General features: G+C 32.5%; 6 protein-coding genes across 7 annotated transcripts; 3 read left to right on the top strand and 3 right to left on the bottom strand.

Annotated features, from left to right (window-relative positions):
- The first annotated feature begins 2,766 nt into the window (after positions 1–2,766).
- On the top strand, positions 2,767–3,264 carry LOC106104168. Its single transcript, XM_013284121.1, has one exon. It carries the CDS (start codon positions 2,767–2,769, stop codon positions 3,115–3,117), a length of 351 nt encoding a protein of 116 aa, XP_013139575.1. The 3' UTR covers positions 3,118–3,264.
- Positions 3,265–6,912: 3,648 nt separating this feature from the next.
- Positions 6,913–8,328, bottom strand: LOC106104040. Its single transcript, XM_013283978.1, has 4 exons — positions 8,295–8,328; positions 7,553–7,602; positions 7,127–7,262; positions 6,913–7,028 (listed from the first exon to the last, which is right to left on the bottom strand). Exons 1-4 carry the CDS (start codon positions 8,326–8,328, stop codon positions 6,913–6,915), a joined length of 336 nt encoding a protein of 111 aa, XP_013139432.1.
- Positions 8,329–12,142: 3,814 nt separating this feature from the next.
- LOC106104177 lies at positions 12,143–14,122 on the bottom strand. Its single transcript, XM_013284128.1, has 4 exons — positions 14,072–14,122; positions 13,571–13,656; positions 12,768–12,906; positions 12,143–12,390 (listed from the first exon to the last, which is right to left on the bottom strand). Exons 1-4 carry the CDS (start codon positions 14,088–14,090, stop codon positions 12,308–12,310), a joined length of 327 nt encoding a protein of 108 aa, XP_013139582.1. The 5' UTR covers positions 14,091–14,122; the 3' UTR covers positions 12,143–12,307.
- A 10,254-nt stretch (positions 14,123–24,376) lies between these two features.
- Positions 24,377–36,580, bottom strand: LOC106104129 (neuronal PAS domain-containing protein 4-like). The gene is made up of 11 exons (XM_013284081.1): positions 36,181–36,580; positions 30,089–30,270; positions 29,626–29,699; positions 29,457–29,546; positions 29,129–29,317; positions 28,538–28,722; positions 27,636–27,742; positions 27,401–27,551; positions 26,493–26,798; positions 25,273–25,418; positions 24,377–24,824 (listed from the first exon to the last, which is right to left on the bottom strand). The coding sequence occupies exons 1-11, from the start codon at positions 36,189–36,191 to the stop codon at positions 24,640–24,642; spliced, it is 1,626 nt and encodes a 541-aa protein (XP_013139535.1). The 5' UTR covers positions 36,192–36,580; the 3' UTR covers positions 24,377–24,639.
- Positions 36,581–42,846: 6,266 nt separating this feature from the next.
- On the top strand, positions 42,847–43,936 carry LOC106104039. Its single transcript, XM_013283976.1, has 4 exons — positions 42,847–42,871; positions 43,106–43,188; positions 43,620–43,755; positions 43,872–43,936. The coding sequence occupies exons 1-4, from the start codon at positions 42,847–42,849 to the stop codon at positions 43,934–43,936; spliced, it is 309 nt and encodes a 102-aa protein (XP_013139430.1).
- A 7,659-nt stretch (positions 43,937–51,595) lies between these two features.
- On the top strand, positions 51,596–55,738 carry LOC106104312 (vesicle-associated membrane protein 2-like). Of its 2 annotated transcripts, XM_013284326.1 has the most exons (7): positions 51,596–51,708; positions 53,481–53,625; positions 54,004–54,082; positions 54,173–54,252; positions 54,339–54,390; positions 55,041–55,124; positions 55,643–55,738. In XM_013284326.1, coding segments are annotated over exons 1-7 (444 nt in total). In that variant the 5' UTR covers positions 51,596–51,706; the 3' UTR covers positions 55,645–55,738. The 2 variants fall into 2 exon arrangements, with proteins under 2 accessions (XP_013139780.1, XP_013139781.1); XM_013284327.1 differs by lacking the exon at positions 55,643–55,738 and having other exon boundaries at positions 55,012–55,118.
- Positions 55,739–60,948: the final 5,210 nt, after the last annotated feature.

Below are 60,948 nucleotides of genomic sequence, written 5' to 3'. Positions count from 1 at the left end.
GTTGTGAAGAAAACGTTTATTTACACCTAAATACCAGTAAGGAATATAGAGCTCTTATTTATAGCAAGGAATTGATGTTGCGATGTTTAAAGGCATAGCCTCGGAAGCTATACATTAAAGCTACGGAAGTATAGGAACCTTAGCAAGTGACAGCAAGGCGAGCTACCATCTATTTCGCTTAAAACAATATGTAGCTTATTTATTAATAGTTGTAAGGTCAATTCATAGTTTAATGATACCAGATCGCCCACAGGCCATACCTGTACTATATTACATTGTAATCAATGCATTAACTTCAATGAAATTTTAATGCATACCGATACATAATTTCAATCAGAACGAGAACAAGTTAGAAGTTAATAATTACAGTAATACATTAAAATAAAGTGAGTACTTTAACTACCGCTGTCAGTTAAGAGATAAATTTAAAACGCACAGGTGTATTATTATTATAATTTTATAATAAAAGTGGAAACGCTGGCGGGAATAGGAAAGTGATTAACGATACGTGTACAAATTACGTATATGTCTACTAAACATATTCATAGACTAGCTGTTGCTGGCGACTTCGCCCGCGTGAAGTTATAAAGTAATAAAAAACGTAACCTATGTTACTCACTCACTGATAACGTAGCATTTTATTGGTGAAAGAAATTTTGAAATCGGCTTAGTCGTTTTTGAATTTCTTCAATACATACAAAAATATAAATCTTTTCCCTTTATAATATTAGAATAGCTAAACCATGATATATTGTAGATGTATTTCCGAATTCCGAATCGCTAATATAGCTTGCCTTAGTGTGGATTGTTTTTAAAAAGTCTGCACTAATGGACTGCTTAACTAACCATTGACTGAGAGTCGACATTAAACCATTATTTTCCGCCATCAACAACTAATTTTGTTCCAAACTGTTTGCTTTTGTAGAGAACAAAAGCGCTTTGTATTAGTCCGTATTCAGAATTTTACAATGCTTTATGGGGGAAATTCTGCTCTCCACATTGTTAAAATATTTCACAATTAAATAATTTTACGTCTTGTTTTGTTTTTAAAATGACACGTTATATTATATTTCAGTAACGTTAACGAAGCTTTTTCGTGATGTTAACTTTTGTAGAATTGCTATTAATTGAAATATACCAATAAATTGCTTTTAATTACATATTCTAAAGCTTTTATTTAATAACAATAGTTAGTTTCTTAGTTCTCAGGTTATAATCATTAGAATTCATAATTATGCAGTTTGTAAAAACTTCAAAAAATAAATTATCGCAACTTAACATTAGTTGTTACTGTAAATAATGCCTTGATTTAATAGTTAACGATTCTGTTAGAGCGCGCACACCTTTGACTAAACTGTCGCACAACTGTCTAGTTGCGTTTCGATTGCTATTAGTTTATATGCAGGTGCGCACACTAATTTTGTGTCGAATAGTCGAATAGACAGCGAAACAATCGACAATCGCACAACAGTTGTGTGACAGTTTAGTAGTAAAACTAGTTAGACTTGCAATAATTATCAGATTTTGCACATTTTAGTTTCCTTATTTATTATTAATTAACTTCCTTAAGACAAGATATTTAACTTGCCAGTGGTCCAATTGATCCCGGAAGCGTTCGGAAGGTTAACGCAAAGTAAATGCTATTTATACCGGAGGCTGTGTTGCGCGCGCGCAGTTAACGTTCTACTGCGCTGTGATAAGTGACCGTGACTTTTGTGAATATACGTGAGTACTTAGTGATATGTGTTATCGGATAATGTAATTTTGGCGGAAGTTATGATCGACTAATGATTTTTGAATTTTGAATTGAAAAACTATTAGTATCGAAATTTACGTTGAAAGAAATCGTTTTCATTTTTTAAACTAGCTGTCGCCCTCGACTCCGTCCGCGTAGGATAAAAAATAGGATAAAAATAAACAAAAGCGAGTAGCCTACGTATTCTTCCAGACTATCTTCTACATCTATACCAAATTTCATCGAAACCCGTTCAGCCGTTTTGGCTACAAACTCTGACAAACATTCATCTATACATCTAAACTTTCACACTTATAACATTAGTAGATAAGCGTGTGTTGCAACAAAAAAATGCGATATAATTAGCACATCATAAATGTTACACCTCTATATAAAAAATACTGCAGAGTTAAGTCATATATATTTAAAAAGCTTATACAACCAATAAGAAATCATTAAGTTGCCCTTAGGTAGCATTTAGCGATTCTGCTCACGACAATAAGACTGTCTGTAAGTTGTTATTTTTAAAAGAAACACTTTAAGGACTAAAGTTGGATTATTATGAGTCAGGACATGTGACTTACGATCCTGGCTTATAAGTCAAGTGGCTTTAAGTTTAAGTGTTATGCAACTGGAGCAAGGAGTAGGTGTAGACACGCGTCTCTTTGCATTAAGGTCACGTGCGCACTGAACAAGGCTGAGTTCTTTTTATTCTTGTCGTATTTACGGCAACATAGGAATGTTACATCATTATACAGATATTTTTGTTTACATTTAGGTTCTAAAATCAACTAAGAATAGTCTAGAAGAATATACTACAGCTCAGACTTTTTAATTCCGCGTGGTTGAAGTCAAGACAGTTAGTTAATCACAAGTAAAATAAACAAAAGAGATAGTTTAAATAACTTGTTTCTAGAAAAGCTATTTGTTAGTTAAAAAAAATACATCTACTATTTTTTAATTTCCACAGAACAAGAACCAATTATTACATTCTGATACAATTAATCCTAACTTTTAAATTTCCAGCTAAAATGCGTCGCATACTCTTAATTGGTGCCATCATTGTGATGACGGAGGCAAGACCTGGTCTTCTCTTCGCTGAACCATTACAACCATTAGGAATCCAATATGCCCACCCATCAGCTCCAGTTATCCATGCTCATCCTGCCGTGGAACTAAACGCTGCCAGTGAATCTCTGTTACCACCGGATCTACTGAAGTCGAAGCGATTTTATGACAATCCAGCTATCGCTGCAGGCTTGGCTAAAGAATCTTGGTTCACGAATAAGGAGATGCAAGTAGTAGAAAGAGAAGCGGAGAAGATACCAAGGGAAAGGATTTATAAGATTGTTAAAAGTGCTGGATTTTTAGATAACCATTAGTATTTTAGTTTGGGTAGAGACCCTTGTATATCTATTGCTGTCTCTATTTTGTCAAAGAAAAAAGAGATGACAATATATATGTACAACGGAGAGACGGAATAACACGACATTTTAAGGACTCAGTTATGTTTTTTATTTATGTTTAAATTTACGTAAGTATTTTAAATTTCACAACTACAATATAATTATAATTTATTATTTTAAGTAGATATAGATTGTGTAAAATAGTAATTATCACAAGTATAGAGTGCTGACACTCTTCATTCTTATAAATATTTAATTTTTATATCTGTAAATAATCCGTATTCAAAGTCTTAATATAACCATAACTTTAATCTTAAGTAGGCACTTGTAAATAAATTGCACATATAAGTAACGTCACCTTGTATACCTTTGTAATTATATAAATTATTATCTGATAGTGAATCTAAGTCATATTAAATTAAAATTTACGTATGTACTAATGTTTAACATAATGGTGGTTGGTGTTTACGATATGTCATATTAAGTACAGTTTTATTTTTTATTTAAGTTGTAATGTATATGGCCATATTTATTACTATTAATTTTCATTATTATATAGGGAATTTAAAATATATGTTTAAATAATTGTTAAATTTAAATGTACGTACTGTGATCTCGAAGCAATAAGTAAGTGTTAAGTTATTGTTTCATGTTTATCGAATTAATTTATTTTAAATAAAATTGTTTTGATAATTCATTTGTTTTCATACTAAGTTATTTTTCATACAATCTTCACCGTAGAGCGGTTTCTTGAAACTTCGACCACGTTTGCATGTCACCCAACATTCGTGAGCTGGTTTTTGAATGAAATCTGAGAAACAGATGTCCCATCAAAATATAATACTTTAAATGACTTTGCATATAATTTTTTTCTACTAATTTTAAAAAAGAAACATTTTAATTTGTTGTTTTGTTAAGTAAATCATTACTTAACGCCTTTGTATAAACTTAATCGTCAATTAAGCAATCCTTAAGTGATATTTTTATTACTTTAATCAAATCTTGTTTCTCTGAAGTACAATTATTTATATTCTCTGAGGCGTTTACTTAGCTTCGATGAAAATGGCAACGGAAATTGTTTACAAGTTAAATCGACAATTCCAAGAAAGACAAAGAAGTTCAAAATGTTTCAATGAAGCCTGTTTATTTAAGTAATATTACGGAGAATGTGGGGGCGGGAGACCACTGAAACGTGAGCTTTATGGATTGGCGGTTAACGTTTGTTTGTGTTATATTACAGGACGATATATTAGGTCTAGAATTGTTGGTTTTCCTGGGAAAAGGGACATGGTATATCGGAAGCACTTAAATATCACAAAGGGGTTGTGAGTAGTTACTTTCCAGAACTGTTCTTCAATTTAGGATCAGCCAAGACATCATACCTTGGGTATCAAAAATAGTAAGTCAAATCCCTTAGGTTTGTTACAATGCATAAAATTTGAACAAATTACAGAGAAATTTTTAACAATCATTCAATGTTTGTCGTTTTTTAATTGTGATTATGATGAAATGATACCGAAAATCATCGATATTTAAATGGGAATGCTCTAAAACTCCAATTTCATGGTCACCCTACACGAAAGTTACACGTGTTTTCATAGGCACGAGTAATTTAAAGTGGGCGGGAGAATTTCACTTTGAAACTAGGAAATTCCACGTGCATAGGATAAGCATACTTTATTAAACTATAATTTTAAAGAGTTTTTTTATTAGTATAAGGTCACAAGCAAACTGCCACTTGATTTCCCTAAAGTAGCGATGTTGGAAGTGTAAATTTAGTAGTATTTTACCCTCAAGTACCTTTTTTACTATCACAGTTGAACTCGTGCATGTCGCATGTGTCAATAAATGTCCTCATCTCCCCGCAGTCATCGATCCCGCACACGGGGACTTGGTCGTGCCGGCAGATGTCCGCGATCTTACATTCTTCTTCCAACTTTAGAGAAAAAATTAACAGTTACTAAATACATTTATTTTAAAATGGCACAAAACAGATTCACTACATGTAGATCGTAGTTTCTTGTACCTATATGACTGTAAAACACCATTATAATAACTTTCTAAACTGTTACTTACTTTGTCATTACCTAGCGATTCATTAGTTGAGTTACTCTGTTGAAACGTAGTTCAACCTACAACTCAAGGTATGTAGTTCGAAAACGCCTTTTTTATCGAACCAAAAACACTAAGGGATGGTTAAAAGTAGTTGAGAAACCGGCCATCAGTCTCTCAGTTGTAAACAATAGTCTATCTAGTTTAAGTGAGTTATTTAGTGATCTCATAACGACTTTAAGTACAATAGTAAGGCATGTTTGAATTATGTACAAGTTTAAAAGTGCAATAATAAAAGTGGATCGAGCATAGACAAAAGGCCAGTCTGCACGTTCTCGTATAGTACGTAAGGTCACTTAACCCGCTTTCATAACTGGGTATTCCTCTTTTGGCACGGCGTTCAGGTCGTCCGTTGGAAATTGGAACAAATCATTTCGTAATAAAAGTTGTACTACTGAACTAATGAAATTTGGCTTGCAGACAAATATTACTGTTACATGCAAAATATTTTAGTGTGCCATTTTGTAATGTTCTTTTAATTAAGTACCTAGTACTCTTTCTGTCAATATTAGTAACATTGAGGAATTGTTTTCTTTTGATTGTTTACATTCAGTTACATTGCTTTTTCATCTTTGTTTACGTGTGATGTTATATTTATAGTTACTCTTTGACATACTATAAAAGCAAAGGCTTTGAAACATTTTAATACTTTAAACATATTAAATTTCTTATTAAACCTTAATTTCTTTGAATAACTTTTCTTAGACCCGTCGTCTATCCCACCAACGCAATCCTCCCACGTTGAAAACTCTATTTTATAGTTCACTGACTTTCTAGGTAAGACAAGATAATATAAAAGAAAAAAGATTAAAACGGATAAAGGTTAATAAAAAGAACACTGTTTAAATATTGTTAATGCCCGCGACTCCGTCCACTTGCAAGAAAAAAAAGGAAAGTGAGCCTATGTGTTCTTCCAGTCCATCCACTATATCTATACCAAATTTCATCGAAATCCGTTCAGCCGTTTAGACTACAAACTCTAACAAACATCCATCTAAACTTTCACATTTATAATATTAGTATGATAGAAAAAATTACCTTTGCACTGTCGACATGGCAGTCGCAGCCGCGGTTAAAAAATAGAAATATAAAAACTACAAAAACAATGTGAGAAAACATATCATGCCACAAACATTTCACATATTGTTACATGTTATTACTTGACTTGTATTATATGTTGTAAAATATCTGTCTACGATATTTCATTTGTATTTTATATACAAATCTAGCTGAAATTTATTTGATACGATTGGTTTTATTTGGTTTGCATGAAGCAATAAATAATTTCTAATATGAATGACTTATTTTAGGAATCTTACGTTTCAATGCTTCTAAACTAATTTTAAAGTTTATTACTATTTGATGAAAAGAGTCACTGAATTATTAAATACGAAGCAAATGCTTATCCTTGTGATAGACAAAGGTATTTGACTTAGTTAAGTCAAAGACCTTTGCGAAAAATAAGTGATTTAATGATAAAATAAAATTCTGCCATTTAAAAATAGCAAATTTGCTTTTAAGGTTTGTGAAATAAGTCTCACAGGCGTTGCAATGTTTTTTGTGAAAAATGTTTGCTAGAAATCATTGTAAGAAGACAAATTATATATTTAATTGTTTATTTAAATCTTTTTTAACGTTAACAAACTATCAATTAATAAATTAAAGTCTATTAGCTTTAGCATTAAGGTTGCAGTCGGTTCGGTATTCTGGTTTTTTGAAGGAGCGTCCCCTTTTACAAGTTACCCAACATTCGTGAATGGGACGTTGTTTGAAATCTGTAAATTAACATGATATATTGAGAAAAATAATAAATTTGTCACATTATATTTTTTGTAAGTAAAAGAAATATAAGAAATCATATATGAAGAGATACCTTTTTTGCTATCACAGTTAAATTCATGCATGTCACAAGTATCGATGAATGTTCTCATTTCGCCACAGGAGTCGATGCCGCACATCGGAACTTTGTCGTGCACGCACAGATCCGCTATCTTACACTCCTCTTCGTTCTGGCAAACAAAATATCATTAACTAGCTGTTGATCATGACTTAATCCGCGTGAAATTAATAGCGTTCATTACTCATAGATAAATTACCTTTCTAACGATGAATTAATTTTAATAATCAGCCCAATAGTTTTTGAGTTTTTTTTTTTATAAACACAACGATACATATATTTCCTCTTTATATTAGTACAGATAAGCCAGAATCAAAATCTTTTAATGTTTTTTCTAATATTCACAGGAAAGGTGTAAAGCTAAAAACGCCAAAAATACCTTTCGATAGCGAAATCTCTTACCTTTATAGATTCGCTATGTCCTTTTACTGTACTTGTATATAATAGCAGAACTAAAATTGAAAAAAAAATAAATATGACAGAAAACTCATTAAGCCTTACATCAAAACATAGACAGTGTGCAAAATACATTATACCTTAAAGATATTTCAACCCTCTAGGCCAAGACTAACATCCTGCGCGGATTTTCGACAAATCATGGTTATTGAAACATTATGATTAGGTTTGCGAAATTCGATCTTTATCAGTAAACAATGACGCTTATACCGAAAACAGTGTGGTATTAAGTATTTATGATAAAACATATAAGAATGTTTATGTCTCTAATATACAGCGGGAGTTAATATACCACCTCCGTGTTCTCGTCGATCGTTTGCCCCCTTTTGTTATAAAAAAATTTAAAACACGTGTTCAACTAAACAGTGTCTTACAATCTATTTAGGGTAACAACTATTCTCAAAAAAGGTTAAAGATCGTCTCGAATTTCATACATTATTGTAATAAAAAACATTAAGTTACTTACTAAAGATAATGAACATATTGTGTTCATTCTTATAAATATTTATTTCGAAATAATGTTACGTTATAAAGGAACACGGGTATGGAATACTTTTACGGCATCGTTAAGTTCGCGAACTAGTTTTATAACGCAAGCGCAAACAAATTCCATTTGCAATCAATATTTTAAGCCCGCTACAGACGTTCAGTTCTGACCGTTTTAACTGAATAATTGTTCTATTAATACCGTGCATCATTATAAGCTGCCCGCTGCTGGTCATAGGCAATGCAGTACACAGAATGCAAAATTGGAATTGTGCAGTTCAAAATTTGCCTACAGACGTTTTAACTAAATAAACTCTTGAGACAAACTGAACTCAGCGTATGTAGTGGGCCTTACGTGTTCTTATATTAAATTGGAGATTTGAAAAGTTTTCGCGTTTTCATTGAAGAAGTGAAATAGGTGTAGTTTTGAATAGCGAGATTTAAAAATGAGAATTGTTGCAATTAGAGATATTTTACTAAATCAATACTAATATTATAAAGAGGAAAGATTTGTATTTTTGTATGTTTTAAAATAACTCAAAAACTACTGGGCTGATTTCAAAAAGTCTTTCACCATTAGAAAGGTCATTTTTCAGTGAGTAACATAGGCTATTTTTCTTATTATTATTTTAATTTGACGAGGGCGAAGTCGCGAGCAACAGCTAGACTTAATAAATGTCTTTTTAAAAGACGCTGAGTTAGTTTTAATTTATTACAATAAGTATAAAAGTTAAATGAAATTGAATATAATGGATAATTGTTTTAAGAAGAGTGTTTAGGAATATATCCTTATGGTATGTTTAAAGTGATTAAAATTCTACATGATTATTGCGTAAAAAGTTTCAATAACTTCTTGTTCTCCCTCTTGACACCGTGTCTGAGAGGGCATGACGAACAGGGCAGGTCTTATCGACTATTTATTAACAAAAAGGCGTATCAATGTCACTAATTAAATCACAGGCAGCTAATAAATCACACTTTGCCTATTCTACTACACTTTCACCTTCTTGATACTTTAAATTTTAATTATTATAAATCTATAGATCAATATGTATTTGTCAAAGTATACCAGTAACGGTGATTATTTACTGAAGCAAGATGTACGAAAATATATGGTTACCTCCTTGAAAAAATTATGATAGCAATATACATGGCGGCGGATATCTGTATCTGCGGCAATAATTAATTAACAGATTACTTCCGTAAAAATAAGATATGTAAAAAAACTGTTTGTTTAAATGAAAATAATTCTGTTAAATGTACAACATTCTGGGAGTTTATTATGGGTGGCAAAAAAAAATTAAGTATCAAATACATTCGTGGAACTACACCATTATGACCGCTATAAGTTGCACTTACTTTACACGCTAATCTAATTGACGAACACTCTACTAGCGTGCGGACATTATGAGGCAATTAACACTCGGTAAGGTACCTTCTTGTCGCTACTTATAACAATAAAACCATTTATAATTATCATACTAATTATTTAAAACATTTCAGCCGCAGTTCTTCTAACTTTAGTAGCCAACGCATTTCAAATTGAAACGCTAGAAGATGTCTTAGTATACGCAGTGGAACCAGCAAACGTATGTATTACAGTCTAAAATTACATAAAAAGTTATACTTCCTCCTAAGATTTTTGATTATTTTGCCAGAAAATTCAAAAACGTGAAGTAACCGATACAACTAAGAAAAAACAAAACTTTAGCCAATTCAAAGAGTTTGTTGAGAATAAATTGATTCAACATACACAAGCTTTGGAGCATTTGGTAAAACTAGTACAAATGAATGAGGAGACGAGTAGACAGCTGCTTGAAAATTTGAGCAACAATGTTGAGCAGCCGAAACTGCCAGAAAAGATAGAGGTACATCAGCAACGTAGACCTGTTCATTTAGATGAACCTGACCATCCTATACTAAGATTGGGCAAAAATGTCACTAAATACGGCAAGTTAATCGGCAATATACTTATAAGTGAAATAAAAAATCACACCGATCCTATACCAATAATTGAAAAAGAACCCAAATGACCTAATTGATCATAATTTAAATCTTTTTGATAATAAATCTTTTATCTTTGAATGCTTTTTCTTTATTTCCTACTCAACTTTATCTTCTTTATTACCCTTCAATTTTTAAATTCCTCACTTCTAGAATATAACAATTTACATGTCAGAAAAATGCAGAAATGTCTTAGATCGGACTCTATTTACCACATTTATCGTTTGTCTTACTTGATATTGCCTTTTCAGGTAGTATCACGTCGTTCCTTCAATGATAAACCAGTGTTAGTGGCAGATGGTCCGAATAAAACGATAAGTCCATGGTGTGGGGTGGCCATATTATGTCACAGAACATATTCTCCAGTTTGCGGATATGACGATAACTTTGGTTATGGAAAATTCGATGATGTTTGTCATATGCTTCAAGTTAATTGCTATTGGAAATACAGTAAGTAGACCTTTTATTGTTTACTTTTTAATTAAGTTTTCTGTTTTTTTTTTATTTGTAATTTTTAAATTTATTTTCAGATTTCGCTCTCGTACCATCATGTCGGCCGATAATGTAATTTGAAAGGTTTTAATAGTGTTAATAACTTTATTTCTTTATATATTATTTTATAAATATGTGTTTATATTAAAAGTAATTTTATATTGATGTGTTTTTATCCAATGCCCGGCCCCAGTTCCTTTTGATTCGGACAAATGTCCTCATCTTCTTTCACGTGTCTGAAAACTAAACGATTATCTTTTTATTACCAATAGAAACGAACATTTAGCATAGATTTAAATTCATTTGTGTCGCATAAACTTCTACGCTTTTTGTTTTTTTTTTTAAATAAAAGAAAGCATAGGATACGAAATAATTGTGCAGTTGTCTACGTTAAACTTTGCGATAAATTCTCACATTCGTTAGTGTCAAAAATTTGTTAAGTATTACCATAATAAGACTTTATTACCCATATTATTTTCGCAGGAATATTCGTACATATCGCAAAGATCTATGAAAGTTCTCGCTTCGTTAACAGATTTCCCGCAGATAATGACCGTGTCATGGAAACATGTGTAGGCGTGGTCACACAGTTTCTTTAGTTCCGCCTGGAATTAAACATAACATTTAACAAGTCACATAACCAAAAAGAGTATAGCTTAATTATAAACTTAAAAGTTTAAGAAGTACACAAGCCTAGATATAGTACGTTACTACAAAAAAGGACGTAACATAAGCACAAAGTTTACATATAATTGCACAGGCATTTTTGCACAAGCACAGTTAAATTATTCACGTTAATCAATGCAAAAATTCTATGAATATTTAATAGAACATCTAAAAGCACAAAATAAGGAAAGAGACAGTAATTTTGATTTTAATTTTTTTAAGAGACTTACTACATTCGTTCTATCTCCAACAAGATGTGACTTTACCGATAGTATTAAAACATTTACAAAGAACAATGTTCGTATAAAATACATGAGTAATCCAGCAAATGTCTTGTCTGAAGTGTTTCTATACAAAATAATGTTAAAGTTCACTTGCAACAATCAGCGGATGTTTACAATGTTTGCGAATTTCATAAAGGATATTGTTGTTATATCAACGATCGAATAAACATAAGAATATTATTCCAGAAATAGATATTTTGTAAACATAATGAAGAGTCTGCTTTACTTCCTGTATAATATACATCTCTTTCAGACACTTCGGAACAGATAGAGACAGCGATAATTTTCATCTGCTTATGAAGTTGAAAACAACTTTGGGAAATAACGCGACACAATGAAATTGAAACGCCGTAATAAATTTCCATTTATTGTATTTAAGGTTTTCAGTTCCAGTTTTATCAAATAAAATTATAAATGTTTTTCAATATTTTAATACGTAGTTGTAGTCTGATGATTCGAAGTTTCCTGAAGGACGGGGATTTGGGGATTTTATATGAGAAAATTTGTATTCTTTAGTAAATTGAGTGCTTGTGGTATTTATTTTAGAATGTTATTTTACATTCTGAGAAATAAAACAATTCATTTAGTACGGGGTTAATTTTATTAAAACAAAAAGGTACAAGTTAAAACAGTATACAATTGGATTAAAATACTTTTAATAAAATACAAATTTAATACAATAAAGTAAATAGTGATTTTCATAACTTAAGTAGGAAAACATAAAGGATAACATAAATCGTAGATAACATAAAGTATACATGTTTATATTTTAATCATCATAGTAACTGTTTGTGGGCCGGCGCGACACGCTCAGTATTGATTTATCTTCGGGACAAGCCGTTTGCTTGTAATCTGGAAATTAAAAAAATAATAAGTATTCACATTCATATTTTATTTCACTTATTTATTTTCACTTTTACCATCAAGATCGTCTTTTGTTTTGCGCTTTTAAAACTCTAGGTTTTATTGTAATTCACACACGTAACTCTTTCTGATCGATAGGGTTATAATCGAGAAGGTAAAATAGTCCAATGTTTCTTTACCTAAACAATATAAAAACTATTACATAGCTTGAGTAGTAAAAGTAGGCACGCAGGAAAAATCATCATCCACTTGCCCTTATCCCTTATGAAGGGTCGGCACAGAATGTACTGCTCTTCCATACATCTCGCACGCAGGAAAAATAAGCACTCTTATTCTCGACTTGTACACTCAAATGCCTAACTTACTTCGTCGTCTAATGCAATTAAAGTCAAACATATCGCAAAGGTCCCTGAAGCCCATGATGTCGCCCGCGTGGCTGACTCCGCACACGGGCACGCGGTCGTGGTTGCATACCTTCGCCATACTGCACCATTTCGCACCCATCTAGTAGACATAAAGGTTTTATAAAATTTACACTTTGTAAATCTATTTGACGTCCGTTTCCTATGAAAAAAAAACAGAGGTATTTTTTATAACAAGTGTATGGGCACTTAAAATTGATGGCTGTAGAATAAAAATCTAACAGTAACAGGAGTACACATTCTTCCTATAAGGAATAAGGGAGGTTGTCGGACGGTAAAAAGATATCGGACGATATAATCCGAACAGGACCTCCAACTCCAATACCTAGTATATAATATTAGGAGACACAATATATAATATTTGAAGACGTAGGAGTGTCAACTTTTAGCTAAGAAACTAATAACTTTTCAAATTACAAAATTATATCAAACTCTACTGTATCCCAGTATACTGAAGTTTCTTATTGTTTCATTCTAAATGCATTGAAAACAGGAACATTGTCGGGAAACTGGTTAAAGTTTAATAACATGGAAATTGAACACGCTGTATAACGCACGGAAAATTTACATTGTTTTGTTTTTGCGAGCAACCAATTTGTTTTGCAACAAATTTTAAGAAAACATCTTTAAATGTTATAAAAACTTAACTAACTAAGAGAAGGGACCAAACGATAATTCTGAGGTTATAATCGACCCTAAGTCGTACGTAACTGAAGTGACCAAAATGTGTGTCAAAACTTTTTTACCTTGCGTCCCATAACAATATCCTCGTTGTCGCGGTCCCGAGGTGGTCCGTGAGCAATCGTCATCGTCAGCCAGAACAATAACACAACTGCAAGACATAAGCGTTCTTAGAAAAATAAATTAGCTCGCAAAATACCTTAATAGGTTTCAAAATTTTGTAGTCTATCTCGTAACATCATCGTCAGCAGCTCACTAGTCGTCTCCACTAAGGAGTTTTCTTTCTTTTATCTGTATAATATTGGTAAACTAAATATTTTACATTTACAAAATGCTTTGTGCCTTCAGACTTGTGCGTGGGTGTAACAAGTAAGAAGATGTTCTAATTTAATAAATATTTTCAAGTAAAGGTCACTTATTCTCAAATTAATTATGTATCTACTGATTTAAATTTACATTGTATATAGTAAATGTATGAGCTAATTAGATTATTTATTAAGACGCTAAAATTTTTCAAGGTTAGTAAAGATTTAGTAAATAATAAATTAAAAATATTAATGTGTTACCGAAACTTTTCACGTCCATTTCTTTTGCTTTTCCGTCGTCTTAACCCTTTGGTAACTTGGTTATAAATGATAGAACAAGTTACCATAGTGCTTCAGGTGTTTACAAACTTTGTCTATTGTTACTTGGAACACCTAGTTTGTACAAACTTCCTACGAAGTAAATAACTGCTACATAGATTGTTGATGGAACAATGGTGTCGCTTTGTGCTTAGATAGGAGGCACGTGTTTACATTTATATTCATATGTTTCTCGAAAACCTGCAAGAAAAAATATATTTACGTGTCTTTTAATAAGTTCCTATAACTAAAGACAGAAACTTTTAGTTCAATAAGCTATTTCCGTACATCTGAAACTAACACAATTGTTTAATCTCTCTTTGAGTCCTTTGAATGAAGGTGCGCCACGACCACTACTCTATTTTTAATTGTGCAACCCAACAGTTGAACTGGCTGCGAAACAATCGACAATCGCATAACAGTTGTGCAACAGTGAAGTCAAAGGTGTGCGCCCATTCTTATACTACAATGGTCTGAAGTCCTTCGTTCAAACCTAGGATTGTTTTGAAAATGTGATATTATAGCCCGGGCGTAGTGTTAATTAAAGTATCTATTTAATTCTTTTTGCACAACAATTAGTATACATATAACGAAACTAAGCTGAAGTAGTTAATGATCTCTTGACGAATTCGAGTCCTTCTTATCTATGACAGTATACTTACGTGTTTTGTATTCACAATTAAATTCTAGAAGATCGCATAAATCTAAGAATCTTCTAACTTCTCTTGTTACAGGATTCAATCCACAGAGACGTCTTTTATTGTGAACACACACGAACGCATCAAGACATGTTCTCTGGAAAATCACAAATTAAACACTACAGAGAAACACACGATTTAAACGAAGTTATTTAGGCATAAAAATAATTACATTCCTGTCATTTTCTAGTCATGATAGTGGGAAATCACTGTTTCTATTGAATTTTTCATCTTATCAGATTTTTTTTGTTGAAAATAAGGTTGCAAACGAGCCAGCGACCACCTGAATCCACCGAAATGGAGAGCGACCGCTGCCCATAAACATCCGCCAGCATGCGTTGCCTACCCTTAATTAACGGAGGTGGAGACGCACATAAAGAGGACATTTCCCCTTCCTTTGCGTCCCCTCTACCGTCAAATCCACTTTTCCTTCCCATCCTTTCATCTCAAGAAAAGGGTGGAAACGGAAAGGAACTAAAATCAGGCCTCCGACACCACACTCATCAGACGAAACGCGGAATTGCTTCCACTTCACGCCTGTTTTCTGTGTGGTTGTGGTATTACACCGGGCGAGCCGGCCCATTCGTGCGAAGATGTTAAAGCGGACTCTACCACTGTTAGATTTATTGTTAAGGATAAAATGGTAGGTACTTTTAGTCCAGGATAATGTCTATTTAAAGTCCTTACTTTTTTTCGTAGTTGGCCGTCAGTGATGTGTGTAATTATTCCGAAATATATCAACAGTATATACGTAAAAGTACATAGAGTTAACATCTTATTATTACACGAGATTAGTAGTATCTTGGACGCTCAATACGCAAGTATCTGTATTCAATTTTATACTCGTATAAATTGGTACTTATATAATGCAATATAAAAAAGCAATGAATATAAAATTCAATCGGAAATTTAAACATTTTCACATTAAATTTATCACCAATAAATTTTGAAAGTGCAAAATTTTAACACTTTACTCTTGAATTTCAAAATGTTCGACAAAAATGTATTACTAGGTATAAATATTTATTTACACATTGTTAAAATAATTAAATTTACAAATAATCTGTATTAATTTTCAGGTTTACAAGTTTTGGTTATCGTCTGCATATCTACGATATCTAGCGAACCGGCTGGAAGGGTAATACTGGTTTAATTTAATTTTTATGCACTAAAATGACATCTAAACAAGAACACAAAATAATAAAGTTCTTACCTCATACAACGTAGTTCTTATCGTTAAGTACGAAGCGTAATAACAGTCATATAGAAGAAAATTAGACCGCAATTCATTTCAAATAAAGGGCACAAGCATTTCCCATATTTATGTGGCCATAACTAACTAAATTATGAAAAGTCTCACACTTATTCAAATTCTAGACAATGGCCTTCACTTCGTGAATTGGAGTAGTGTTGATTTATACTATTGATATATAAACTAATCGACTACTTAACGAATACAAAGTAAAATTTAATTTCTTGTCCGTTTTATCTTTGTCAGGCTTGTTATCATGCTAAGGTTTGTGTTCATAACGCTGTGGAGAAATGTGGTATTGATTCAAAAGGGAAACTAAGAAGATTCATCGACTCCTGTGATATTAAAGAATATAACTGTTTAAAAGGAACTGGTGAGATTTTACATAGTTTAGTCTTTCTATGAGATTAAAAAAATCTTGAGGTAAATACGAGTAAAAACATTTCAGATTTTGAGAAGACACTTTTGGAGAAATGTGCATCACTTCCTTCACCTAAAGAAGATCGTAAGAAAGAGGAAAAAATGAAAGCGACAGAAAACGAAGAAGTTGACAGTCATACACAAGAGAGCTCCGAAACAACAACAAAGAAATCAAATGCGAGCAAAAATCAAAATGCCAATTCAAAGAAGAAGAAAGTTAAAGAAGAGAAAAGGGAAGAGAATTTGAAAGCAGAACAAGAGGATTCAGCAAATACTGATCAGGAACATGAATCTGTACCACGAGCCAACGTTGATCAAGCGAATGGAGCTTCAGAAGAAAATGAAAGGAAAAAAAGGGGACCTGAAAGAAAAGTTAAAAATAAAAATGTATCGAAATCTCAAACGAATGTAGAGAATGATGGTGCTGATTCTGAAGCCAATGTTAAAGATAATGATAATTCTCAAAATAATGATAATGAAAACGACGAGCATGACGAAGAAGTAAATAATGATAGCAAAAAGGATTAAATAACGATTAATACAAAAAATTATTAAATATATTAGTATCAGTTTAACTTGTCTAAAGTATATATGTGCAAATATACAATTAAAATTTTATTTAGTTACGAATTGTTTTTTCGCTTATCCTTCTAATATAAAAAATATTTCAACCTTTATTCCTTTAATTATAACCAGGATAAGTAAATAATTTTATGTCAATTGAAGTAATGGATAGATGGAAGACATGGATGTTTCAGCTATGAAAATTCATAGTTATTAAGAAACAAGATAATAAATAACTTAGTGAGATTATGAACAAATTGATGAGAAACTAATTGTCAAATTTCTTCAATTCAGTATTCACGACATCCATTCGTTGAAAAGTATTGGTGTTGGAGAGCGAGGAATTGTAGAGAACCTAGCGAAGTAATCTGTGCAGTAGATATAAGGAGAAACGTTAAAACTACATTCCCGGACGATTGTAATATGTATATGTACAATTGCGAAAATAATCACGGTTAGTTAAAATTATAAAGATATTTTTAAATTGATCTTACGAGGATCGTATGCGATGTAGAAACTCTTGTGTAATACAGTATTTGTTTTAGATTTCACTGGGACTGATATGTCAAAATGTTCACGTTAAATATTTAAATCGTCAAAACTTGAAAGTCTTTGAAAGTAACATCGAAAATACTGATCGGTGTTTGTAAAAATACAGATTTCGCGTGCGATTTTTTAATGAAATAGCCAATCATATAGAATTCAAATAGAGATATAAAACTTTAAAGTATACAAAAATAGTTTTAATAAACCCGTATTAATAACCACAAAAATATTAATTTATGAAAGACTAGCTTTTGTCCGCGCCTTTATCCATGCGCAATTTAAAAAAAAACTTAGTAGCCTATGTGTTCACACATACTATGTTCTACATCTGTCATCATCATCATCATCATCTCCCCTGCCTTATCCTACTCCCGTAGGGTCGGCGCACCGGGTTTTCGTCCTCCAAAGGTATGTATGTACATGCTATGTCCTACATCTGTGTTAAATTTAATCGAGATCCGTTGAGCTTTTTTGCAAATATGTATGAATTAACAAATATTCAACCATCGCAATTAGCGAATTATTAATTTTAAGTAATTATGATTGTCAGTTATCTTTTTTGGTTTGCTGAAGTCAATATCGTGGCATTTTTTTATACTTTTTAATACACCGCCATCTATTTATCTATTCCTTTACTAAAGCGTCAAACCATGTTTGTGATGTAGACCGTATTTGGTTGTTAAAACATTATATTTTCATAAGATGGCATTGTAGTACTTACTTTAAAGTAAATGATAGTTTTATCTGCTTGTTGTTTTCTTTTTTAAATTAGATTTGTAAAGATTTACGTACTATGTAGCTTAAACTAAAAAAATCGGACAACATCATCAAAAAATAGGAGCTGTTATATGCAGTAACAAAAATACAAAAAACAAATGAATTGGCAATCATCTCCTTTTGGGAGTTAAAAATGCCTATTTGTAAAAATAGAAACTACATCTACGATATCGATAACCACACATTTTTCCTAATTGAATAGAACGAAACATTGTGAACTATCTTATATAGTCCTATCTGAATTAAACTTACTAACTAGTTGTTTATAATACAATACGTTTCTATGTTTCACGTGCGTAGAACTGCGAAATAGTTCGCAACGAGACCAAACTGTTACCTTTTAAAGTGAAAATGTCAGCTTATTGTGTTCGAGATTAGATAGTCCGTAGTCCGCACCCACTTCACCTGCTTTTCTCACGATGCCCATTGTCTGGATGACGTAAGATCGCCGTTTATGTAGTGTCCAACATTCTGAATGAGACTTTAAAGTTACTTGATCCTTATAGTAACAAGTAGATATATTTTTTATTTAAATTACACAGAAAATGAATCCCTAAAAGTGTAATGCATTTTAAAAAGATGTTTTTTTCTTATACGACTATAAGAGAAAATTAAGTTGGTTACCAAGTAATGTTCGTGGATGGTTTTGAGACGTGTTTTGCACTTTAGAATAACTATAGTTTTTGCTTACATTTCATTACAAGTTCAGTAAAAATGTTAGAGTGCCTTAACATTTGATGAATTTTCGAAAAGATTAACTTGATGATTTGACGAATATTTTAATAATTTCTTTTTCTATTTTCCTTATTGTAAGTTTCATACGAATGTTACACACAAAAATATTCTATCGACAATATGTCACGTAATGCATAAAGTCTGAATGTTATCCGGTTTCAGAGCCGCGCTGCGCCATTGTTGTATTTTTGCATATTCTTTGTCTCATAGATAACCTATTTTGACTTTCAACATTCAATTATTACAAGTATCATATCATTTTCTTATCAATCTTTTCCTTCCGTTCAATTAAGTCCTGTAGAAATAAAGATTATCTTGAAAGGGATGCCGAAACCAAACGCTTGGTATCTAACAGTTTCGATGAAAATATCGATAGTATCGATGTTTCGATAAGTTGTATGGATATCGAAAATTTAAACCGATTTAAATTCAGTGTCGTCGCCGGGGCACGCGTTGAAAAGCGTGCGTCTAAGCGATTAGTAATAGAAAGGGTGAAAACAAAGAATAATTTTATTTACTAATCAAAAATTCAGTGAGTAGACTGGAGTCGTGTATGCGCCGCGCACACGTGGCAACAGACATGAAAATCGTGCGTTTAAAAGAAGTCCATAGTGATGTACGAGAGGGATTTCTCGATATATTATTCTAAGATAGGTAACAACCCTTTGTGCTTTGTTATAATAAGGAAAAAGTATCTAGATCTGATTCCCATATACTTTCAAATACTTTCCGTAAAGTTCAAAATTATTTTATTTGTTTTAAAACTTTCCACTATATTGTTATTTACTAGGTAGAGCTGTAAATATAAATACGAAACACCTTGGTAGATTGATTAAGAAACTCACTGAGAAATTGAGTATTGTTACATTTTTCTTTTAATGCATTTAATCAGTTTTTGGTACACGAAATAATCATTCTAATTTTTAGCTTATTTGTACAAGACATCGACATGCGTATCGACGTTTGTTAATGAATGATAACATCACTATTGTGAAAGTCAAGTCAACGTCGTGCGCTACCCTGTCGATTGTTTTCAATATAGGTTCATTTCGTTTAACACGAATAAAGAAATCTGCTTGTGCTTTGACGGTAACGTATTTTGTATTCATTGTAACACATTAGTGGGCTTCGACTCTGCATTTCTGCGCCGTGATTACAATAATTATGTTCCTTATTGGAGTTTTTCTGAATCAATTGTAAGTGCAATAATCTGATATGATATTTATGGACTTAGAAACGATTCTTTTATTACATAATGTTTGTATTTTATTATTCTGCGACATTGTTTCCTTTGATATCCGTTTCTTTCTTGTTATTAGAATCTGGTGTTATAACTTAGTATAAAATTTCCAACGTGTTTACGTCATACTTATTCGTGAAGTTCGTAAATTTAACATTTTTTTTTATAATAAAACTAACATTTCGTGATGGTTTATCATTACGATTATGTTAAAATAAGGAAATTGAAATTTAAATTGGTATTCATCTTTTAAAACTGATGCAAAAACAAAATGTAATTTATTCTCTATTGTATCGCCAATCACAAAACAAATATGACATAGAGGAAGGAATTTTTGAAGATGTACTTAGTGATAACATAAGCAATTGTCAATGCAATAGTTATTTTAGTCCGTATTAAAATATAAATATTGCGTAATAATTTAATTGCTTTTATTGTTTCCCGGTCGATAACAATATAAAACGTCGTCCGCCGCACTATCCCCGCATAATCTATCCGCGTTCCTATTTTCCTTTTTAAACGGAATCCAGGATGTGTGGATATTTGCATGAATATTTATCACATATATTGTCGGTTATGTCGTAAAACGCATTTCAATGCATTTTTATCTGACACTTGGACGTTAGCGCTCTGACGATGTTTTATGACTCTTGTGGATTTTACGTAACCGCTGTTATCTTGTGCGTTATTACTTACTGATGTTTTTGTAACATAAAATTGGATTTGGATGTTTGCTTGCAATAATAATGTTAAAATTTAGTTTAAAGTAAAGGTTATATGGATTTTTTAAATATGTTTCATCTTATATTTGGGTTTTCCATTACGTTCTTCAAAGTTAACTGCAGTGATTTAAGAAGAGAATTGCTTTGCTACCGATGTGTGGCATGCATTAACGATTTGAAACCATTTTTGTAGTTACAATTTGTTTGTACAATATTATCTTTGAATTTTAGTTTAAAGTAATAAATATTGGTTTAAACTAATGTTTAAAACATTAACAAAAAGTGCAACATAATTCAATTTTTGTATCAGTTCTTTTTGAACTTCCATATTTCGCGAAACTCCGTCATCGTAGCACTATGACTCTAAAAGGAGTAATAGTGCCTAGAATATACGATACCAATTATAAAAGCAATAACAGATTTAATCAAAGTAAATACTAATCACGTACTCGTGTGTTTACAAGCGAGTTAAATGAGTTAGCCGCCGGCTTCGACAAAAGAGAAACGGATTAGGCAAATTAACCGCCCGCCGCGCTGGTATTCAGAATAAATTTTAGCACTTTCCTCCGGGAAAAGATGATAATAACATTTATGTCCTGTGGATACGTAAAATTTTAAACGTGTATATGAATGTATACTAACTTAAAAATTTGCAACCACAAAACGAGCACACTCACAAGCAACTAAGGGACTTATTGTTCATATTTATTTACAAAAAGGGAATCAGTGTGCTTGACGTATCCTGTCTTTTAAAAGTCAAAGCCCGCCGGTTGGCAGGGCATTCCCACGGCTGCACTAACTGCGCTGAGCATAATTTATTAATTTGTTTTCAGCTAACGAATTGCGCTAATGCGAATCCGCTCGCTGCCTCCAAAGTAATGGGATTTGTCATGCAATATGTAACGATCGGTTTTATTGGATACATTAATCGAATCATTGAATATTTATCTATTTACAGTGCCCGTTAACGCCAGATTTTATAAAATGAAATTTAAAAATAGTTGGAAATCTCCAAGTTTTCTAGAATAAACTCTTGCTTGTTTCTAATTTGATCATGCGAATATTGCCAGTATCCTACATCTGTATCAAAACAATTCATTTCTCATTTTATCAAAAAGGGGCCTATGTATTTTTGTATAACATATAGGTATTAGGTTTGGTAAAACATACTGTAAACATTAAAAAGGTTACAATATTCTTTTTCTTTTCACAACTTAAGAATGATTTTACAGTCGTAAGCATCTCAATTTTTATTTATGTTAGGGAACACTAAAAAATTTGTTCACTCCCGCATAAAATCTTCCACATTAAGATACGAAGAGGTGTACAGACCGTTTAATATTCTATTAATGAAAGTGTCGCATAGATCTGATGTAAATATTATAAATATCATTAACCCCTTTGAGTAAATACTTCTCTAAATTATGAACAAACTGTAAATAAACTTGGCACCAATATAATCACGCCCATAAACAAAAGGAGTAAGCAAAGTTTAAGACCCGCTACAGAAAACCTCTCTCCCCTCATTTGAATACATATCTACGCTAGTTACGTTGACTTCGATTGCTCTTGGTACTGCCATTTCTTAGGTTAAGTCGTTCTTAGTCAGCAAATACACGTCACTACGAAGTTTCAAGCCTACCCCGAGTTAATGGAGCCAAGGCCTTTATCAACCACCCTGGCCTCGTAGATAACTAAATGCGTAGGCAGTTTTACACAAATAAAAGCACATTGAATTCCAAATTTTCAGTCCGTCATAGAATAGCTATTAGAACGGAAAAAATGTAATTAATAATAAATTACCTATTAATTGCATAGGTCATAGAGTAGGCGCTTTATACGTAATCCAGGGTGGGTTGTGGATCACGTAGCCTGTTGGCTATCAATAATTCATCACAGCCGCGGTCCGTCAGGCGAGATTGCAATAACAATGGATCAGGGGCGCACCGGAGCTTTTGTGGCGCAAGCCATGAGCGAAGCGATACGCGAACTGTTTCAATATTTCTATTTTTTTTTCAGGATTAACCTCAAATGTGTAAAAGATGTTAAGTAAACATTTACAATTTGTGTCTCTCGTATGACTTTATTCGTATGTAAAATTTATATATTAATACAATTATGTCGTTAATGTTTTTGTGATTATCAATGTTGAGCCTTAATAGACTGGAAAATTTTATTTTAGCCCGCCAAATGAAGTATATCACAATTATATCCTATTCATTTAGAAATAATAGATTTTAATAGCATTGTAATATTTTTAAACTTAATTAAAATTGCTTATAAATTGTACCACACATCAGCGGGCTTAGCTTTTGTCTATTTGACGGCTAAAGTGCCACCACTACAAGTAGACCCTTCTCGTTACATTTAAGTGGAACTATCGCTGTAATTCTACAAAGAAAAGTATACAACCGCATAGGTCTAGGTAACTGGACGTGTAAAGCTTTACATCTATTAACAGCTCTGGTACTAGCCGTTAATGTGTCGAATGCATTTTAAATAATTCGCGCTACTTATGCAATTCAACTGGGATTGGGGTTTAATGCGTTTGGTAATACTAAGTAATTGTTACTAGCATTTCCAGGCGTACATATTAATTTGGATGACCTTGTGTTTAGAATACAAGTTTTATGTAAGGAAATGTAAAACGGTATTTAGTAAATTAAAACGTCTGTTTAGACTTTGGATACATTCGAATTGAAGAAATGTTTTAAAATACAACATGAGTGTAAAATAAAATCAATGTTAACAGAATCAAATTGATAGAAAACTTGAATTTCATAAAAATATTTTGGATACATTGGAATGCATTATGTTTAGGGTACCTCTCGAGGAAGGTCCGTACATAATTTTTTTTGTTTCTCACTACTTTTATTTTTATTTTGGAAGTTTTAAAATAATGCACAAATATACTTATCAATGTGTTTATTTTATAAAACTTGGTTTAATTACCTAAAAGCGAAATAGGACAAACTGCCAAAATTACATAAGTTATGTACAAAATAAATCCCTATAAATAAAACAATTACATAATTAACATTAAACTATTCCTTTGGAACACAATGCATAAATATTTGGACGGAACCGTTTTCCATATTTTATATAAATAAATATCAAAATATCTTATATTTGTAGAAACCTTATTTAAGAATACTGACATTTATTTTAATTCTTAAATAACTAACAATATCATGACGATATATTTTAAATCAATTTATATACAAAACAGAATTTCTTTTGATTTTCAAATAAAAAAAAGAGGAAAAGATTTCAATGGAAATGAACCTTGTGAATTACAAATTATTTTCAACCACCGAATGATAGATTTAAAAGGAACACACTGGAAAAAGAAACTAAAGAACCAAACACACTGCCTTGAAAACCATAGATTTTTATCTAAACCGGACATTTTTGTTTATTTTAGCGAACAAATTAGTAGATAGATTTAGCACAAAACTGAACCTGATTAAACTAAATTTTGTTCCATTTTTGCGTTTGATGTTACGCTTCTCTAAGTTCGCTTTATTGGCAATGTGCTAGAAGACGGAAGCTTTTAATTAAGTGACCATTGCTCTCTCCGGTGGCATCGGTAGCATATTATATGTGAATCTTTGTCCGTAATCTGTTAGTTTTAAAGTAGTATCCGACCAAGGTGGGCTCGGGTTCCATCGATCCATTCCATCTGTAGCTTCTAACTGCATTGTAGCGAGACGCATTCGTTTAGCAGCTGGATATTCCATACCTGGGATAAAAAAACATGTTAAATGTCATAGAACATTGACGATTACAGTTTTGATGTAACAATGCATATTATAGAGTGGAGGTTTAGCAGCGACTGTAGATATTGCAAATGTTCTACGGAATCGTTGAAAGAGTTTACTATAAACAAATATGAAATAGAAGTACAAGTTATTTCAAATGTAGGCGATAACTTAGTTATCAAGTTAATATAATAAATGGTAAAGTTTGGATGAATGAATGTTTGTTACGTATTGCAAAAACCTCTTTACAGATCTCGATGAAATTAGGCACAGATGTACAACATAGTCTGGTTAAAAACGTAGGATCCTTTTTTATAATCCCGCGCGGATGGAGTCGCAGGCAAACCTATTTTGATATTTTACAAATTCTGTGATAACGTGCAGAAGAAATGTTTACTTAGTTTAGCCAAAAGCAATAAAATTACATACTCTCTAATGTTCCTGCGGGACAGAGTTCCTGGGTGTAGTTGACTCTTTGATATTGTTCGTAGTACTCCCTCTTACCCTGATGAGGGTAGGTGTACATGTTACTGTTCACGATCATCTCCGGGGCCGCTTCGTAGTGATGTGGCGATCTATACAGATAAAATATGAATCTTATTTAATCAACCCGTATATTGTTAGCTGCACTCAGGGTCGCTAATTAATCCCTAAAGAAGTCTTTTAGTGTAGATATCTTATACTAACTCTACATTAAGTGTACACATGACCACTTTAAGACACTAAGACTTGGATGTATTAGTATAAAACTGGAAATTTATGTAAAATAGTTAATTTTTTTCTGATACAAAGTTTTTAAAATTGCAGTTTAAATTTATAAGTATTTTAAAGCGCTGACACGATTAAGAAAGGCTTTAGAAAATGTAGTAAAGCTTTATAATCCAGTGACTTCATTTCGACATGATTTTCTGTGTTCTTTTTATGTTTGATTTACTTTACAAAGTCTTTTTAAATGTTCACAAATTGAAAATGATCAAATTGAAACCTTATTGTATTAAATTTAGGTATTACGTTAATATGCTTCGGTTTTAAAGTAAGTTTGTAAGCGAGGGTTTACAATAAATATGGTAATGAAAGGTGTCAAATTACTCGGACAGACATACAGACGGACGGGGTGATGATTTTCTTATTTATATTCCATCCAGCGATGATATGACGAGAACAAATTGTGTTTAGTGACCTTGTTTGTAAGAAACTTGTTTTTTTATTGGCGTGAACGCTTAGTGTAAACAAGTACCGAATGATACCCGTGAATTTGTCTGTATTCGTTTGTTTTTAAATTAAATATCAATAACACTGGTTGGATTGCGTTTTATTTTTTTTTCAATGAATAACAGCGCGCACACCTTGACTAAACTATCGCAGAACTGTTTAGTTGCGCTTTGTTTTCTATGAGCTTATATGGAGGTGCACACACTACTTCCTTTGTAGTTGTGCAACTAACCAGTTGAATTTGCAATACAAGCGACAATCGGACATTTGTGCGATAGTTTAGTCAAAGGCGTGCGCCCGGTCATATTGAAATTAAAGAGTCCAGTGCAATAACATATTACAATGCATATTCAAAAGTCCTATTCACTATTTTTTAACGTGATAAATTGTAATATTTTGATATTATTTTTATAACCGCCAATGAACAGTTTACATACCTTTCTTCACTAATAGTAGACTGCGGCGAATGGGTTGAATAATCCACAGGACCTCTATCCGTGTATATCCTTTCGCATCCATACTCATCAGGTTTATGGGTAACATACGACGAGATGTGATATCCATTGAAATCCATTTCCGCGTTCTCGATATATGGATACGGCTCTTGGTACGGGTCTTGATAGCATTGGTCTCGTCTGAAGAACTTCTGACAGCGTGGGTCTAGCATACCACAGGGTTGGTTCTGATATCCATAATATTGGTATAACCAGGAATTAGCTAGCATTATTGCCGCTTCTTCTTCACTAAACACAACATTTTTTTATAAATAAGAATAAATTATCATTATCCTAGTTTGCCCGTGACTCGATTCGCGTGGAATAAAAAAAAAAACAAAAGTAAAGAGCCAAAGTATTCTTCCAAACTAAACTCTACATCTATGCCGAATTTTATCAAGATCCGTTCAGCCGTTTAAGCGGCATTCTCTAACAAACATCCATCCCCCCATCTAAAGTTTCACATTTATAAAATAAGGCAAAGTATGTGTCATTTTGATTTATAACTAGAAACTAAGTTCCGATAAATGTTGTCTATTGAATAATAACAATAATATGCAAAATTTCATTGAGATCCGTTTAGCAGTTTAGGCTACAAACTCTAACAAACATCCATCCGTCCATCTAAACTTTCGCTATTATATTATTAGCAAGATTGATTCTCAGTAAATTATTAAACTTTTATATATTAATTAACAGTATTTTACATTTAAATTGGATAACGTATAATTCAAATCAGAAAGAAATTTACTTTACAAGGATGATAAAAATATGCAGGAAAATATAAATGCAATTTTCTTCATGAGAACAAACTGTAAGAAGGTATAATAGAGTTTAGAGAGTAATTTTACCTTAAGATCTGATTAGTAGCTACAATGAATTGCCGTGGCGTGTCCGCCGCGTCTTTAACTTGCAGTACCACGTGCACCCATACGAACTGACCACTTCTTTGTTGCAACTTTACCAACAGAATACAGCATTTATCTTGCTCCGATTGCGTTACTGTAATAACAAAAAATACTAAATATTGTCTGTAAAGTTACTATTTTATTTATTTCTTTATAAGATAAATTAAATTAATCTTACTTAATCTATGTTTCGTTTGCGCGTCCCGTAAACTGTCCCAATGTAGGATTTGGTACCAAGATATGTCGACTAGTTCCGCTTTCTTCCAACCCAAATACCATTCACCACTGTAAAAATAAGACTTATTAGTATTTATTTAAATCGTAATGTATATGTGTTTCCAAATAAATGTATGAAAAATACAAACTTTTGCTTTGAATATCGACGAAATAAAAAAAGAAAGAAATTCCGAACAGAAATTATTCTTATGCTTCTAATTGCGTTTGCTTGCTTAGATTTATTAAGCTTTTTTACTCAGTACTAGCTTAAATCCGGATCTATTAATTAATCGAAGTTGTAAAGATACCGTTACCTAGCAACGTCCTGGAGAATTTGGACCGTTGCGAACGTTAATGTTATTTTTTTATCTTTTTTAAACGAGTTCAATGAGCATGAATTTGTTGCAAAAGAACTTTTTTGTACCCGCTTAGGCTTATTTTATAGAAAGACGGAACAAGCTTTTGTGATAGAAATGTATTGACTAGCTAACTGTTCCGGCGTCGTAAATTTAATTTTTTTAAGTCCTGAAATATTAAACATGCTCGTTTTATTCAGATACAATTCTGATGATTTTACGATTGCTGGATCAATATTGTAGTGGTTTTCCACGGCAACGAAACTCACATACACATACATAGTTGTTCCACGTAATTAGAGCCAGTAAGAGCGAGATAATAATATGTCTCTCTACAAGTATTTTAGCAATGGGAACCCACGGTTATGAGTTAACGTTGCAAATATAATTTAATGTTAAATATCCTTAACGTTTGTTATATCTCATACGATGCTGATTTTGTTTGCAATGTTATTTAACGTAATATATATTTCAATGACTCGTATGTTTGTTGGTTTAGTATACTTACTTAGCGTCTATATGAAGTATTTTCATATCCATAGAGTGGACTGTTGTGAAGACATTGGTCGCTCCGTTGACGACGCACTCTCTGGTCTCAGGCATTGCTAGAGGCGTGCATATAGCTAGGAAGACTGGCTCATTGCGACTGCAGAGAGGCAGGTATGACACGTAGTGACCTCGGACGAGAACTACCTAAAATAAAACATTACTTAAGTAACGCTTTTTAGTCCTTGTACTTGGATCCTTGAATATAGTTCTACTACTTAAGAAGGCTTTATCGGGTAACGGCACTGCGCATAAAGATATATATTTTTAATTAATTGCTATGATAAGTCTCTTTAGAGTAAGAAAAACGTCTTTTTCTACCAAAAGAATAAGAAATTGCACAATTTTACAATATTACGTGTAATAAAATGTATGATTCAAATATCCTATTTTTCAAGCTTCCTATTTTAAGCAAAACAAAGTTATAGCCAGAAACATTGTTATTTCAGTCACTTCAAAACACGATAAACGTCTACATACTTTCAATGTTAAACGTATAACTTATCAGTGCGCAAACACTAAGCAAATATTTTACGATCCAATTTGTACTTACTTTTTGGTCGCCAAATCTCATTTGTCGTCTTGCATTTCTCGATACGTTCATTCTACAGAAGAAATGTCTACTCTTTGGTACGTCTTCAGTCTCCCCATTGCTCCCTCTGTTTAATTCAACTTGTACTGTTTGATGATCCTGTCTGTCAATTATATCGTAAACACTATCACCGTGTATCAATAAATCTTCCTAAAATATAAAGCTGTAATTAGATTCAAATTTAACAGTCACTTAAATCGATTCTAAGTCCTCACTGAGGGACTCTATTAATGTCAATTTAACAACTTTAAATGGGACATGAAGTACTGAAGTTGTGAGAAGTACAAACCATCGAGTGTCCCAAATATTCAGCGGCATTTTCCGATATGTACAACAATTTTCCGTTCTGTGTCATCATCATCATAAAACCGTTCATTGCCTGAAAATAACATTGTAAATGTTAGTAATGCTGATTTTTATGTTTTCACTTTAACGGCTCGTAAACTTACGTATAATACCTTTGAAAATCCGATATTAGGTGTAGGAGTCGGTTGTTCTTGATACTGATAGGTAAAGTCGTGACTTTTGAACACTAAAACAGAAAGAAAGACGGAATTATGGGTGAAGTAATAGCAAAGCGAGATAAGATAGCGAGCTAAATGCATTTTAAACGTCTTAATATGCCTTTTCGTGACTGAAGGTGAGCAGACAAAGTTTGGGAGACGGCACAGGGACGAGATGGAGGATAAGCCGCGCGTGATGACTAGAGATTTGGGACATGAGAAAAGATGCGGGGAAATCTTACGCGGATATACACGTGGAAAACTTTTATACGTTTAACTTCGTCTTTTAGCAGCCGTTGTTTTATATTGCTTCTTATATTATATATTTTAATCGTTCGAATAATTTTAAGTAGTTGTAATATGACACTTGATGATCGAAGGCTTTTGGAATCAGATATCAGAGCTAGTTGATCCTCACCTTGTTGGAAGTAGTTCATCTTCCTGACGTAGACGCAGACGAGAGCCATGAGCTGCAGCTGCGAGAGACGCTGCCGTGTTGACGGCGGAAGCGGCAGCAGGTCCCGCAAGTTAGAGATCTCAGCGTTGATGAGATCTCGACGCATCTTACTCGCGCCTTTTGTAGACTTCGTTGGCTCGAATCTAATTAGAATATGTATGTATTTGATTTAAAAGAAACAAAAACACATCGGATCACCAAAAGAAGAGTTTAATTGGAATATTGCACGGCGGTGCACTCGCCGATGCGAGGCAATTATCATTTTATTTTTTCGTCCCAATATATACTGTATATATATTTTTGTGGGTATAAATGAAAACAGATTTGTTATTATGCATTGTCCATTAAGATAATTTGTATAAATATTCTTAGATTTAAAACAATGTGCGGATACAACAGGTGTCGTAGTCGGCGTGGGCAGAAGTTATTTCCATATTCCGCGGATCTATTAGAATTATTACATACTAAACGGATACAGGATGTATCGATTTATTACATCAGTATACGGAAAATATTAAATCATTGTGTAAATATCTTCTTGTATTTATAATTTTTCTACTTATATTGCATAAAGAAATATTCACCGCTTTTTATAAGAGTTTATGTATTTGTTACTTAACGTCATCAGAACAGTGCTAAATTTTTAATTCAGTTTATTTGATGGTTCAGAAATGTTTCTTTTTATTGGTATATATTTTAATAGTATATTCTGTCAAAAACTTTTACAGTATGTGCAGTGTATAACAATATTTTTGTAAGTTTTATTAGGGTACCCTATTTTGATTTGCAAAAGATTCGCATAGCCAATCTGGGCTTGTTTAAAGTCTTCTATCATAGTAATAGTAGATAGTTTTTTTTTTATTATAGAAGGTAAACAATAGCTTTAAGTATATTTGCAAAATTTTTAGCCTAGTTTAAATTTCATATATTATTATTTTTTAAACTACCATTAAAAGAAACAGCATGTATAACACGATGTAGCTTAATCAAAAGCATATCCGAAAAAGTTGTTACGGTAACAAAAACGGTAAAGGAAGTATCTTTCCTGCCATGTTAACATGCGTGTGCGCACGCGCATGGTCGGCGCATCACTGCGCGCGGCCCTTTCATCTCACCTGGGAGTCCTTTTTACAGTCCGACTTTTGTTTTTTATTTGTTTGAGCGATTAGGTTTTTTTTGGCGTCGCGCTGATTGTGGGAAAAAATGAAGGATGATTGGTGCCGCTGTCGTTGCATTATAAAAGACTTAAGTTTTGTATTAAGTGATTGTTTGTTTTATTGGATATTGATCAATGATTCTTGTCTTTAAGTGACTAAGCAGCGATTAAAGAGGTTTTCAAATGGTTTAAGATGATTTTTTATATTTGTACAAGTAACACTGCCCTCTATAAATGAATAGGCTATAAACCGTGCTCTTTTGAGCTTACCTTATATTCGCCATTTGGGCGATGATAGTTGCAGATGATAACGGTGGTGAAACTGTTGTTTGTAATTATGGAATTAAAAACTCAAGAATTTCCAATCGATATCCTTTGGTAGAAATCAATGGCAAGAATGATAAAAAGATTCAGTCACACAAGGATGTCTAGCCCGGTAAGAGAAATGCTGCCATCGATTGTCTTTGTCAGAAAATGTGTAAAACATGGACATAGAAAATGACATAAAAAAGGGCGTTAGTGTGCTACCATAGTAAAGTTTCAGTTATGCCTAGATAACTTGTTGATCTATTTTTTGTACATTCCTTGAAAACATTAGTATAGATGTTAAGTAATATTAAATATTAAGTACATTTTGTTAATAAACATTTAATTCTAGATTACACTATCATTATTTGGAACATTTTCTATGTTAAAATATTGAAGCAGTTGTGAATGATTTTTAACCGATTACATAAAAAAAATTGCAATTCGTCTATATGTTTATACAAAGGATACAATTAACTAACAACATGAAGTAGAAATTTCAAAACGAACTTTCAAATAAGGTTAAAGAATCCTAACAAGAAATCCTTTAGAAGTAAGTAATTTCTCTTCAAGAATGTTCCAAAGATCGGAGTTTTTTGTGCGGGTCATAATAAGAGTGACCCTTTGGTTTTTTTTATTATATAACAAATCGAGAATGTATCGGTGTAATGAGCAATCAGACAAAAAGTACATTCCTTACATACTTGTAGCCGTGAAACGCGAACGTTCACGGTACTTCGACTACTCGACCGTGTAAATTCTTCTCTGACACATTAACTTGAAAAAAATATTGTAATATAATGTCGTTTGTCCTTTTTATGTTATGGAAGTTTAAGCATTATTAATAGGAAAATTTGGAATGCAAACAATGAAACAAAACATATACATACGTTTGAAATTAATAATTTAAACTTTTATTAATGAACTAGCTGTTGTTTGCGACTTCGTCCTAATAAAATTAAAAATAACAATAAAAATATAGCCTATGTTATCCACTGACAATGTAGCTTTTTATGGTGAATGAAATTTTGAAATTAGCACAGTAGTTTTTGAGTTATTTCAATATATACAAAAATACAAATCTTCCCACTTTATAATATTAGTAAAGATATACACACATAGATAAATTTAAAAAGAAATGAGTTGTTCATTTGACGCATATAATAAAACTAATAAACGATAGTTCGTTTGTAGTAAAATGACTAGGAAAACGAAGAAAATTACTTTTCCTGAAAGTAATTAATTTTTAATCACATGAAATTTGAAATTTTAAACAATTAATATATTTATTAGGCCATTACGCTAACAGCATTCATGTATTAAATTATAAAAAAAAACATTAAGACAATTTAAACATTTATTGCAATTAATTCGTTTTGTTTATAATAATTATTATAACAGAACGCTCAATACATTGGTTCGAAGATGCTTTGGTTCTTAGATAACTCGATAGTAATGTCGAAAATGTAAGACATTTGACATAATGACGGTTAGAACACTCAAACTATTTGATCATACGTTATCTGTGGCTCACATCGGCGCGTACAATAAAGTCAAGATGTAATCAGATTGATTCTTGCCGCATTTATTGTAGTCTTTGTTGATGTATTAGATTTATTAACAATGTTGTCTAAATTCTGTTGTTACTTATTATTTAGTAGTAACTAGCTGTTCCTTTGCGGCTTCATCCGCATGAAATTATAAAAAAAATATTTCATTGTTTACATATGTCAATTTATTTATCTATCTATTTCTTGTTTATGGCTCTCCCACAGCAGATTGCGCCAGTGTCAAGTGTTTGTGGTTTTATTCTAATTTGGGAGAAACTGGCAACAAAACTATATGTCAAATTATCAATAGGAAATATCAAAATGACATGACATGATGACAAAGCATGGCAATTTTGCTTCCTTGATGTTGGCAGCAACTTATTGTCTCTTTCCCACATTAGGGTCTTTATGTAAAATATTTACCCCCTAAGAAAATGGCGTGAAAATATATAGCCTAAAGCATGGCGTAAGTGTAGGGCTTTTTATTAAAAAAAGAGTTATTCAAAAATATGCTGTAATTACGGACATCTGAGGCAACAAAGAAGTGTGTGTTTACGCTTTATTATAATAGTGTAGATGTAGATATAGATAACGGTTTTTTGATATTCTGTCATGTTTTTAAAAGGCGTTCTCTTCAGTTTGATTTCAAACATCATAAAATGCAGCCTTAATTGGGCTTAGTTTTAATAATTACATTATTGTTCATCATAAAAGCAATTTCAAAGTTATTCCATACACTTAAAACATACTGTTATTAATGTTTTAGAGAAACGGCTTCCATTTTGAATCGTGCTCTAAAAACAGAATAAATCCTAAATGACTCATAGTCCTTTAGTAATTACTTAAGTTCGATTTCTCATAATAAAGCTCCACTAAGACTTGTGCGGTGAGCAGCAGTGACATATGTAAAACTTTGAAATCATTAATTGATGACGACTTATGCTAGGTTTCTGAAGTTGCCCTTTATTTTATCATTATTTAGTAATTCATTAGTGTTAGGTTGAACTAAGTTTCATTGGAGTAAAACTCAAGTTACTTGAAGTTAGTTACTCTACTCGTTAGTTGAAGTTATCGAACCAAAAACACTAACTAATGGTTAAATGTAGCTGGGAAACCGGCTATTAGTCGTGTATATGTGCTAAGGATATCTGAAAAAAATGTCTACCGCATAGATACAAAGTCATGCTTAACTTCTGTCATCAAACGTGTGAATTGAATTAAATTCGAAACTACGTAACACATTGTATACGCTGTATTTTCGTCCAAGGCTACTTCAGTGTTACATAATAGTTTCATGGTGTTCAAAATATGTCGTATATCGAGCAAGCGGCTTTGATACCTATTATTGAACCAATTCAGACTATATTACCTTATATGGTAAAAGTAATAATGTGCTGTACCAGCACTTATCGGACTGACGTCGCGTTTAGCACTTAGGTAACAATGAAACTCTATTTTAACTTGTCTGTGTACTTTGTTTTTCACTATTAATGGTTCTATTTCGTAAAACAATTTGTATATATCTTACTACAGAGTAAAGCTTTTATTACTGTGGATCAAATTTATTTTTAATCGGATTCTTTGTTTTCTACTTTTAGAATTTCAATTAAAGAGTTGTAACATATTGCAAGTATTGCATTGTTTTTTTTCTTTTTTTTTATTCCACTATGTGGTAAACGAGCAAGCGGCCACTTGAAATTGCCGAAATGGCGAAGCGACCGCTGCCGCTAGACATCCACAACTGCAGATGCGTTGCCTACTCCTAAACGATGGAGGAGGAGACGTACATAAAGAGGATATTTCCTTTTCCTATGCGTTTCATCCACCGTTAAATCCGCTTTTTCTTCCCATCATTACCTCTTAAGATAAGGGTGGGAAGGTGGAAAAAATAATGTTTTATTCCGAGTAAGAATATACAAAGTTTTCAAAATTTAAATTGTTTATAAATCTTGTTGGAATGATAGATTTCAGATTTAGACATTTTGAATTTCTAGCTTCTGCTATAAATGTTTGTATAACAGCTTTTTTGTAGTCTATTTACTATGTAAATCATATATGCATTCTAAATACGATAACTAGCATGTTATGCGACGAGACGATGGGGACATAAACCTGAAAGTGTTAAGAATGAACGTGGATGACTACAAAGGAAGAGGAAGACCGAAGAAAGTGTGGATGGATTCTGTGAAAGAGGATATGCTTAAGAAAGGATTGGATTCAGATATGACGGCTGATAGAGATGTTTGAAAGAGCAGCACATACTATGCCGACCCTCCATAAGGGATGTTGATGCAAGTTGATGATGATGATGATGATGATGATGAAATGCTAGCGTAGGTTCTATTAAATTCCAATTACCTCTTTAGAGACTGGATCTTTCTGATTTTGTAGAATTGATTCAATTTGTTAGAAAGAGTGTTATCTTTGTTATTATTACCCACAAAAAAACCTTGAAGTAAAGGTAACTTAAAGCTTAATATTAAAATTATTTATCAATCTATCAAGTTTTTGAAATCACCGTCATTGATGTTGTAGGCGCTTTAAAGCTTATGAAGTTTAAAAAGCTTACATATAATAGGAAAATGCAATGGTAATAAATTGGATGCGATATGGACCTTTAAAGACAAAAGAAATAAATTAATTGACAAATAGATCAATAATTTATAATATGATGAAGAAAACTAATTGAAAAATAAGTATTGTTTGCAACATAGGTTGGTTTTTAAACATGGGTAGGTCACTTCCATTTGATGGTTAACTATTACTAAAAAGTAAGATTTTTCCTAAAATAATATTTTCCCCACGGTTTTATTTTTAGCTAGCTTTAGATTAAATTAAGATTAAATAAAATTAATTAAATTTAATTACTCTTTTGTTTCTTATTTAAAATTGTGATTTAAAAATATTCATGAGTTTATTTATTGAGATGTAAAATTTCTTTTAAAAAAATATAATATCCTAATACTACAGATATAAATACCTCGCAGTAAACATTATTGGAAGTAAATCATAGATTGAAATATCTTTAAAAGAACACTTACCTTAAAAACATCTTGATAATTAAAATAAGTCCTTTCAAAGTTGCAAATTAATATTTGATTTCACTATAACACAAACTTAGATATAATTCATTTTATGATTTTTAATAAATATTTTTATCGAACAATTAAACACGACCACACAGACGGAGCGACGAGGTGTCAATGATAACTCAATTGGACTAACAACCCCACACTCTAAACAATACTAATATTATAATTTGATTGTAAAAAAAAACCATAAACGGCACGTGCCTGACATAATTCATAAACTATAAAACACACACCGCGTCATTACTGTCTCCATTTGAAAATAAAGTTTACAAAAAAGTTAACGTTAATTTTCTTCGATGACTCTTATAGGAATAAGATTATGAAACTATCCGGGAGATACCACCGTGCGCGAGCGCATCGGGACACCAACTATAAAAACCTCCGAGAGGCCTCTCTTTCACGCCTTATTTTTTTCAATCGAAACATGCACGCGCCTTAACTCCCATACCAAGGGACACTTCCAATTTTAAAAGTGTTTTAAAGACTTTTGACTTGTCATTTAACAACGTTACATTAAAAAAAAAACAAAAAAGAATAAATAAAATACAACTTTCATCACAACTCACAGTAAGATGAAACGAGATGGTTATATGTTTCTTTCTTGCGCTCTATAATTTTGTTTAAGCGGAGAGGAACGGAAAGAACCGCCGTTTGAGTACGTAGCGTTAAATTAATAGGTCGGAAAGAGACGGTACTTGTATCGTAATTACTTTAGAGCGGCGTAAACGAGACAATGGTATGATGATTGGACAAAATGACAGTTATCGATAACAACATAGTTTGGCGCTTCGCGGCAATTTGCGGAGCTATGCGCACGCGCATCTAGATATGATGTTAATTACACTGGATTGACAGCTTGTTTAAAAGGAACTTGCTATCATTGTGATGCGATTATGTTTTTATTTCATACATACAGACATAGGTAGGTACAGTAATAGTAGAAGCGACGCCTTAAGGTATTTGGTTACATTTTAAGCTTTTCTAATTGGATTCCATTAGTATCACAAACTGTTACTTCTTTTTACATGATAGCAAAGTTCTTAGGATACCTTACTTATGTTATACCTGTAGTTTTTTTATATAAAAGTTGTAAGAGCTTATTTTTTATTAAATAAACAAAGTTGCATTAATGGTCTCTACGATCTAATGTACGATGATACAAGCACATCAAATGAATACTACAAACACTTTGCATTGCTCGTTGTAGTGATATCTTAAGTAAATTAACAAAAGAAATGTGATACGAAGATGAGGATTTTAAAACCCGTCGTACACAATCTTGAAGCAAAATGTAACCCATTGAGAAACGGAAACACATTGTAATGTGGTTGATATTTGAGTTTGCTATTTGCAAATATTTGAGTATATTAATATCATGTTGCAATTGTCTATGGTAAGTGGTCACTTAACAATTTTAGCGATAACGAGAGGACGAGGGTGGCAGAGGACCATCAATACTGACTATTAATGCACAAGCCTAGGTCCATTGTAGGACGTCTACAGCCTAATGGATGGATGGAAGTGACCGTTTGCAACCTCATCCAAGGAAATCAGTTTGATCAATTTTAAATTCAGTTTCCTGTCAGCCTGTCTTCAAAAGCATTTGACGGAACGTATTAAATCCATGCCAGTGTTGAATCAAACGGTGCGCAATCGTATCGCATCAGTTCTGCATTTGTGTGGTTCACAGTCGTAAATTGAAGAGGATTCCATTGCTCGCGGCGGCTGCCGGGCTACGCATGATAAACACCATAATCTCTACATCTACATGCTAATGTGGGAACACAAGATCGAATCACTGCTTCATTGCCTCTTGAGAGATAACATGCCAAAAATAATTCGATACTCTTCGAATTTGGGTGCTTTGAAAACTCTCACGCATAATTGAACATTCTTTTAATTTATTTGCATTTCTGCTTTCATTGATAAAATGAGAGTTTGAATAAGAGATGATATGTCATTTTACAATTTTTTGGAGTAGGTTGGTATTTAGTCTTAGATTGGCAAGGATATTTTCGCCATGGCCCATTAGAGATACAGTCGCGGAATTTCCCGTTGTTCGTATTATAGTGAAATTGCCTTGTTTCTGGCAACGAGACACGGTACGTCTCTTCTTACCGATCCATTTTCGTTCAGATACAATTAAAAGTTGCTTCCAATCGACTGTAGTTTTTAAGATGACACACCGCCGGATTCCCAGAATGTACATTATAGAAAGCCTCCTAACACTATCCGTATGAAATACTTCTTTTCATGTTTTTATTTCGACGACCACAGATAAATTCAGTTTTCAACGTGAAGCTTTGTCACTGGTACAATTGTTGTCTTGGGGATATATTTGGTTGAAATATATTATTTTTTATTCGTGTTTGATAGGATGTGGATAAATGCGATAGTCGAACGGCAGCGGGACTTCAAAGCTCATGTCAGTAGGATAGTAGGATAGATGGGTCTTGGCGGTATCCGGGCGTGGTGAGTGCCCGGCGGGGTGGCGGGGTGGCGGGGCGTGCGGGGCGCGGTGCGGTGACATCGCGTCATTAGCGCGCGACTCACGCGCCGCTAAACTGCGCCACGTGCTGCGTGCGCCGTCGGGGCGAGCACCCTTTGAGTATACAGCATGTTCTATTTATTCAATAAAGTAATTATTGACCAGTGTTGATTTATTTACAATTCAGTAATTTAATAATTTTCAATAAAGTAAGCTAAACTATTACAATTATTGTCAAAACTGCATAACATTATTCTCCTTCTAAGCAAATCATTTTTAAGTAAACGCTAAGTATCTACAAGCTGAAACTATAGAGGCTCGTATATAATGAAATGGGACTACTTTTGTTTGTCATAATATCACGATTAGTAAAACATTTCTTAAAGTGAGTCATAAAATGCACGTGTCAATTTAACCAGAAAATCAATAATAGTTATTTTTAGCATAGCTTACAACTGTGACGTTTATTGTTGTAATTAACAAAAGAAATAAACACCCTGTATCAATGCGTATGATCACAATGACGACGTATTTAACAGTAACAGCAGGGAGGTCCCGCCAAAGGTGCCGGCGTGACTTACAAAACCACGTACAACCTCCCCTATGTAAACAATAGACAAAGGCCCCGCCGGGTTATTAGGCTACTTTGATTACGATCAGGGCACCATTGACTCCCAGTTGCTGGAAACTCGACGATACGGTCATCAGGGTGCTCCCAATCTTGCACTGTTTTCGACTAAACTGTCCCTTTTAGATCGTATCGGATTGTAAAAATTTGTAGATAGATATGATCATTTTGTTAACAGTATTTTTTTATATTTTAGCACAGAGTATCTTTGCGAGGGTTTCGTAGTTTCTTGTCTAAAAACTTTTACAATGAAAGGCATTAGCTTAACAAGTATTCAAGGTACAGACTACAGAATGTTCCGTTTTATTATTATTACAAGTAAAGTTTTCAGTGAACTTTGATATCACCTTTTATGTATTTTGTGTCAGCCCTAATCAAGCTGTGCTGGTTCCAAAAATGACGGGTTTCTTATTTAGGCTCCCTTTTAAAATTTACTTTTAACAATAGGGTTGTATGCAGTTTTCAAACGTGTAATCTGCAAAGCGCTAAAGTTTAAAGATTATACAACTCTTAAAGGATATCTGCAGTTAATTCTTAAAATGAGTTTAACAATTGGTGACATAGTTTCTTGGAATATTGGAGTTTGATGATTCATACAGATTTATGTTATTGAGGCAGTAAAAGTAAGGTCATAGATAATTATTTTCTACATACACCACATAAAATAATACATTGCTATTTCACTAAGAGCGGGCGCACACTTTTGACTAAACTGCCGCACAACTGTTGTGCGATTGTCGATTGTTTCGCAGCCAATTCAACTGTTTATTTGCACAATTAAAAATCGAGTAGTGTGCGCATCTTCATAAAGGATAAGAATCAAACCGAGACTAAACAATTGAGCGATAGTTTACTTTCAGGTGCATGCACATACAGAGATTAAAAGAAGACATTTCAAATATAACAGAATGAGATTTGTATAAAATCCTGTGATTTACAAAATTCCTTATAAATTAACAGCTTAATTGTTAGAAAATCAACCTTTCATCCAGTAAATATAAAAAAAAAACACATGTAAGTATTTTAAAAGTAAGGTTAATGTTGCAAAGACTGTTGTCCTTGACCTCTGCAATCCACCTGCACGAAACATGACCTTAAATCGGGCTAATCAACTAAATCGCCACAAACGCAGCGGCTCGGGGGCGGCGCGGCGAGGCGGCGGTGTGCCGGGCACTGTCCGTGATTTAATACCGCACACGCTAATTATGGCTTGTTCAAATTGTAGCTTTCTCACGGATTACCAAAGCCCGAACGCACCTTTTACAAGTTTAACTTTTTTATTATCTTTTTAATTATTTTTTGTTAAAAAATTATAAATTGCCTAGGACTTACTAAATACCCACCAATAGCAGTACATTTAATTGTTTAAGGAAAAATAAATGAAGAAACTCAGTGTTCTTTTAAATGTATAATTTTAAGGGTCTAGTTTTTAGAATGGAAATGATACTTAAAGTATAAATGCACGTCATTTTAAGATACTGAAAATGTTTTCCTAAATAACATGGAATCCACAATCAATTCTATTATTTTATTTACGTAAATATAAAAATTATACAAAACATTATTACAATTAGAAGTTTTTTTAGGAAATATTGTAAACCTTTTAATACATTTTTTTCTGGTTTGTTTAAACAAAGTTTAATCTGTGGTTACTTTTTCGTTAGGGTCATATCAAGATGCGCTGGATCGGTACGTTACTGCATTCGCTATACTTATTCTGTCTGCTCCAACCTGTTACCCGGTCATCCTTCCAAATATATCCGACCCTTTTCCACGTATACAATCTATCAATAAACTATCCCTTTCTTTCGTCTCGGGTCAGACGCGTATTACCATAATGATACTTAAACACATATTTAAGTAAAGATTCTTTTTGCGTAAAAAGTTTGAGTACACACTACACTGCACTCTTGCGAATAATTCCAAAGGAAAATGTATAATAAAATGTAGAAGGTTGTAATGTCAATTAGAGCGTTTTTTGTTTGCAAAAGTTCACTCTTGCTTTTGTTTCGACACTGGACATCCAGGCATATCGTCAACATGCGAGTAAACTGAAAATATATTAATTCGCAAACGTATATTGAAATATGTTATGCTTCAAAATCTATCAAGAAATATAATATCGGGGAAATAGAAGAAAAGACTATTCTATATCCTTGTTTTAAATCTTACCTTGATTGGTATCACAAACATATTCTAGTAAGTCGCAAAGATCTAGGAAAGTTCTCTTCTCATCGCCCATCGTGCCGCATATAGGTACAGTGTCGTGGATACAAGTCTCTGCCAACTGACAGAATTGATCCACTTTATTCTGTAAAAACAATTACAAAGATATATCTAGAAAGCCAACAGCAAAAAGAAAATGTATGATTCTATTTTTAAATTGTTATTAGTTTGTTTCCCGCGCAAATAGCAACGATTTTTTCAAGTACTTTTTTTTAATTAAACATGCTGTATTGTTGATGGTTCGATTGTTATTATACTCATAGCTTACCAAAGAAGTCTAATAAAATACTTAAAATTAACTTAAAAATGTTTAATTAAAATCTCTACATTACCGGCGGTGTTACCGCGTAGTCTGGTAAATGTGCATTTACAGGGATTAAAACGCATGTTACATCTGAAATTCAAAATAACGGTATCAATATTAAAATCGATTTGTGATTTTTTATAAATACAAAGTACTTATAAGTCAGTCGTACAGTATACATATTTGTAGTCAACTTAGAAATCACGACAGTATTACATTTTATTAATAATGTAGTGTTAGTTGAATCCCGTCATGTCAGAATATTTGGATTTAAATTTATTCTAAATCGTTTTAAATAAGAGCAATATTGTTTATTACTCAAAAAGCGTTTATGTAAACACAAAATAACTCACAGTAAATTGCGTTCCTCCACATGCCGATAGTATTGATGTAATAAATGATAATATCCGATGCCCCGGTGTTATTCTGTGCTAGGATTCATACATCTGATTTGACACAGCATTGAGCGGGCAGAGATGGTGAACATTTTAATTTAGATAAATTATTTGAAAACCCACAATATGCGCTAGTTTTGGAGTTGCGAGAACGTAAGCCTCTCCCTCCTACTATATTATTAATAAACAAATTCGACAAACTTTTCATTTTCAAAGGTATAATCCCAGTCCAGCTACGCAAATGGTGTGAGGATTGATCGAAAAGTTAAAGGTAGAAAAATAATTGGTAAGCGTAATTAAACATAAGGTAATAAATAAGACGTAAGACCTACGTATGTAGAAATACTGTTAACTACTTTTTTAATTTAATATAATACAAATTGTGTATCTGAAAATGTTGGTGATCTATGGTTTCGTTTAGTTTATGCTCTACATACCTTTCTGTTAAACCGGGTGTTATATCATAATTTCCCGTCCTACAGCCATAGTTAATGTTGTAAATTGAAAACAAACCTTGCTTAACTCCTAAACTATATCAAAGTTGTACATCAAGAAGTGAACTTGTGTCTAAACTATGACATTTAGGATATTTTTGTCTAGTAAGTTTTAAGTTAAAAAAAGTTTTCAATCAAATCTTAGTACTGCATATAACCTTTAGTTGATGTTTAATCAGTTTGATATTGTGTGTTTTAAAGCATCATTATAATTGTAAAATATATGTAAAAGATTTTCAATTATTGTTAGTGATTACGTGAAATATTTAAATTAAAATTATCTGTTTTCTGTGAAAGTCATTTAGGCGTAAAAGGAAAATGTTATAATGTTATTTACAGGTTTAATAATATTAGGATTGGCAGAAGAAGTTTGGAATCACGTAGAGATTGAGGCTGAAGATTATTTCTTTCCATTAGAACCGGTAAATACTACGTATATTTTTTTCTTACCTCGTAATTTAACTTAGTTGACGGATAGTGATGTGGATTACGCGAATAGAACTTTTCTTCGCGGCTTCGTCCACGTGAAATTTAAAAATATAGCCTATGTTACTCAGTGATAATACAGCTTTCTAATGGTGAAAGATTTTTTTAAATCGATCCAGTAAATTTTGAGTTATTTCAATATATACAAAATATTAAAAATTAAAATAGTATAAATAACAATATAGGTAAGAAGTAGACGTAGATAGAGAGGGAAAAATTAGAATCTAGTTTTTACGAAATCCTCAAAAGAGACCTTAAAAGTCTACAATATGATATAATAGAAGATAGGGGTCGTATTATAAAAAATATTGTTTGTTTACTTTAAGAATATTCACTAATAATGATTACTACGCACCTATCTTTCTAGGTAATAAATTTCTGCAAAATGGCGGATCAGTGTCAACATGACTTCGTCCCTATCTGCGGTCAGGACTCTCTCGGGATAACTCGAATGTTCAACGATAACTGCGATCTTTATGAATACAATTGCGATGAAAAAAAACGTAAGTGAGAATACAACTATTAAATAAATATTATGGCATTTTGTAATGTATGTTTATACGATGCTTATTTTTTAAGTACATGTTTTTGTACAAATGAAACTAAATATTTGTTTTAGAATATCGTCATGTTAAAATGGATGTCTGTAAATATGAAGCTGCCGCAGCGGAGAGAACGAAATAAAACGAACAATGCAACTGACTTAATATATAATACATTAATAAATTATTTTAATACTAACAATATTGCATTTTTCTTTATATTTATATTTCCTTTATATTTCTATGTTACATAATTAACTATGTTAACACACATGCAGCCTTATATAACAATATTGGTACAAATTTTGCTTATACTCAGTTTATTCCTAAGTTTAACTTTATATTTTATTTATATGGCGATCGCTGAGTAACATAGGCTATAATTTTACGTGGACGAAGTCGCGAGCAATAGCTAGTATTTAATATAAGCAGATTATATTGTCGCTTCATTTCAGCAAAACACTAGCATGTGATTTGAGGTCAAAGTACTTCACAAGCTATTAATTAGACCAATTCTCAGCAACTTCCAGTGAAGTATCGTACCGGCTTCTTAGTATCGCCGTAAACTCGACTTCGTTCGAGAGCAAATAGGTACGTGCATAAATCATCTCGTTTGCAGAATCGTCCTGCAAACCGAGCCTACAGCAAACAGACCGGCTCGTAAGGTAAACTTCACAACTTTGACGTCACGAGCAAATACGCAGCCACTGTTACATATTCCTCGAATCAATTGTGCGTGTAGCTAAGAAAATGCACGGAGTTGCAAACATTTACTGGGTAGGCAATTTTATGCAGCTGTACTATTGAGATTTAAGGGATTATTTACAATCGTCACCCCGCTCTGTCCCCACGTTTCCAAAAAGTTTCATCCGCCCCACCTTTTGGTCCCACTTTCACCAATAAGGTGACAGATGAAACCGTTATGATATAAAATAAGTTCCAACCGTCCTCTCACCGCAAAGGATGAAAAGGATGAAACTTTTTATTCTCATCTGTCTCCACGTGGGGACAGAGCGGGGTGACGGTTAGGAATAATCCGATTTAAGCAAGGTTTGGAGAATCGCTTACAAATTATACGAATCTATTTTGACTTGAATGCAATAACTTGTGACAATAACAAGCTATGTTAATTACAATAATTCCTTACTGCATCTAACTAAAAGATAATATTCCTGTCTTGCAGAACTATTAATATTACATACTTATACTCCTAAATAAATTATTGATAATATAAATAGAGCGTCGGTGGCTCAGTGGTTTAAGTACTTGACTTGTAATCTCGAGGTCTTGGGTTCGAATCCCGCCATATACCGATGTAATTTTTCGAAATTTCACATGTACATTACTCATATGACGTTCTTACGGTGAAAGAAAACATCGTGGTACATCCTGCACATATCGGCAAAGAAATTTAACAGATATGTGTGAAGTCAACCAATCCGCATTGTACCATCGTGGTTGACTATGGCCTAGTGACCCTTACTTAGGGCAGGCTCCGAGCCCCTCGTGGGGACGTATAGTGAGCTGGTGATGATGATGACAAACAAAACAATTTTAGCAAGACCGAAAGACCATTATTATAAACATCGAATCGAAACAATACCTTTTAAAGTATCTGCTTTGCGAATTAACATAAAATAAATATTATCACATGTAGCACCTTATATTTCGCATATGCGTCTTCATAAAGATTGTACGAGCGAGTCCGGTCCTATTACAAGGCTTACAATGCTCAATTAATAACATGGAAGATATTCCCGTGTTCCCAACGCGCTAGAGGAGCAGGACATTGTTTAGAACCTGATAACTATGACGAGTTAATTGGCAGACAAGATCTTGTATAAGAGAATTAGAAATTTAATTTACTTACTTACGTAATTTTTTTTAAAGTATATCGTAGTGATTATAAAAGATTTTGGTTTGCTCTCCTATTTATGATTAATTTGAGAATGGTAATTGTTATTACATACTGAATTAGGTAAGGTACTAAATTTTAAGAATGCAGTTTTTTTTTTATTTTATAATTAAAAACTTATTTAGTAACTGCCATATAATTGATGATAAAAATATTTCTTTTAAATACACAATAAGCAATTAATTATTTTTATGATTTTAATACTGGACGGAAAGTTTGTTTCAAAAGCGTAAAATCATGTTATTTTGCAAAAGGAAAACACATCGTTAGTTTTGCTTCAATAGTGGAAGAACAAATATGCACTTTGTTTAGGAAACTTGAACTCACTTGGTCCTGACCTCTGACTTTACCTGCATTGCGAAGCTTAGACATTTGGATATTAAACATTACCTTATGTATGTTAGTATTTATCTCAGTTTATGAACTGTGACCCTTACATTTGAATATTTGTAAATATAATTATTTCTTCGAAATCAATAATGTTTTGTTCAACGGAGAATTTGATAAGAAACCTTATAATAGGAGAATTGAATATTTGTGATATTTGTATCTATAGTATCTATACTATTATAATAAAGCGTAAACACACACTTCTTTGTTGCCTAAGATCTCAGCAATAACAGCATATTTTTGAATAATTCTTTTATTAATAAAAAGCCCTACACTTGCGTCACGCTTTAGGCTATATATTTTCACACCATTAAACTTAGGGGGTAAATATTTTGGATAAAAACCCTAATGTGGGAAAGAAACCATAAGTTGCTGCCAATATCAAGGAACCAAGGTTGCCATGGTTTGACATGATGTCATGTCATTTTGACATTTGCAATTGACTGAAATTATTTGACAAATGTGAACAATAAAATGATTTTTTATAATTTTATGCGGATGAAGTCGCATGGGAATAGCTAGTTTAATATAAAATTTAATAAAAGATTTATACGTTTTTAACTTATTTTTTTTTCAATAATTATGATAGAGTTTATATTAAAAAGGTAACCTAGAGGAACTCTAATTAGTTGTTAAAATATTCGTAGTGCGGAGATTCACCAAGAACAAAAAAACATTTTCTTCAGAACATAATAATTTATTATTCAATAGCAAGAATAAATTATCGATACAGTATCGCTTTTATGATATTTGTCGGGGCAAAGATCAATGTTAACAGATGGGTTCGATCCTTAATAGGTTTAAGGAAATCGGATATGACAAATAGTGAGACCCCTAACATTTCCATAAAGTTCACCTTTGAAAGGCATTAACTTTTGTTCTATTGTTTCACAATGCGCATGCAATTGTTTACTTTATTCATAGAACAATGATTTATTTGATACATCATCCATATATTAACAAAAATTACCACATACCAGGAAACAACTAGACACTTAATTCCTTAATTTATTTAGGAATTAATTTATATCCGATGAATCCAAAATCAATATTAATTTAGATCATTATCATCATCACCTATACGTCTCCGGTGAGGGGCTCGGAGCCTACCCTAAAGTTAGGTCAACTAGTCTTTAGTCAACCATGCTGGCCCAGTGCGGGTTGGTTGACTTCACACAATACTTTGAATCTCTTCTCTGATATGTGCAGTTTGCATCTCGATGTTTTCCTTCACTGTACGATCATCGGGTAAATTATGAGTATATGAAATTCGATAAATCGAAAATAACATTGGTACACGGCGAGATTCGAACCTAAGACCTGTGGATTACAAGTCAAGTGCATAAACTACTGAGTCAACGACGCCTTGATTGATTTTGATGGGAACCTTAAAATAATTAATTCGAGAAAGATCTAAGTAACTTTAAAATTATAAAAATGTCACTTCTGGAATCCATTTGTTACGTCCAAAAACTTTTCTCACAATTGTATTATTGACACAGATGTGGTATGGAGCACGCGCACCCGCTGCACCTATTACCGTGTACCTGATAATGCTTGCCGACGGAAAAAAGAGCCGAATTTTCACTAAAGCCGACTTAGGGTGACACTGCTCTTTACAATGATACGCTAAACGATACACTTACTTGCATAAGAATTAGTTCCGCCATGATTACAAATACCTTAAACGTTTTGGTTGCTGTATATTTGTATACGAACTTTGCTCTAGTCAACTAGTGCGAAATTTCGTAAGCTCGCCGCGCTAATGTATGGATTATTTGAATTTGTAATAAAACTACTGTTATAAGGTAGATAACTTTTTTGTCTGATAAAACTCAGAATATGTAATATACTTACGTTACGTTCTCTAAGATTATGAGGAAACAAAAATTAAATCGAAGTTAAGTCTGAAATTAAGGTAAAAATCGATTCTATACATCTGTAGTTAATATGTACAACCTATGTTTATATTTTACTAACTGTTGCTCGCGACTTCTCCTGCGTGAAATTAAAAACTAATAAAAATGTTAACTGATAACGTAGCTTTTCAATGGTTAAAGAATTTTTGAAATCGGTCCAGTAGATTTAAGTTATTTCAATACCATCAAAAATACAAATCTTTTTTTTATATGAATATAGATACATAATGATGCAATTATACACGGTTTTATTTGCCCGGAAACTGGTGAAATGTACATTTAACAAATAACATCTTCCGACATTAAGCTTTAACAAAATACAAGCAATAATTTGAAAATATTTAAAGTAGTGCAAGCGTATTGACAGACGCGTCCACAAATATAGGAAGTCCCCGCTGCTTTTGAGTAAACATTTGCTTGTGAAAATGTAAAGGTTATTTTAAAATTGTAGCACTGCTCGCTTTTATAAAGTAAACTTGCAAGATTCTGTGAAGTGCAAGGAAATGTGCCTAGGAAGTGAATTAAAGCGTAAAATATTTATGATTTGTTAAATTTAGTTACCTTCACAAACTTTTATATGTAAAGTTCCTTAATTTATAATGTGTGTAAGAAGGTTTCTTAACACGATTAGGTTGTTTTAGATCCTGATATTTCGTCACAGTTGCATGCGTCATGTTCACGGGATGACTTAAGTGAAACGGTAGTGCGAAAAAATCTTTAATGTAATAAACTGACATTTAAATTTGACACAAATAGAAATAATTCTAATAAATAAATGGAAACATATGAAAAATATAAAACATGATACCAAAACTTTAAAAGACCTATTGAATGAAAGAATATTTATTGCTTCATTATATAAGCTATATTTATTAACAGTTTTGTTGCGGGAACACGTCCAGGCCGGTAGAGCAAACTGCGGACGTACGATTATTTCTACTTGAAACTATAGATGTGTGTTTTCAAGTTAGAAAATTAGAGCGATTAAATTTATTTTTATACTTTCTGATACACATTATTACACAGGGATAGTTATTTAATTTCTACTTTTGGTGTTTATAATACGTCTTATGCTGGACTAAACGAAGAATTAAATTTGTGTGTGTGTCAAATCTAATTGCAACACACAAAAATGTATTACTCAACACATTTTCTAGATTTATTTCCTATTCATATGTTTTTATTATCTACGTTAATAAACCTCTTTTCTTATTATAAAATCTTTGCTCCTAAGCAATATGAGATGGAAATTATGCGACTTAATTTATGAATAAAACTAGCTTGACACCGTTCCCGTGGAATTAAAAGAACAAAAGTGAGTAATCTATGCGAAATTTCATCAAGATCCGTTCAGCCGTTTAGGCTACAAACTCTAACAAACATCCATCCATATAAACTTTCGCAATTATAATATTAGTAAGATTATTACGCCATCAGTTTGTAAATTAGACGTCAGTAAAGGCAGCAAGGCGCTAGCTCCTTGTACCAATAACATTGAGCGTAAACAGCGCGGTCGCCTTGTTAACCTAAAAAGTTAACAAGGATCGGCCAGTACTTAGCTGTGCCGTGTTAACTCGGGGGACAAAGCCGGGGTTTGTTTACACCGCCTAGTTGCAGGTTAAGTGGCCTAATTGTTGATAGAATGTCAGAACATACACCTGCCTACCTTTAGTTTTTTAAAAGGTATTTTTACTAATTAGATTAGGGTCAGTGAGGTTAGGATTTAAGTAATTTACATTATTATGTTTTTAAAATAATGATTCATGCACTATTATGTTTTACAAAGTTTTGCAAAACATAAAACTATTTATAATAAAGTTTAATAAGATATTAATTAAACAAAGGAAAAACGTCCTCTCGAAGCTACTGCCACAGGCGCACAATTTTCTTCTCCCGACTGTCTCTTGTTTTTATATTTATTTTTAATACGGAATCGTGCGAGTGGCCAGTTCGAAATTCTTGTCAGCCAGTATTTGGAAGTATCGAAGAGGTTGAATATAAAGCGACGTTACACAAAAATATGTAGAGAAACCGCAGAAGAACAACAATTGCGTCTTAAATGAGAGTAATTAAATACGTAAGTAAAATAAATGAATTAGAATAGTGAGTTATAATGCCTCGCGGTGAAACGCTAATAAAATAAATGAAGAGTCGAGCGGTACCTTGGAGCAGTGTCCTATGCCGCGACAAAATATGTTACTTGGTACTTGCTAAGCATAATTAATTGATTTTAACAGGACCTTTGTTATTATGAACTAAGTATTTGTACGACAGATGAAATTACTAAGTACCGTCTATATTTTAAAGTAATCTATTTTTAATTGATACTATTTGTAGGTGTATTCTCGCATGCTATTTTCAGTTATTATACTGAAATTTTAAATTAAACATCTATAGTCTAATCTTGTAAATGCATCTAAAATGTTCTTATAGTATCACTACTTGTGAGTTAAACAATAAATTGTGTAACTAATTTTTTTATTACATATTAAAATAGTTTTAATTTTAAACGGGTTGTAATGTTTTCCCTTGTGTCCGGAGCGCCACAGCGCCACAGCGCCGGTGCGGGCTCTGTAGGCAATTGATTAGTCGGCGCCCTTTGAGGCCCTTACCGACGCTCTCAACAATTTGCTCACGGCCCGACCGCCCTAATTTTAATAGCCTTATAAAATTTATTTTTAATGTATTTATCATAACAGAGATTGATGTGGATGTACTTTAGATTTGTTAACGCTTTATGGCTGTCCATTTAGAGGTTGTGTTGATTGATTGAAGTAAATGATTTTTATACTAAAGTACTCTTCATTTTCATACACTTGTATATATACAAATTATTTTAAAACAAAGATCTGTTAGGTTTTTGTACCCTTCCTTTTAGTATGTTTTTACATGAAATGCAATTCTTTACTTATTATGTTTATAAAAAAATGTTTTGCTAATCGATTTCTCATCACCTTTAATTAATTTATTGCAACAAAATGATAATACTAAACCAATTTTGTGAATAAATGTACGGTATATTATAGGCTTCATTGAACGATATGAGACGTGCTTTGCCGCCCGGACCTACCCCACGAGTAGCGACAATCGATGCCGACGACACCAGCGCCGCTGAGCGCCGTGGTGCGCATGCTTAACCGATTCATGCAGTACACTTACGTACAAAAGTGTTCTGTTTTATTTAATTTTTTATTATTTGTTCATTGATATTTCGTGGGGTTTTATAAGTAATTTTTTATATTTCTATTTACGAATGATAAATTTACAATTATTTGAATAGTTATAAATAAATTTAATATGGTAAGTCTAAATTTAAAATACAACCAACATAAAATAACAAACAAAATTAATTGAATTGACGCTACATTTCGTTACCTACAAAAGGTTTTTAGGTTTAATATTAATAATGAAAAAAATATAGTAAACTATATAAACCGTATCTATGTATCATGATAATTTTATGCATAATATTACCCTAATCATGAATGAAAAATACAATGGCGCAAAATCCCTTGTGTGCGCAACCGTACTGCGGTCGCTTCATCGCGGTATGCGGCAATCGCGTTCTCCTCAAAACTCGAGTGAGAGCTTAAAAGCTATACCTCTTCAGTTCGCGTCTAATTAACTTGGATATCAACTTTGTCATTGATACAGTCGGCGTGATTGTGCATTGAAGAGCGTTAGCAAAATGTAAGTATATTTTACGTATTACAAGACATTTTCCCGGTATTTTGAGGTTATTTTATATTTGGTACTAGTTTTTTTTTATTTTGCTATTAAAACAAACTCAATAGCATAGATTGTCCAAGTTTTATCGGAGATATTTAGATAGATAATCAGACTAGTATGGATTTTATTTTTGCTAGCCAGCGCTTTCTTTTCAGTGTACAGAAATATGGTATTGACAAAACGGTACATCTTAGTTTTGGAACGGAACAATGGTTTTATAAAATATAATATAACCATATCTTTTTAAGCATATCTTGATGTCAAGTTAGTGATGGATTCGTATCTAACATTGGATAGGATAATCCTTCTTAAAATAAATAAGTCGTGTATACAATTATGATAACGCATAATGTAAAGTATTCTATGTTTTGAAGGGTACATTACTTTTCCTGTAACTTTGATACTGATGTTTTCGGGTACTTCATTAATTAAAACTTACTATTGATTATAATGCTTTATTAACGGTTTCGTTAAAGTTAAACATTGTCATTTGGACTGACTACTTATTTACTCTGTGGGTTAAGGTGGCCTTCGAAATATAATATTTTTTTCACTTTAGATAACTTCTGAGGTAATGCTAGAGTATTCTTTAATATATAGGGAATATTATTTTTTTTATTATATGTTAAGCTAGCGCTTGACCACGATCCCACCTGAAGGAGGTGACGATGCAGTCGAAAGATGGTACGTCGTACGTACGTACGGTTCACTCTCCTTTTGAAAGCCCCCACGTCATATTTGTCAATTTTAACTCTGATCTGTTTTCTTTGTTTCCTTTAATAAAAGAATTTCCAGCTGAATGTGCTTACAGACTTTTTCATTAAAAGTCTTCATTCGTGTTAATGAGATTCTCTTTTGTCGTACAAAGACCTCATTTCTTTTTAGGCGCAATTTTCTACGGACATTTTCACAAACAAGCTCTCTGATTTGACATCTAATATAAAATGTTAGCGAATTTCGTAAACATTGTATAAAAGTCTTCTTTGATAACGATGCTTCGCATTATTTATGTATTCTTTCATATTACAGACGGGTAAATATTCGGTAATTTGTTTGAAATGAATAGGCTCATCTTGGAAAGATACGCTGCCTTCTGGGGGAAAGTTATGTGGACTTGACTCCTCTCCTCTGGCTATTGAAGGTTCAGGAATATCTGCTACATTCTAACTTTTTGCTCATGAGCAGTTATTTTTCTATTTTAGTTTAATTTAGTTAAATCAACAAATGATAAATGTGTAAAACCATTTGTTTCTATTTTAAGCAGCAATGCGGTACACTTCAGTTTACCGCACCCCTATTTAAATGTAACCATGAACATTTTTACATAACGCCGTAATGACGCAGTATATCAGTATATTGTACTGTCGTGGCATTTTGCCAACTGTCTCATCGATTGGCACACGTTACACTCTTACTTAGTAATTACTTTAAAGAAGGCCAGGTATTTGAGAACAAGTTGTGTTATTTTTAAAATTAGCAGAGCTTAAACTAACTAAGCTAATTGTATCAAATACTTTCAAGTCACATATCTAGTTTTATGTAAAAAAAATATCTAAATTCAGTATGGTTGCTCCATAACTAATTTTGTGAGCTAGTTCGACCCACCAATTATCCTTTTGGTTTTAATCGTCTGGCTTGTTCAATTCATACAACGACCAAGAAGTAAAGGTTACCCTTTCAGTAGACGAAGTACTACTGTCTACAATAGTCTAAAACTCTTTGTCTACCTCCAGGGCAGCAGAAGGAGAGACCCCAGGTGGTTTGGCCCCCGCAGAGCCACAGACTGGGCCCGATGGAGAGATCATCGGCGGACCTCGCACGCCGCAGCAGATCGCTGCACAGCGCCGGCTGCAGCAAACGCAAGCGCAAGTTGATGAGGTATTCACAGAAATACTAGTACTTTAATTAATACGGGAATACACTTGCCTGTAAAATGCCAGCTACTAGCGCATTGCACATATACGTGAAAATTTAATTTAAAAATATCTTGCATGCCGGTTCACAAGACCGTACGAGACTGTCCGTGTCATGTTTTTAACCTTCTCGGCCCCTCATTCTATTGCATGCTCGTAGCTGCCATGCCAGTTAGCGTTTACATATGACTATAACTGGCATGCAGTAGTTTGCATGTAAGAATGACAGCCACTGGTTCCTCATGTATACTCCCGCCCTAACACCAATTGCTACTACTGCTTAATGTGCTATGATGATCATTATTTTATAATCCACTAAACAATATCTAATTTAAACTTTCAGGTTGTCGATATTATGAAGGCTAATGTTGAAAAGGTGTTAGACAGAGATGCGAAATTGTCTGAATTAGATGATAGAGCTGGTAAGTGATATTTTTGTTACGTTGGAATCTATTTTAATATTTGAAATAGATATTATTCAAACTACAACATTCAATTTTAAATGTTTACAGATGCTCTTCAGCAAGGTGCATCACAGTTTGAGCAGCAGGCAAAGAGTTTGAAGAATAAATTTTGGTTACAAAATTTAAAAGTAAAGTATTCAATTACATCACCGTTAACTTGAGTTGATTGATTTTTAATTACTTCTGAATTTTTGTAATTTTATGTCATTTACAGATGATGATAATAATGGGTGTGATTGGAATTGTTATTATTGGATTATTGTTTGGTAAGTATCAAGAAACCGATCAAAAACAAAAAGTTTCAATCTATTCTATAAAAGAATACATTTTGATGCCAACTTACGGTACATCTAATACACTCAAATTATGACGGACTAAACATAACCCTTCTTCTAACTCTGTGATCTATGCTTTCTTCTTCTAGATGAATGTTTAGCATAAATGTATCTAAAATCTAAAGTAGATTTCCTACAGTTGCAGTTTTAAAGCAATGTGAAAAAAGAACGTAGTTAGTATGTATTAGACTCCAAAACTACACTAAACTAACTGACAACTGAACTTTATACAAAAACACATACAAACAGATTTGAATATACGTCTAATACAGCCTGGGAAAAAAATCCGGCTTGAAGGACGAAAAAAATGACACATGATTCATTAAAAACACTTTGGAAGATCATTACGAGTTTTGTAAATTTGATTACATCTTAAAATTACAAAACGATACCATAATCTAATACGACTTCAACGCTATCTATAAATTCACAATGTAAACAAAATAGTACAGTTTTAAACACTTTAAAACTATACAAGTCATAACTGAACAATGCGGTCGTAGTTAGAAGCTGGTCGCTTCTCGGCATATGTTCCGCTTATGGCTGTTGCAGGTGATAATATTAAGGAAATGTTTGGTTAGTTCGGTACCGTGGCGCGCCGTCTATGCCCGCCATTACTGCCGGCGCCCCCACCAATACCACTGTACCAACCCTTACTAAAGATTGTGAGTAACGTAGATTTACTGTGTTTGCTGAAGCATGTTATGGTAATATGTAAACTATTCACTTATGTCATTCTTTTGTAGAGATTTGCTTTCTGCTTATTTAAATTTTGACTTCTTAACGTGTTTGTTATTGTCTCGAAATATTGCTTTTTGTTATATGGATAATTGTTTATTTGCTTTTTAGTATTTTACATATTTATTGAATGTTTTTACAGTGTTTTTGTTGTACCATTGCATTTTTATGTTCATAATAAGGAATTTGTAAGTTAATATTAAGATTGGTGCTTAATACTTTTGCTTAATTGAACTTTTAAATGCTTTAATGTAGTCTTAAGTAGATTAAGTAAAATTGTATGTTTTACGAGTTCGTTGTATGAAGCTATCATTTTCTAGTAGTATTTGTAAATAATGCTTTCTTGTACACACTCACCCATCACACTTCACTATTGTTGATTGCAAAAGACAATTTATTTATAATTAATAATGCATTTTATTAATATTTACAAAATATGTTTCAGGAAAATATATGTAAATCTGCTTCGGGTCACTACAACAAAACTACAAAACTAAATGACTACATCCTGTTTAAAATATAGAAAACAATAGTTAAAGTATTCCATACTTATATACCATATTATGAAAAATTAGAAAATATAACCGTTAGAAAAATATGTAAATTATAAGATTAAAAATTTCACAAACATCGTTACAAATCAAAGAATTTGAATTCAAAATCAAATATATTACGAAAATATTTATAACAATACTTTTTAATTAAAATATAGTAGCTTGGAATAATTTATGTGGACGAAAATTGATAGACATTTTAGAAAAACATGTGTAAAAAATTAAAGTTATTAATTCAAATTTTATTAATAAACTCAATTAAGATTGACATTTTGACATCTAATTTAAAATACTTAAATCATCGATTTTAATAACTCATTGCCGCACTCAGAGTTGTTAAATAGTGTTTTAAATGCTGAAACAATAAACTGATCCGTAATATCCGCATTTACAGAAGCGTTGTCTTGATTTAATCGACAGTTTCCTCTTGTATATTTTATACCGCTTACACATAATTACGAGTAAGTTTACACTGAGTGTTAATCACTAAATGATTCTGGGTACGGCAGTTAGTTTCTTTTTAAATGTAATCATAATTCAATGGAATTGATTCTTATAAGAATGTACGCCTTATTACCTATTTGCAATGTTCTTCGCTTATAAATCTTTTAATATTTATATTATTAATATTATATGATAGTGAAACATAGAAATGTACGTACTCTTAGAAGTATTAAAAATATTTTTTGCTAATTTCTGTCAATTATTTATGTAAAAATTGTCAATTATTGAGAAACCATTATTTAATAATTTAAATTATTTCAATATGTATAAAATATAGTCTATTCTGCTTTAAAATACTTACTACTAAATATGTTGCTCTCAGCTAGTATATGATACGATCTATCTTACGGTGAGTGTCCACCGCTGAAATGCTAGTATGAAATATATTGCCATCTCTCTCGCAGTGTTTAAAAAAACTGAGATAGCAATATACTTTTGTACATGTCTTTCGACAGTGGAAATTCACACTGAAATTATAATATACGTACTGAAAAACGTAATGGTGCCATCGACAATATTAGTTCTTTTATAACTTCGATAACTTGAGTGTAGTGATGTTCGATTACTTATCGATATTTAGATATAAATAATTTTAATTAGATTGAATTTTAGATTTTGCGGTTATTAGAAAATTCGGCTGTTTGTTACGAAAGCTTATTTCTTTTAAATGTGGAAAGTTTTTTAAGAATTCAAATTAATCTAAAATACAATTAAACTTTTAAAGTAATAAAGAATGTTATTGTTAAATCGATTTTGAGAAGATTTAACGTTAATTCAGATTTTATTGAAAAGTTTAAAATTTACAAAGTAATTATGCCAAAAATATTATTAAACAAACTTTGAACGTAATAAACAAACTTAACAATATCTTTGGCATAAATATTTCTCCTGTATATTCCCTTCTTAAATTTTACTTATAAACACAACACCAATGAAAGAAATCGTTGGATGGTTTTATAATTAACATTGTAAAATAATTGTTACTTTCAAATCTAGATCGGAAAAGAAAATGTATTATTTAACTAAAAATTAATAAAGATTAATAAATAAGGATTTATTTTTTGTCTTAAATCTCGAAGACGTTATCAGTAAATTAATGCAATAGTTACATTATGAAGAAAAATCACGTAAATCAAATAACATACTATTTAGAATGTCAGAATAATCTACTGCATATGTAGACGTCAGATAAGTTTATCATTGGGGAACCTCTGGCTTCTTTGTTCTATCATAAGTAAAAGTGTAACCAAGATTTTAGTATCATACTATCATGACCACCTTTGCATCTTTATCCCATTCAAGGGTACGCCAAGATTTCGTCTGCCCAACCGAACTATCCGTCACATTTGTCTTTCCATACTTTTTGATCATGTCACCTTACAAAGCATGCTATCCTCTACCGAAGTGCAGCTCCATATTCATATTGGAACAATAACTCATAGTAATATATCACAACAAATGTTCTGCACTGAATCCAGATCGTATAACGTGGTATCGGCAGAGCGTAGAACTCCCATAATTTAATATTTAGCAACGATCCCCGACACAACGTTAACGTGTTAATACCGCAAGACAACGGACAATCTTCTTAAATTGATAAATTTAGTCCTGTCATAGTGAAATTAAGAAATGTAAACTTCGAAAATGATCTCTATCGCACTGGAATAAAGTTTAAAATAGGATGTACAGTTGTTGACCATGGTTGTTTCTACAAGCGCTTCATAGACAAGACCATGGAGAATGATGTGAGAGCTTGCGAGCTTTCTCTTTGATAGTTGCCCGCCATTTTGAGTTACAGTAATGGCCGCTATGACGTGAATTATGCGCTCGTGTCACTAAAGGTAAAGTAATGTCGGTAGTATTGGAACACTTAATGTGAGGTTAAATTAAAGGGTGCCTAGGCGATCTGAATCGAATAACAATTGCTTGAAGAGTGTTTCTAAAGTTTATAAGGACTCTATTTGGCTTAATGGCGGATCCTTGATGTATGAGCTTGGATTTTATTATCTTCGCAATGGAAGCCTCTTTGGGTTGAACATTTTTGTATTTTAATGCCTGCTATAACTCACAGATAAGGGCCAAAAGGTGTTTTACATTCACAGTGCTAAAAATAAATAGCAATGTGATATAGCATGGACACACTTTAAGCTTTCTGACAGACTGGTTAATGAAATAGTTAAGTAGATTGTTTACATATTTTTTTTACAACAAAATGAACCCAATTTTTTTTTGCTTGCACTTTTTAGTAAATGCTCTACAAATGTTATAGTGAAATATTCATTGTATGATTGCATAAAAGAAATGCTAAAACGATATTTCTTTGCGCAGACAGTCAATTATTTTCACTGTGGGAACTGTCTAAGAAAACAAAGAGGCTACAGTTACAACCGTTTTAGTATCCGTACCTTTACTATTTGTACTCGCAAATTCGAGTTAGAGACAAATTACTGTAATTGCTATATATTGTAAATAAATTTCTTGTCCCACTTTACATTAATTACATCTACCAAACCAGGAGTCGACGCTTTCAGAGTCTTTTAATTTACACTAAATATAAAAGATGTCCCTTAGTGTAGTTTTAATAAGAGAAATACAGTTTAAGTATTTGTACATAGTTAAAATTTTAATTTTAGTGACAAAAAACTACCATTAACTCTCGAAAATACATCTTTAAATATTGATCTTGTTCGAGAATTTATAGTAAAGGTTAACAGGACTGCATATACAGCTGGTAAACTTTGCTCTGAGATATTAAATTTACTATTAACACTCCCAGCACTATTTAATTACGTGTCAAGAGAGGCCAGTTTTATATGTCGGCTGGTAGAGATATTTTGCAGTAACGTGATCGTGCAAAAAACACATTGATATGATTGTTTTGGGCCGTTTATCGCAGGCTTCAACAGTTCGTAATTGAAAATATGATTACTGTAGGAGTCTAAACTGTCAGTTTAGTCTGTGTAAGCTTAGAGCGATAACTTAGGCAGCTTTTATATGAACATGTATTTGAAAATAACATCCGCTTACTTTACGGCCAAGTAATGAAATATTTAAATATGAAATTGTGTCTTAAATGATACAGCTACGCTTAAACTGTAAATTCCATTAAAATTCGACTGACAGTTAGTAAACAGTGCCTACAAAGCGGATTTTTTGAGATACGCTTCAAATTCGGCCGTTACTATATCTTATTCAAGTATAACTTTAAATGAAAACACACGAATTACTTCATTCGATACTTACATTACTATTTCTATTTCATAATTGAATGGTTTGATGTTTTTTCTTCCGTCATTCACATTGCAATCGCGCAAAAAAAGAAAATCAACCAGGCAGTAACTGATATTTTTCTTTTTCACCAAAATCTCCTTGGTGAACTCTAATCAAATCTTACAATTCTTTATACTAGTTAATAAATTGTACAATTCTTCCCATACTTTCTTAAATCACACCTTTTCACCTAAGTTAGTTATTCTTAAGAAAGGATACTTAATAGAAAACAATATTATTTTCGCGGTTATACCAGCAGTGCCTCGGAGCGTACAAACGCTCAGACGCCAGTAATTGAGATTGTTAGGTAGTGACGTAGCGTCTGCAACTAGCCCAGTAATCATGGCTAACCGACCAATTTCAAACTACATAGAATGCTGCTAAAATTTCAACCAGATAACGAGGTTTCACATTATTGTTAAGTACATTTTAATTTTGCAGTATTATTCAATTGTTTTCAAACGTGGATTTTACACCGTGATAATTAGATTATTATAGTATGTAGACCCACAACAAAAATGTTGCACTCATCATATTTCAGATAACCTTAACTAATTTCTTGTAATGGCAACAGAAATTTTATTAAAAATATAAATTCGTTGCCGAGATTTATGCTGATTGTCGACAATTTATCAAAGTATTTACAATATATTTTTTTTTATTTATATTGTTTGTCTTTAAACATATTTTTTAAAAGACAGAAGGAAACAAAACACGTACTTAATCTAAACATTTTATATTTAATTGCGCCTATGTGGGGCTGCAGCAATGCCCCAAACGGACAACCGATCTTTCAGCTGTTCTGGCTATTTCTTAAAACATTACTTTCTAAGCGTTCAATCACAATGCAATCAGTTTGTTATCTTGCCGCCGTATTACAGAAGGAGCAATTGCAAAAATGATTGTTATGTTATTGCTACGAGTTCATTTTGTATTGTTTAACGCGGATCTATGTATGTGTAGGGCGAAATGGAGGAGGATAAATATCCGGAGGATAGTATCAGTATCAGTATCAGTATCAGTATCAGTATCAGTATCAGTATCGGTATTGGTATCGGTATCGGTATCAAACTTTTTGTGTTGTTGAATGTTATTTTTAAGAATTTGATCCCGATGTGCTAATTCATGAGGACAAGCAAGTAGCACTCCCAATCTTTAGTTAATAAGACTGAAATCTGCTTGCAGCAGCTCGGATGGTGCTGATTGCTAGTACATATTGACCAATGACAGATGATTAACGCTGTCTTAGTTTGATCTGTATTGACTGTAGTTCTGGAATTATGTTTGAAAAAAAAGGAACGGAAAATAGATATAGGAAAGGAGTTCAGACTGGCTGGTAAGTGTTGCTTTATAATAAAAAATAAAAATATGTAGATAAAAATAAGAGACAATCGACAACGTTTTGAAACTTTAGATTTTATTA

Source organism: Papilio polytes, unplaced genomic scaffold, assembly GCF_000836215.1.
Source record: "Papilio polytes unplaced genomic scaffold, Ppol_1.0 DF823691.1, whole genome shotgun sequence".
NCBI classification, from domain to species: domain Eukaryota; kingdom Metazoa; phylum Arthropoda; class Insecta; order Lepidoptera; family Papilionidae; genus Papilio; species Papilio polytes.
This window is presented reverse-complemented; position numbering and strand designations above follow the sequence as displayed.

Coding starts and splice junctions, on each gene's coding strand:
- LOC106104177 (XM_013284128.1), bottom strand. Junction 12,907..13,570: donor ATATTGTTATGGGACGCAAG/GTAAAAAAGTTT, acceptor TATGTCTACTAG/ATGGGTGCGAAATGGTGCAG. Junction 12,391..12,767: donor TAATTGCATTAGACGACGAA/GTAAGTTAGGCA, acceptor TTTAATTTCCAG/ATTACAAGCAAACGGCTTGT.
- LOC106104040 (XM_013283978.1), bottom strand. CDS start 8,328: ATGACCAGCAGCGGGCAGCTTATAATGATGCACG. Junction 7,263..7,552: donor GACATAGCGAATCTATAAAG/GTAAGAGATTTC, acceptor TTTGTTTGCCAG/AACGAAGAGGAGTGTAAGAT. Junction 7,029..7,126: donor TAACTGTGATAGCAAAAAAG/GTATCTCTTCAT, acceptor GTTAATTTACAG/ATTTCAAACAACGTCCCATT.
- LOC106104312 (XM_013284326.1), top strand. Junction 53,626..54,003: donor CGCAAGCGCAAGTTGATGAG/GTATTCACAGAA, acceptor TTAAACTTTCAG/GTTGTCGATATTATGAAGGC. Junction 54,253..54,338: donor TTTGGTTACAAAATTTAAAA/GTAAAGTATTCA, acceptor TGTCATTTACAG/ATGATGATAATAATGGGTGT.
- LOC106104168 (XM_013284121.1), top strand. CDS start 2,767: ATGCGTCGCATACTCTTAATTGGTGCCATCATTGTGATGACGGAGGCA.
- LOC106104039 (XM_013283976.1), top strand. CDS start 42,847: ATGACATTTAGGATATTTTTGTCTA. Junction 42,872..43,105: donor ATTTAGGATATTTTTGTCTA/GTAAGTTTTAAG, acceptor TGTTATTTACAG/GTTTAATAATATTAGGATTG. Junction 43,189..43,619: donor ATTTCTTTCCATTAGAACCG/GTAAATACTACG, acceptor CTATCTTTCTAG/GTAATAAATTTCTGCAAAAT.
- LOC106104129 (XM_013284081.1), bottom strand. Junction 29,547..29,625: donor CTAATATCGGATTTTCAAAG/GTATTATACGTA, acceptor TGTTATTTTCAG/GCAATGAACGGTTTTATGAT. Junction 24,825..25,272: donor TCCCGCAGGAACATTAGAGA/GTATGTAATTTT, acceptor TTTTTATCCCAG/GTATGGAATATCCAGCTGCT.